Below are 64,269 nucleotides of genomic sequence, written 5' to 3'. Positions count from 1 at the left end.
GATGCTCAAACGATTCCTCACCCTGTCCACAAATAGGGCAAAGAGGAGTTTGTACCATTTTTCTCTTGTAAAGATTGAGAAAAACAGGACCAACTCCTCCCAGTACTTGCCATAGGAAAAGCTTGATTTTTGGAAGAGTAGGGAGTCTCCATATAAGCTTCCAGGTAGTACAATTAACCAAATGTGAGCCCCCCGCACTGTAGACATTCCTAGTAGCAAGTGCATGGATGTTTTGTAGCCAATGGTACCCAGATTTGACCGTGAAAACACCATTCTTAGTCCACGGCCATATAAATCTATCCTTGCCATCCATATTCCCAATTGGTAAACAAGTAATTCTAGTAGCAGCCTCTCCACTAATGATGTGTTTCACATTGTCTAAATACCAAGAATGAGTATCCCAATCAATGAGTTGATTAACTAAAACAATGTTAGTAGGAGCAGTGACTCCATTTATTAAAAATCCATCTTGAAGATCAGGAGGAGGTATCCACTTATTCCCCCAAATATTAATGGACTGACCATTTTCAACCTGCCAACATCCCCCCTTAACCAAAAGGTCCCTAGCCTCAATAATACTTGCCCAACTCCATGAAGCTCTATATCCCTTAGTAGCTTCGAAAATAGAACAGTCAAGGAAATATCTAGTTGTAGGGCTGGATTCGGTGCCAACGGTTCGGTTTATGAGCACTAACCGAAAACCGACACCGAATGTTCAGTTTCATGTTTTCCAAAACCGAAACTGAAAAATATACATAGAAACCGCGGTTTCGGTTAACCTATAATTCGGTTCGGTTTCGGTTTTGTTTAGGTTACAAAACCTAATATTCTTATTGACATTTCGTACTTGACTAGTGAAAATAAAAAGATTAAAAGTGAAGGAGTAAGCTACAAGTTCAATACTTTAATTAAGTTATATTCACCAAATATCAAGAACTCAAATATTAAGTAAACAAAAATAGTGTTTTGCTGAAACACAACAAATTAACCAAAATAAACATTAAACCCCATGAGTTTCATCACCGGATGTTCAGACTTGTCTTAACATGAGGACTAGTTGACAAAACCCAAAAACATTACATTAGATCTCTGCATGCATAATTGTACACATACAAAAATCAAAATCATATATTACCTTATACAAAATCACATATCTATACATGTATATATTTATTACCAAATCTATGTTTTGCATAAGCACCCAATCGATTACATATGTTCATCAAATACAAGTTATAACCTTAAATGTCAATTCTCGGTTCGGTTCGGTTTTTACCGGTTTTTTGAAAGTATGAAACCGATAACCGGCACCAATTACTCGGTTCGGTTTGATTTCCGACACCGACGCTGTGATTCCGTTCGATTTCGGTGCGTTCGGTTACGGCCGGTTTCGATTTTTTCGGTGTCAAAAAGTCCGGCCCTATCTAGTTGTGCCTCTTTGATAAAAAGTATGTCATACTTTTCCAAATTGTTCGTGTACCATGCAAGTCATTTTCTAGTCGAAGGAAACCTTTCTGGACCCGCCAGCATATGTCCATTGACAAATGTGTTCCCATCCAGTCTTGGCTTTGCTCCTCCAAAGTTTTTTGTTTTTTTCAGTTGACTGAAAGAATCTCCCAGCACTATTTGAGGACTGATGGGGATTGGATGCTCTCCCAACATCTAGTGTTGCATCCACAAGACCTCGAACTTGAGATTTTGTTTAAGCTGCACTAGCTCCTCTAGCTCCTCTAAAGTCTTTTGATATCTATTGTTGAGGGAATTTGAGAACTTAATTGGAAATTTCTGAAAGAAAAACGCAGATAGCTCTTGGTAAACCCCAAAATAATTTTCCCAAGAACTGAGAGGGTATTAGGGTTTTTTTGAAGTACGGAAAAGTCTAAAGCTTGATCGGGATCATGTCGACTTTGTGATGGTAACTGCTACGAGGGTGATCTGCTCTTTTGGTGAACCCCCCACGATTTAGTCTAGTTTGGTTATTGATTTACTGAGATGGTCGTTTGAAATAGTGATCTACAGAACAAACGATTTTAAGCTCATAAAGTCCATGGGGTATCACATCATGTATTAACAATTAGACGTCGTTTGAATTAGTGATATACAACACGAACGAATTCTCAATGTCAAAAAGTGTATGGGGATATCCCAACGTGTATGCTCCGACGACCAAAGAACAAGTTATCATGATAAGTCGTCATTAGATTTTTGGGTCCACAATTGATCGAAACAATAACGGGAAATATATATACGAACATTATTGTACGTTAACAATACAAGAAAGCGATTGAAGGGGATGTGGGTACGTAAGTTTTGGCATTGCGTGGGGTTAATGGCAATGCGTTAATTCTTGATTTCTTATTAAACAGCCTCATAAGATGAGAAACGTCCATATCCTAGTTTGATTTTTTGTTTGATCGGGGTTAGCCGTTAGTTAAGTTAGACAACGCACACACTCATGCATGGTATCCTAATAAAGCCAGACTAAACCCTGTACTCCGCGGAGAACACACCATAATCCAGGCACATACCTGGCATGTGCCTCTATTGGCTGGCCACTCAGGCCTCTAGGGGGTTTCAAACTCTAGACCTTGTAGTTAGCAAAGATATAGTTTTCCACCACACCAGATCCCATGTGGTTATATTTGAGTTTGATTTAATATGCAAACCTTTAACCAGCATATGTTATCCAGAATCAGGAGACTGATGTGACCTATATCTAAGTGCTATATACGCATATTTTCGATCACATTCATTTTGTACGTTTGACCAAATTTGTGAATTTGTGACCTCATTATGTAAGATACATCAACTATATACAGATGCAGGGGCAGCATTTTGGCACCGGCAAACTCAAATCCGAGAGTATTTCCTGCTTAGGACCGGAACCGATCGCGATTTGATTATCATTGAGCCTACAAATTATTGTAGTGTCCATTTTCCTCTCTTTCTCAACCAAATTGAGCTGATTGAGCTTTAATATGTTCAAGTGGTAAATATATCCATACTAATACGCAGAGGTGGTAAGTGGGCCGAAAAGCCTGAGCCCGGCACATGCCCAAAACGTTAAAAATCGGCCCGACACGGCTGAGTTCTGTTAGCGGCCTGACCCAGTACGAGTCTGTTATTTTAATAGGTCGGGCTGGGTCAAAATATATTGGCCCATTAGTCAGGTTCGGCACGATTCAGACACGATAAATTCATGGGCTGACCCGTTAAGTATATAATTTATATAAATATTTAAATAATTATAATAATGAGAATTGAATATTAGACATTTGAAATCAAATTTTTTTATTCATTATTTTAACTACATTATTTCACAAATATCATTAAAGTAGTGATAAAAAAATCATCATTTGACATATGTAACGTGTTAGAAATAAGATTATCAAATATGTTATAGTATTTTATTTATTTTACTCTTCTAAATAGTTATATAAAATAAATATTTTAATTACACAATATTTTTTTATGTTAATTGTATCTTAAATGCTAATGGGCCTGGCGGCCCGCCTTTTGGCTCGGCACGGGTCCGAGCCCGACCCGATATAGGCTTGGGCTGGGCCAGGCTTAATATTTAAGTAAATGAACCAGTTCGAGTCCGACACGAAAAATAAATGAGCCGGCTTGAACATGATACGGATACAGTTTTAGCACTCTTAAACCGGCCTGTTTGCCACCTCTACTAGTAATACGTATATAATAGCATCATTTCCAGTCCATTACATGCAGAAAACACTTATAAGAGATCATTTGAATCCAGTAGGTAGGGCTGGGCATATATCGGTTCGGTTTTTAGTACAAACCAAAACCGAACCACTTTAATCGGTTTTCTAGAAATTCAAACCATTTACCGAATCAAATTAATTTGAACCGAAACAATCGGTTTAACCGAAATTCGGTTCGGTTTCGGTTCACACCTCATACGTAATTTTTTTAAATTTTTCAAGAGGTGAGACTCAAATTCCTACCCAAAGATGATGTCACAAATCAGTACATCACACACACGTTTCATCAAAATGTTAATGTTGGGATTCAAACTCCTGACCTAGAATATAACAATCATGCGCTCTACTAACTGCACTAGACAACCTTTTATGTTATGTTTTGTTATTTCTTGTACTAATACCCATTATTTATTCTTTATTAAATTATTAAATTAAATTCGGTCGGTTCGGTTTTAAATCGGTTAGTTTGATTACATAAACCATTTTCAAACCGTTTAAACCGGTTTCGGTTCGGTTTTCTTTATTTTTAAACTACATTTTTTCGGTTCGGTTATCTGAACCATATTTTCGGTTCGGTTCGGTCGGTTTTACTTGTTTAATTCGGTTTATGCCCACCCCTACCGGTAGGTACACAATGCATGCATTATCAAACAATTGTTAATCTAATAACACGTATACCTCCAACATCTTGTAGACTTACAATCTGCGTGATTGGTAAAGTCTGTATAATATCATGAAAAAAATAAGAGATTCATCCAAGTTATCCGTTTCAAGGAACAGGTTCAACTAATTTAATCAATGACATGGGAGACTAATCAGATACGTATCCAATATTGATTTGATCTTTGAAGCTTCAAGGTCGCCGATCAATCCATACAAGTTCAAAAATACTAGTGAACCAAAGAACGAACAAGTAACAAAAAAGGAAACAAATCAAATTCTGGCCTGATCCTCCTCCTCCTCGTTCATGAATTTAAATCAATATATTTTCTTAACATGTTACATCACTAATTAAACTGCATGATATGGGAGATGGATATACCCAATTGTTCAGAAGCATGTCTTAAATGAAAATACGAAATGTTGGCTGCTACTTTTCGAGTGATCGGATTTAAAGCTAGTTTCAAATTATCATATATTTTGATAGAGAAGTTAACTACGGGGTGTATTGTGTGTGGAATTAGTGGGATTTTTTTTAAAATATCTATGAAATTTAAAAGTCTAAGTGTATTCAATACAGACTTTTAAATATCCATACAAATCTAAGTGTATTCAATTAGAATTTTTAAAAGTCATTACAGAATCCATGAAAGTCTGGAGATATTCAATCATGACTTTTTAAAATGAATAGAAGTCTGTGGGTATTCAAAATATCATTCATACTTATGGAATTATAAACTCATGAAATCTCATAAACTTTCTAGTGTTAATTATACGCACCACAATCTAAAAATTGTCTAGCCTCTAGACCAAAGATTTTTATAGACTTTTCCATGGACTTTCTAATTGTATTTAAAGATGTTCATTCTCCACTATTTTTGTTTATTTCTTTTTGCATTTGTTTTACCAATTATTTTTCGTACAACCCAATATATTTATTCAACATATGATCCCATGATTGTTCTCTTCTTCTTTATATTATTTTCTTACCTTGTATCTTTATTCTTATTAAAACTTCATTCTCATATGTGGACACATGTCCAATGTTAACAATAAAAACAATGACGATGAAAGAAGTACATAAGAAGAAATGAGAATAATAATTATATCAATGTTTCATGAACACCGACTTATTTTGCTTGAAACTTCCTAAACAATTTATTACTTTCATTTCTTTGATACTTATTGGTCGATAAATTAAATTTGAAGGATTTTTTTCTTATAAATAATTGAGATTCTTTATAAAAAAAATTATAATGGACACAACTAATAAATTTGCTTAGAACAAAAATTGTTCTGTAAAAAATTTCTTAGCTATCATACATTAAATCCTCGTTCAATAGCACCCACAAGGCGTCAGTTGTCGTAAAACCCATAAGACCATCCTAAATGCTTCATGCACACCTGAGAGTGAAGCAAATTATCACCGAATGGTGGGTTTATGATTAACTAAATTGAGAGATATTGTATGCACATTATTAAGTTATTGTGCATTATTTTCTTAATTAACAAAAAAAATGCATCTTGAATTTTTTATGAGTACTGAAAAATCTATAGAAGTTGATCAATATGAATTTGTGGAATTCATGAATCAATAAAAGTCTGTATAAATCAACCAGAAGTCTGTGATTGAAATCAATAATTTTAACAATTCTGTGAAAGTCTGTTTACTTTTTAAAGAGTATGTGAACTTTTTAAAAAAATCTGTCAATTAAAATAAGAGCACTGCTAGGGCGCCATAATAAGGCGCCAGATTCGACACCACAATCCTATGTGGCATGCCACATAACCTAGCCACGTCAGTAATTAAAATAGGCATTAAATGTCATTTTAAACAAAAAGACAATCCTATCATTGTTTAATATTTATTCATTATGATTATTAAATTAAGAAATATTTTCGTTAAAAAAAATATTTTAATGGACATAATTCAGATACCATATTTTGTAAATAGAAATTAAACTCCAAACGATTTAGTTACATTCTAACATTTATTCAAAAATTATTGTACTGTTCCGGGAGAATTACTATTCTACCCTTGTGTGTGTCTTAGCCTAATAGGTTTCCTGTTAGGAGATATATTAGCATCTCCGTAATAGATTAGGACTCCGAATCCTACGGGATTGTGGTTTTGTAATGCCTATATATAGGCCCTCATATCATTCAATAATACACAATTATTTCATCCTGAAACACGTTATCAGCATGTTGCCCTAAAACCCTGAACTTTTAGAGCCCTAGATATTTTTTCTCTTCTCCACCGCCGGCCGTCGTCGTCTCCGGCCTCCGGCATCTCCTCGTCGGCGCAGCCCCTGCTCGCCGTTGTTGCACCCCCCCACCCCCGCTGCTACCCCCGCATCCCTGCGCACAGCCAGCCTTGCTGCCCCTGCAACTTCTGCCTTACTGCCCTGCACGCAGCCCTGCACACTGCCCCTGCATCACCCTTGCATGCACCCCTGCAGCCCCCGCATCGCAGCCACATGCAGCCCTGCTCGCTGCCCCTGCACGCACGCACGCAGCCCCTGCATCACCCCTGCATGCACCCCTACAGCCCCCGCATCGCAGCCGCATGCAGCCCCGCACGCAGCCCTTGCACGCACGCTCGCGACACCTGCACGCACGCTCGCGACACCTGCACGCACGCTCGCGACACCTGCACGCACGCTCGCGACACCTGCAGCCTCGCTCGCGACCCCTGTAGCCACGCTCGCGACACCTGTAGCCCCGCTCGCGACCCCTGCACCCCCGCTCGCGACACCTGCAGCCGGGCACAATAGCCATTTGGGCTTCATCTTATATTTTCTTTTCCTTTTTCCTATTTCATTATATAAATGTTCATTGGCACGTTTTTATTTCTAACGATATTTCACGTGCTCGTATAGGAAAAATCATTGCTCGTCGTACTATGGTGATGACATTCATGCCGCGATGGACGATAATTTTGCCATCTACATACGATTTTGATCGTATCCTCCCAAGATTTTTATGTCATCGGATGAAGATCTAAAAAGGAATTCAACAAGCAACTTCATGCATGACGATCGATTTGCAGAGCAATTTACTTATATGCGGTCTATTTGGCAGACCAACAAGTATGTTTTTCTTAAAGTTGCTGATTTTGAAGATATATATATAAATTATCGGGCGCTATTAGCCTTTTTTTCATGTCTTCTTTTCCGGCCTTTCTTATAACGCCGATGAGACCAAAGAGGGATATAATTCCCCTCTTGGTCGACGTTTTTCGTGTGATGGTCCTGGGGGAGTCACATTATTATTTAAAAAGGAATATATCGATTTCGTGTGGACGCCTGAGTGCACCGCTGTTTTGGGTGCGATCATGAGAATCGCCGATATGCATCGATTATTTTGTGACCATATACATCACAACCTTCTAATTCTGGTTACATACTTGAATAGTTCGATTATTTGAAACTTATACAACCCTCATTTCTTATGGATGTGTCATCATCGTGACTGTTATTTGAATGCTTGAGTTTTCTTAAACTCATGTCTATAAATGATAATCCCAAGGTCTACGTACTCATTTATTTGAGTTGAAATTCATTACTCTGAAGCAGCACTATTTGCTGACAAAAGATCCCAAAAATAACGAATTCTATGGGACACACTTCAAGTGATTTAATGAACGTCTATGACGTTGTATTATCAGAGTTGACCTTGATGCATACTCCACATCCAAGAAACGCATGCCATTCTTGAGGGAATTTTGGAGATGGAAAAATAACATTCTTCCATTCTCAAGTAAGCAAACATTTTTGAGCCTCAGGCTAAGGCTCCGCCCGATCCGATATGCAAGATTTTGTTGCTACTGACTTTTGATTAGTCAATCTATTTTGACTATGTTTTCTGCTTACTATTTTTCAAGTATGACGTTGGCATTGCCATGTTTCTTGCTCGACTTTAGCTTAAGTCGTCTATTGGAATTGGAAGCTTGTTTGTGTTGTATTAAATATTGGCATATTCTATAAAATTTCTCGTATTTCTTGTTTACAAGATTGACTCGTGAGAATTTTATTTGCCTTGGCTTAGCATGCATGGTCAACATTTGCAACTCACGTGGTTTTTAAATTGGCCGCTTTTGGGTTACATGGGACCCCAATAGCACTACATTGTGATTTTGAACCTTAAAATTTGGAAAATAGACCTCGGAACGTCAAAATTGACGTCGTTTTCCCGGTTACTGTTCCAACGTTTCCGGAACGTTTTCCGGCGTATTCGCCGTCTTCCGACCATTTTCCAGCGTTTCCGGCACCGCCATCCGGTTCCGGACGGCGTTCCCTGTCGAACCTGAAGTTACGGCCTCCATACCGGCCAGCTCCGGCCGCCGCCGGCCAGTTTTCCGGCAATCGGTGTCGCCGGCTTCCGACGAGTTTTTCCGACGATTTTTTTTTCCGTCGTTTCTCGTCATGTTTTCCTCATATTTCAGCAGTTCTTGCTGCCACGTTTTCCCAGTCCAAATTTCACCCGGTTTTGAGTTATATTGACATGGTTTTCCGGTTAATTTTCCGGTTTTCTCCAAGTCGTTTCATAGCTCAAATGATTTTATTATTATTGGTGACCACCCGCACCAAATGGAAGGTTTTCCACCGTAATTGTTTGGTATTCAACTGCTCTAATACCATGTTTTTCCAACTCTTAAGTTGAAGAATGCAGTTCTATTGCCATGTGATACATTCGATGGGATTGCCATTTGTTTCAATCTCATCTCTTACAATATCCTACGGCGTATTGTGTAGAGAAGTTCACCGCGTCGTTGACTCTCTTAATCTTCATTTTGAGAATGTCCGCCGTGAAATCGAGTGTCTTGCTAATGGCGTAACCACCTACATTGTCCTACGGCGCAGGTAGTTGTTTTACAGATCTCGTGCGGAGATTGTGTTGTATATTTTCGTGCCTTGCTAAGTTTTAAAGGCCATTCATGCCAATGATGGATTTTCATCTTGATATTTGTGTTAAGAATGAAGAGGAATAAATTTGTCTGATCTCATTGACAGTATCTTTTTCAAGCTTCGACAGTAGCTTTGTTAGCTTGTAGACATAGTTTTGCTTACCTGCAGCAGTAGTTTATGTAACTCAAGATTCTTTGAATCATGGGTTCGGTTTTACTGTCTTCTCGGTTTTGACATGATCATTTTTGGTCATTTTGAACAAGATATGATGATTCGAGTTCTTTGAAATTCACATTATCATCTATTTTTCATGTTCACGAAGCGATTGGAGGACCACCTCACCCATGCTCCACACGGTGAGGCCGAGCCTATCCGTGCCATGCACGGTGAGGCCGAGCCTGCCTATTTCGGCGGCTCCATGGCATTAAGACCGTCGGTGGCGGCATCCCCTCCTTCACAGGAGCTTGTGATGCCTCCCGTGTCTTCTAATGCCTCCATGACAATCTCTGATGCCAATCGCTCATTTTGCAAAGCTTGTTCTTTTGCTAGATTTCAAGAAAGTCCTTATTTGCTAAGGCTCCAACCGAGAACATTCCATTCTTACAAAGTATTTAAGGTGACATTAGTGGACCCTATCCAACCGAATACGGACATTTTTCGGTATTTTTATGGTATAGGTTAAGACCATCGACGCGTTGGTCACACGTCGCTTTGCTTTCCACAAGAAACGCTGCATTCGCTAAAGTTTTTAGCTATGATCATCATACTAAGGGCTCACCACCCTTCCCATCCTCTCAAATCTATTTGATTGGATACCGTTGGAGAGTTCACCTCCACGACTTTGATGATTTCGTTTTGCATATCTACTGGGATCGTCGTTGAACATAGTATTCCTCATGTTCATTCACTGCACGATCTAGCAGAGCTCGGACTTGGTTATGGATACTAACCTGCCGATTTTTGCATGGAGATATGTAATGATGTTGCATGCAGCGACACTTATTCGTTTTAGACCCACAAGTTGTCAAGCGTTTAGTGCGTACCAGATGGTTACTGGATACGATCCCAACGTTCTTTTCCTTCAATGCATATTTGGTTAAAGTTGTTTATGTGTCTCTATTGTAGTTATCTCAATGGGTCTACTTGAAACGATTAAGTATTCTGGTTGGTTATGATTTATGAATCACCAACACTTGTCCGCTATTTCCAATCTACAACCGTTGATCTCTATCCTGCGATATTAGCAGACGGTTACTTTGATGAGACATACTTCCCGTCATTAGGGGGAGATATGGAATGCTCTCATTCCGGTTTTAACGCTAGGAATTGACGTGGTGTGGCACTATGTCTCATTAAGATCCCGCACTACTCAAAGTGAGCAAATGTGCAACGCATTATCGACGTCCAGAAAGTCAAAGATTCGATGCTCAATGACTTTACCGATATTGCGAAAGTGACGAGATCGCACATAAATGCTGTGATGTGCCGGTAAGGTTGGAACTCTCAGAATATGAGAGAATTTCATATGACCTGGTGCTAGCACCGTTGGCACCATCCCTGACAGTGGGAAGGAAGCCGGCGATGACACCATCGTACGCTGTGGTGTTGTCGGCGCCCGTGGCATTGCACCACAAAATAAGGGCGGCAAACGCAAAGATGGACTAGTAAGGGTCATAGCTTCGGTCTTGGCTCCTGCCTAGATGAGGAGGAGACCATTATTCTCTAGAATCAAAACTAGAAAGAAGCGAAGTGCGTAGGCACAAGTATTTCGCCCATCATCAAGAGATATTCTCTAAACATGTGTATCAACTAAGTTTTTGTGGGACGCTACAAACTCCTTTTGTTGATGTTAGAGAAGAATAGAAATCTCACGAATTGATCGTATACAGCGCGTGTGTGTGTTTAATGTATTGATCTCCCATGATTGATGATGTATTCGCTTATGCTCTTATTCCGTTGTAAAGCATCAACGATGAGCAACTTGACCGAAGTGGAAAGAATCAATACAGGCTGAACTAGACTTGTTATGTTGGTCGTTGTTCGTAAGTGTAATGAGAAAGATGAAGTCATGCAATATATGAAGGACTTATGGCGCAAAGATTGTCTCATTATCCTAGTATTGAGTACGATGAGTTATATTCTCTCGTTATGGACATAATTGCTTTCCGCTACTTGATCAGTAGTAGTGTCCATGAAAACTGATTTGTAGCATATGATAGTGGTCATAGAATATCTGTAAAGGGATCTTGACGCAGATATGAGAGTGCCCGAGGGACTTTAAATGCCTCCAGACCACGGAGAGCTTATGTAATCAGATTGCGACGTTCGAGAGAACGTAGTACAATCGGTTGCAAGAACTCATACCCATATGTGTTCATATGAAGCTAATTCTTGATTCTCTATTCCGTTTAAGTATAGATGATGAAGAGATTCAATGAGCTATACATTCATACATGCTAGTGTTGTTGGGACACTATTGCTTTCATTATGACGTGATTAACTATGCGCCTATGCATTGTCATTGGACTTGCGTTGCTTCTTTGACATGGGTTTAGTTCTACACTTAGTGAACCAACACAAATCCTATCCACACCAACGCCGCCAGCAGCTCCAGCAACATCAACGTACGCCTTGATGTAGCAGTCAACACTGGTAGCGTAGAGGATGCGTACGGTTCCATCTTGGACCAAAATCAGTCCTTCATTGGTCCATTCCCCCATTCTTTTCGCGAAAGACACATTAAATGTGACAAATCAGAATCTGTCCAGTTTCGTAGGTCAACTTCAACGAGACCTACAGGACAGCTCGCTCAATGAAATATGGTAAAATTGGTACCGTTGGAAAGGTCTATGTGTCTACTTTCCAGGAACATCAACCTTTTGTTCATAGCTATCATATTGAGTGAGTTATGGCCGTTTTAGAAAAGTACGACAGTCCTGTCCGGAAATTTGCAAGTCAGTCAACTTCGACAGAGCATTGTGAACTGCTCTGATCGGATGAGGTTGTAAACCTTATGTCACTGGAAAGCCACGGGTGTCTACTTTTCAGAACATTTTACGGTTCACTGATACCTATTTTGACGAAGAAGTTATGGCCGTTTAAGTGAGTGAATGTCATTCTACCCGAGAATCTGATTTTCATTGCAAACTCTTGTTTTGAGTTGTTATGCAATCTTGTTTCCTAAGATCTAAGTTTGACTAAGTATAGCATGTATGATCTAAGGATTTGTGGCTAGATTAATGATTAATCATTAGCCCAAGACTACGTTTGAGAAGCATGTAATGAATGTTGTGTACGTTGTTCTTTGTACTCCATGATTATGGCACTAATCAGGGGGAGTTGTTTCGTAGACTTCAGGGGGAGTCTACCTCATATGATGCTATCAAATGTAGACGGTGTGTTGTGCTCTTTTTCCCTTCGATCAAGCTTTTTTTTTTACCCAAGAGGTTTTTTTTTGCTTGACAAGGTTTTTACCGAGGCAACGATGTGTGCACCATGCAACCTAGGCATGCGACACAAGGGGGAGTGTTCCGGGAGAATTACTATTCTACCCTTGTGTATGTCTTAGCCTAATAGGTTTCCTGTTAGGAGATAGATTAGCATCTCCGTAATAGATTAGGACTCCAAATCCTACGGGATTGTGGTTTTGTAATGCCTATATATAGACCCCCATATCATTCAATAATACATAATTATTTCATCCTGAAAGATGTACAATATTTGTTCAAAAAGTTACCTTACAAGTGATGTAAACAACATTATAATCTTATAACAATTTATTAGATTTTATGGGACATGTAAGGTAACAAATTATGTTTTCCATGAAAATTAATATTGGCCAAAAATTATCATTTATGGCCGACAATTACCATATATATATATATATATATATATATATATATATATATATATATATTCTCTATCGAATTAAAAATCTCTAACAAAATTATTTAGGATAAAATAATTTTATTTTAAAATATATTGTTCGCACACACACGTCTTTATTTTTCGCGGATGAAATAATTTTATTTTGAAAATAAGTTTTGCGCCCGCACACAAACAAATATATATATATATAAGCATACTTTTGTAAAATATATTAAAAAATTAATTATATTTTGAAAGCATTATCATAATGAAAAAATAAGAATAAATGACAAAGAAAAAATTATATTTTTATAATAATCTAGAGTCGTTTAATTAACATAGATATGATTGTCTTTTTATTTAAAAATGACATTTTTTGACTATTTTAATTACTGAACGTGACAAGGTTATGTGACATGCCACATAGGATTATGGCGCTAAATCTGGCGCCATATTGTAGCGCTAAAACAATTTCCTTAAAATAAGTCCACACAAATCTAAATACAATACACCCTCTTAAATTTGCCATTTATTGGAGTCGACATCAGCTGAATTTGGCATTAAATTTTGCATTAATCTATTACTTTATCAGGTTGTCCATTGCATTTTAATTATATGCCCTACACGTACATTTTGCATCAACCTATCTTATCTAAACATGCATATATAACACTCACATAAGGAAACAAATTTGTTGCTCATCCCTATCATACTCATATTATACCCACCACCTTAAGTAAATGCAAATTGTATTTTATAATACTATAGTTTTAAGTTTGTTTTTTTGGAAATGATAGTTATAAGTTTGTTAAGAAAATAGGCACTTGACATTTACTTAGTGTGGTGAGCATGAGGTATGCATAATATGGGTGTGCGATAAATTTGTTTCCCTCACATAATATGCATTTACTCTATGAACACAAAAACAAACTAGTAATTCTAATCCAAAAAAAAATGAAGTAGTAACATGATAAAGAAACAACAATTAGATCACATATATTCTGTTTTCTGAGTTTTCTGATATATCATACCTCTGCAAGAAAGATTACCTTTAGGCTTTAACACAGTACGTACTCATGAGATATATAATCCCATTAAGCAGAAGCAGTTGCAGGGCAACTCTCCTTTGGCAGAACATAATCAAAGAGACAAAGACCAATTATAATGCGAAATTCCTAATCGGTCCATCGAAACAAAGCACCGTTGCCTGCCACAGGAAAGACGCCCTATAACTAATTCGCTTACATAAATAATGCATATTAAGGTAGTTCCTCAGAATCACACTTGCATTATGCAGCAAGTGATCGATGTGCAGTATATATAGCCATTCATGAGTTCGATCAACCAGAACGGGAATATGAGGTAGAAGGAATAGATGGAGCATATGCCATGGATATCCTTGTACATATTCCAATGCACTATAATGCCATATATCCTCCTCCCTTTTATCTGAAAAGCTTGTTACTAAATTACGTTTTCTGATATTCGATTTTCATGGATCGTCTCTTTCTGATACCTCCATTACTTTCCTGGTCTACAGATTATATATGCAGAGAAAGAAAGGAAGAAACGGGCACGACCCAAAGAAGAGATGCTTTCTTCTTTAGTGTAACTAAGGCCATGCCAGGCGGCGCCGCGCAAAACCTGGTCCTAGAGGTATAACATGGCGTGTTATATTCTCTTTGATTAATGCGTGTTTTTCTTATATAGATCGATCTTCTTTTCTTTTGATCGATATTTTTGTACCCCAGAAAATTAAAGTACCAATCCTTATTATCAAAACCCGAATACCTGATTATTAATTCAACGTCGATCAGAATCAACCCATTCAAGTTAAATAGTTAATTAGCGTAGCAGTAAGTCAACCGCCCAACCAGCTGAGCTCCACTCCATACATTCACGAAAAATCAAATTGAGCAACTGATTATTTGTTGTCCATCAATTATAAATTAACTCCAATAATTCAGAAATATGTGAATATATAATAGATACACTGAAGAAAGATGATGGACTAATTAAGCATACTATTTTGAGTTTGTACGTATAAATAGTTACAGATTAATATGTAGGGCACGTGCATACACGCCACCCTCATGACACGATCACCATTGTTCGTCACCTTGATTCATCAGTAGCGAGTCTCTCATTCAGTATTGTCCGTCCCATGTACCTACACCGTGTGATATGGAAATCACCACACAGATCAGTTAACTCAATAAGGCCTTTCTAACTATTAGTAACATAGTAGTAAAATTAGTTACGTACCTTCCAAGCATCATGACAGTGTCTTGTGGATTAGTCCCAGGTGAGTAGTTAAACGTGGAGCCATCCATGACCCGAAGAGCATCAACACCAAGAATCTTGTATTGCTGATCAACAACTCTCCCAACTTGGCATCCTCCATGGACCATGGTAATGCCAGATGGTCATCACAGTGTCCTTACAGAACTGTTCCAGAGACCTTGTGGAATTCTCGTGTTTAGGGAGCAAATTGTTGGGGGCTCGGGCTGTCATATTAAGCATAGTTGGTATTGACATGTCGTCGAATCTGAATTTGGAGAATGCCTTTGATTCAACCAACTTCTCTATGGTTTGAAGGCCTTGGACACATCTCTTCAAGTCTAGGGGATCTTGGAAGTAGTTGAAGGTGACAGAGGGGTTGTCGTTAGGGTTTAGGGTCTGGAGCTTTTCCAAATGGCCTGAGGAAACTGGACCTAAGATCTTCTCAAGGATGAAGCCTCCCCTAAAGGCTGCTTCATCAAGACTGCTCATAAATTCCAGAGCTTTAGCTAGCGCTTCCGGCGTCCTCTGCTTTGGTGGCAATGTGGAGAGCTGGCCAATCTGCAAATATGTGAGATTAAAAAATTAACTACAACCATTTATCGAATGCACGTGCGTTAATTGCTTCGGATATGACCTAAGGTATGATTTGGACACAAATATTGAATACCTTAGGAGAGAGCATTCCATAGTTTCTTGCAGAGAAGTTTACACCTCCGGCAGCTTCAATGTAGCTACCGAAGTGGGTTATGCCGACGACTTGGATGAGCGACAACTCGATCGGCGGGGCTCGGTGAAGGCACAAAAATGGCATTCATGGGGTTATCTGACATTCCTTGGCCAACCATGGGTTGGTTCAGCACGACGGTGATGTTGTGAGCACTTACGGTCCTCTTCAGGGCCTACTCCACTCAACATCAAGATCTGTGGGCTTCCAATTGCCCCAGCTGATATTGTGATCTCGTTTCCGGAACCTTCTTTGAGGTATGCTCTGTGATTAGCTCCAGATGCATGTAAACGCCACACCAACGGCCAATGGCCTTACATTTCCTGCTCACGGTTTTTATTTTTCACCCAAAAAAAGGTACATATCAAATAGCAACAGTTTTTACTAATCAAGTGTCGATAACGAAGGGAAGAGATGAATGATGTACCTCTTTTTCTGAACAAGATCTTATGGAATTGGCATACGCTAGTAAGTCGGCAGCGGTGTGTCTGTGCCCCTCATCATCAAAAATGGTTCCTCCAACTTTGGTCCCATACATATGATCGTAGGTGAATCCGTTGTTTGGTAATACACTGTAACAATCCTAAAATTTCGAGCATAAAAACTCAAAATATTAAAGTCGTACAACACTAAAACAATCTCAACGGATCGAAATTATTATAAATGCACAGCGGATCATCACTGAGTTCTCAATACAACTCAGAAAACCAATTATTACAAACTAAATTTATGATTCAACATTACATAAAGTGGAAATGTAATAATCCTCATAATCTCTTACAAAACTCACAAATAAATCCTCACAAGTTCTCACACACAATTCTGCAATAGAAACCTCACCACAAGCGGGGTAATGAACAACTTCGAGTCTCCGGAGTCGTCTCTCAATCCCCACTAATCAACATCTGCGGAATTATCCCCTACACCATCGAATTGGTGCACCGGGATTGTAAACACAAACCCGGTAAGTTTATAGCTCGTATGAGTAAAATGATAATATAACTCGCATATCAATATATACGAAAATCCACAACACAACAATATAAATGTACTCATGAGTCAATGGACGGCCCATCTGGTTGTCCCAAAAATATATGAAATGAAAGTGCTCATGAGAAATCGAGCAACTCTTCTGGTTACCCAAATACATTTATAATACGGGTACTAATGAACGCTGGTACACATCTGTTACCCCTCACGTAGTACACCGCCGATGTTGGGTAACCACCTGCTACCCAACATCAAAACAATATGAGTACTCATGAGCAGATAACCACCTGTTACCTCTCATGCAGTACTCCGGCAGACAGACTAGAGCTCTAACTGTATCGTAACTTTCGCCCGGCCAAAGGCTAGGTTCCGACTTGCCAAACACGTACAATAATCACACCTCATATTGTACCAAAATCAAGTCTGAAGACAAATCAACATTTTAACAATCTCCATGTTAAAATCACGTACAATAATCTCACCTCATATTATACAAATCAAAATCACATGCTCGATATATAAATCTCGTCATCAAAATGACGTCATCACGATAAAATCATAACAGTATATTATATAGCAAACTATATATATATGTACCTATTTACCATTTATACAATATATATATATAATCCGTTATATCATATACATGTCATATTTCATAAACACGTCCGAAGACAAAACGTTTAACAAACACTATGTCAAAACCACGTACAATAATCACACCTCATATTGTACAAATTAAATCACCTGCTCAATATATAATTATCGTCATCAAAGTGACAAATTCATATTGAATTCATAATAGTATATAATATAGCGAACTATATATATATGTACTTATTACAATTTATACAATATATATGTAATCCATTATATCGTATACGTGTCATAATTCAATATTAAAAACTCTTGCAAAAATCTTGAATCTCACAAAGGGTAGATTCATAAATATGTGAGATTTTACTCACCTTATCAACTCGAGCGTAATTCCGCAATTTCCTAAGATAATTCATTTCCTTGATTTATCGATCACCTTGAAAGGATAAGAAAAGAATTTAGAATCGTTTCGTAAATCTTTAAATGCCGAAACAGTAATAATCTGTTACTGTTCAGCAATTTTCGGTTTTACGAATTCACTGTTCACTGAGTACTATTCACTGTGTACTATTCATGTATTTACTATTCATGTATTACTGTACAAATACACATCCAATACATATTTATGTACGAGTACATATTGTTTACGTATTTATGTATGTATAAATACTATTCAAATGTACGTATTGTCTCAGTAAATAATAATTACTGAATTACTCTTCCAAAATTACTTTTTTACATTTACTAAAAGTAATTTACATTTACATTTACCGTACGTAAACAAAAATTTACATTTACTGTACGTAAATAAAATTTACATTTACCGTACGTAAATCACATTTTTACATTTACTGTACGTAAAAATAAATTACAAAATTACTCTTCGGAAATACTGTTCACACGCCGCCGCACGTGGCAGCGCATGGGGTGCACGCGCCACCTCCGGCAGGCCGCGCGTTGCGCTCACGCGCCACTCACTGTGGCAGCGCGTGGGGCACACGCGCCGACACCAAACACGGCGCGTATCACGCCACCGCCGTGCCCAATCTCTCCCTCTTCCTTCCCTCTTCCTTCTCTCTTCCTCCCCACGGCCTCACGCCGTCTCCTACCTCCTCCACGCACCCATACGCGCCACCCAAAACGGCGGCATCTCCCCCAAATCCCTCCTCCTCCGATCCCCTTTAAACCTCCGTCAATCCAACCAAAAATAACTCAAATTCACACAACAAGCATCACAACATCCGATTATATAGAAACCTCACCTATTCCGGGCCTTGGGAGCGCCGGAGCTCGTCGGAGAGTTCGGACCGACTGGGTTCGGTTCTTGCAAGTCGCGTCGAAGCTTCACGGCGGCGCTGGAGACCGTGGCTTGCTTGGAGGAGGACTGCATCGAGCTTGCGAGGCTGCTGGTGTCGGCGGTGAGGGACACGTCGCCCGGGAGGCGGCGGATCGACGGAGAGAGTTTCTAAGGAGGGAGAGAGTGATTTTCGGGGAGAGAGAAAGAGGGAGGGAGGCGGAGAGAAGAGAGAGAATGGGTTTCCTGAAATGGAAACCCTAATCACAAAAATATCATTTTTATACTCGTTTCCAAAATCGGAAACTAACTTCTGACATTAATAACTTCCACGTCCGACGTCCGATTAGAACGCGTCACATACTCACGAACTCGTATCAATGAGCTCTACAACTTTCGTGAAGAAAGTTTTCGCAACCGAGCGACGGAATAAAATTCGATATATATGTTGCGGTAACGTCACGTTTTTCGAATTAAACGGTCCGAGAACGTTTCCGTTTTTCGTTTCATAACGTCGCAAACAATCACATTCATTCTAATTAAATTTCACAACTTTATAGAATTCAAATCAAACCAAATATCATTTGAAAACTAGGGTTATTACATACACCGGCTTCCAACAAACCGTCACGGAGGGCAGACTGCCACCCTTGGACAGTTGGACTGGCGGGCGAAATGGCACGAGCTGCTCAACCCATTCGTATGATTGGTTGACTAATCGCCCGTCCCAACCCGCCTCACTAATATGTATCAAACACAAATAGATGTGTTGCATATAAAAGCTACATTGCGTCACTATCAGAAAAATCGTCACAATTTGTTAGATATGTATGTGACATAATCTTCTTTTTTTTGTTAGAAGAAAAATACTTTATTGCACCAACTTATACGAGAGTTTCCTAACCTCAGTTCGATGCCGCCTTCCTTCTGGGAGGGTTGGAACATGGAAGTATTAAGCTATCTTTTCATTTTTCATCTTAGGAATTGTTCTTTTTTTATTTTGTCTTTTCGTCTGCTCTAAATAGCACGTTAAATCCATTCAAAAAATTAGCTCGTTAAATTTGATTTCGTGATTAGAATTTAGAATTTAGTGGAATTTGGTTTTCGAGGCGATGCTTTAGCAAATAGGTCTTCAAAGATCAACCATAGAGCTCTTCCACTTGTGCAACCTACGACATGTCTGAGTAGTAGGTCCTCAGATAAGCTTCCATTGATCAAACTCAGGAGCAACTGGTCCTTCTTAGTCCAATGGGTTTAGGCTTCAGTGCTACTGGGCGGCAAAGCTCTCTTCCTTCGGGGACTGGCAACTTGTTGAGGTTGAAAGATGATGAAGATAAACTAGTGTGAATATTGTCGAAAAATCATCTACTTATTGGAAGGTGAAATCTGATTTGTATCATTGATTTTAGTGGGATTTATTAGATCCGAGTTGGAGTGGACTTTCACTACACTTCAACGGTTCAACCGTCATTCATCAGCGAGTATATCAATTGATTGTATATGACTAGGTTTTACTCCACTTCTTCAGGTAGTTACCCAGTGAAGCAATGGGTCTACTCACCCAAAAAGAAAAGTATAATAAAAATGAGCAGAATCAATTGTATAGAAGAAAGTTTATACAAGGTTATTCACCTGACCTAGTTTCTAAACATATACACCACTAACGACGCTACACATTTTAAGTTCCAAAAATGAATCGACTTGAATTGCCAAGGGATCATGAGCACTTTTGATACAAGCTACAACATGTGTAGATCAATAGAGAGAGTTGTAGGTATAGCAGGTGGCAACAATGGATGTGATGCAAATGACGAGGGAAGGAAGTAATGTAACATTCAAGAGCTTACTGTCCCCCAAGTATCCAGCCAAAGTAATGGTGCCATCTGCAACTACTCGAGCGAGAGTCCCAGCTTCTGTTGAAAGTAACCCCCCATTGTACGTTCCACGGGAAAGCCTAGATGACATGACCCTAGATAGAAGTGACAAGTTCACACCTGCATATGATAGATTATGATATGAGTTTTTGTTCATCTGCACGACATTAGAATGCGTCAACTACTGACATTACCATTCGGTGAGATCCAGTTGCCATTTAGACAAAGGAAGTTCAAATTATTCTTTTATTTAAGGAAAAACTGCTGGTCATCTAATCTATAAATCTGTGGAGCTCCTTGAACGGTATGGTAAATAAGTCCTACTATGTGATCCTACCTAGGAATCAAAATTATGATAAATAAGAGAAATTTAATAAAATATGAAATCACCTTCAAGTACTTCAGCCGAAACAAACATGATAAGTCCTGAGACTACATACTGTGCCGCAGTGTATGGAATTATTACGTTGAAGCTTAAAACTATGCCTATGAAAACCAATATTTCAGATGCCAATAAAATTTGCCTGCAATTGGGTCAACAAACGATCAAATCCATCAGTAAGCAGTAGAATATTTATGGAGCTTTCAACTAACAAATTATAAATGAGCATCATTGAAAGCATTCTCTTATGAAATTACCTGTCTTCAAACATGTTGCTGATGTAGCTCCCAACCAATATATTAACCGGGAGAACCGTAAGCCCAAGAGAAGCAAGAAAAATTGCAACTGAGCTAGTAGACCAACCGAAATAGTATGTGGTAACAACACTAGATTCTGAAAGCAAAATCTCCATCGCATACTTGAGCATGAAATATATCAATAATTGAACCTGATGAAAACATCCCGAAATTGGCAAGGATAAGCTCAAAATTATTTCAAAGATTTAGAATCTGAAATTCACTGTTTTAAAATATAAAACTAGTCGGGAATTTTCCCGTCCTCAAAAAAAAAAACTAGATGATATCAGTTATCCTGTATATATCTGCAATATTTGGTTATATCAAGTAAAACAAGTCAGATAAGAACTCTATCGGTCTATCACACATCCACAACCAATTCCAAGTCAAATGAGGCATTTCCTACTAAATAAAAATGAGCAGATTCTCTGATTCTTGCCATAATGCAAATGCTACAAAATCATCACTGTAGAAGTTTTTATTATTGTACATTTTATACGTAAGTGTACAGCAACACTACATTGACCAATTCATTTGGTTCCCTGACTGAACTTCTTGACAATTGTCCATGCATCATTAATTTTTATGTTTAGTTTTGCAGAGATCCAAGTCAATAGATTTTGCTACACTAACTACTGATAAGCACAAGATCTAAAGGCATTATAATGTTGGGAAGCTCATATGAAATTTTTAATCAGAAAAATACCTTCACCGAGGGTGTAAGTAGTCGATACGCTGATCCAATTGAAGTAGCTGGTCTGCGAGACTCATCCCCGGCTTCTTCGCTTTCATCAAGATCATCATCTTCATCTTCATTATTGTTTTCAGAAGCAATGAGTAATGGTTTTTGAAGACCTTTCTCGAGTGTATCATTTTCTGCTTTTCCTGTCAAATGGGATCCAGGGTCAAATTAGAGTAAATCTAATGCCTTATAAGAAGCTTGAAATATACTAAAAGGACTAAAAGATATATGTTCACTTAACCAACCACTTAAGGAACATACCTCTATTCGGTTCCACAGGGGTCTCTTCATCGTCACGTACAGGTTCTTTGAATGAGATGCAAAGCCATACCAAGTATAGAAGCCAAGCTACAGCCATAACCCAGCCAGGAAGAGTGTTTTGATTGAATGTAAGCATGTAAATCTTGAAATCAACTTGAAGCAAGCCAGCAATTGCAGGACCACATGCCATTCCAAGGGCACTAGCACTAACAAAACCAGCTGATGCCTGCATGCGGATTCTAAGTGGTACACAATCACTGATATAACGCCGGTTTACAGCTCGAGCAGAACCAAATCTGATGAGTAGAATGCAGAAATTCATCAGTTTGTCTAATGAGATAGAAGAGATAAGCTTCAAAATATTATTCTTTTACACTATTCCCACCTCAAAGTTTAAACTATATCCTCAAAACATAATGCATTTATAAATGAGCTTCAGAATATTGTTGCATTACACATTTACACTATTCCCACCTCATAATTTAAACTGCATCCTCAAATTAAAACACATTTATTTGCATAATATACATGAGCATTAAGTCAGGTATACAGCACAAGCATCCAATACTTATTTATCCTAGGCAGAAAAGCAAATGGTAGTAGTTCCTTTACTAGTAAGTAGTAACAGATCCAGCTGTGCTCATAATAGCAAGCAAAATGAAAGTTTACCCACCACCATCTCTTGGTAAATTCTGTTCCCCACTATATACAAAACCAAGAGGGGAGGGTTAAGTCTTTCAACATTTGTAAGTCTCTTTTTAAATTATTAGTAGTAGATTAAGTCTTTCAACCTTTTTAAAACTCATTTTAAATTATAGTAGTGCTAAATTTCAGGAGAAACAAGCCATCTTTTACACCTCAAATTTTGGCCTATCACCAAGTTCAATCCAAGTCTAACCTAGAACAAAAGTCTTCGAAGGTGCTAACTTAAATGTCAAAGAGTAGAGGGCTGTAGTGCTGGAAAAATATGCTACATGGTGATTGAGATGAGCATCCAGAATATTGCAAAACTGAACAGATTTAAAACTTCCTGACTGACAACCCTGAATGGAATATATTGTCTATCCAAAAGAAAAATGAAACAAAGAAGTACTAGAAAAACATACCCACAGAGTAGACGACCAATCAATAGTACCCATATTGAATTCAGATCATAGGCCATCGCATACAAGACATTTCCCGCAAAAAGAACAATACTGCTAAATACAAGAGGCTTGAAGTAAGATTTATTTGACCATGCACTAAAGTACACTGAAGAAAACACCTGTGCAACAGCCATTGCTCCGATCACAACACCACACACTGTTGCTGCAGCTCCAAGGCTAAGGGAGTAGTCATCTGCCGTCGGAACAATGATGTATGTATTGACCATATAAAGAAATGTATTTGCCAAGTTCAAGAGAAGCGAATTAAAATGGTATCTCTGATCATCAGCTTGTTCCTCAACCGGAGTAGGGAACTCTTCTTGCAAAATGAGTGCATGTTGTCCCAAAAAGCTAAGGAAGTTTGTTGAATGAGTTAACCTGTCCACAGCTGCTTTAATAGAATCAACAACAGGATCCTGCATATGAAATCTAAAAGACATTACTATACATCACAAGCAGCTTGATTGCTTCCAGCTGAAACAATAATATCAACCCATGCAGAAATACATATAGACAAAAGAAAGCTCAGAGAGCATCAATCATTAGAGAAACCTGGAGAGGAAGAGAAGGTTGATCATATATTGATAAGTAGCTTCCTTGTCGGTCCTGAAGTTCATGAAGATTTCGAGAGACAGCTCCCACAACAGCCCCTACCCCCTGCAGAAGGTATCAAGCAGATACATATCATTTCGTTGAGAGTACGCAATTGCTATTTATATGCTGACAATCTATGTATTCTGGTTTTTTTTCCCCTGATCTGATATTTGAAGCTTTAACATTGCACTCAGAATATATATGATAGGAAACAGCAAAATTCATCTAGCCTTTCAAGTTTTAAAATCTCTAAAATGACATAGGGAAGGAGAAAGCCTCTGGTATGAACATAGTACCACATGCTTAAAGACTTGTTGCAGCTGTGAGTAAGGATGATTAGCACGAGTTTTAACGTAGTAATCAGTGAACCTATACCCAAAACGTTTATCAAACTTCTTCAGTATCTTACGCAGGCCAATAGCATTTATCTCAACAAAAAATAGAAGCTTCAGAAGATCCCGCCCCACTTGTCTGTAAGCTTCTCGTAGTTCAATTATTTGGGAAATATCAGGTTGTTGTTGAAGAGTATCATGTCGTTCTCCAAGCTTGGCTATCCTGCTAGCAAGTAACCCTTGTTGTTCCAACATGAAAAGAACGATCTTCTCTATCTGATATTATAAAAAGAGAAGTAAAACAAGTTGATTATATACCTCCCATACATAACAGTAAAACTCAGATTGTCCAGGAAATTGATGAGCAACGATAGGCGACTACAAACCTGGTTATCTAGCATTATTGAAAAATCCTTCAGGACATGGCGCCTATCTAGTGTTCCTTCTTTGATTTGTTGAGCGTAGCGTTTCACTTTTTTCTTCATCAGTTTGTAGTTGATGTAATACCTGTGAGAAATTGAAGCAGTATATGAGTACCCCATCATACACATGAAAATAGAGAATCAAGGAAATATTGTAAAATGGCAGTGAGTGATAGACATACAAAACTATTAATAAGGATGTAGATACTGCTCTTAATGCTCTATATGCACAACATAGAACTAAGGAAATTCTGTAAAAAGGGATTGTTGACAGACATGTAGAACAAAGAGCTCTTTTCCACTGTGTTTGTTTCTTATTATATGAATGCTTTTATTCTGCAATACTATGTATCAAATAGTAGTTGTTTGACATCTGGACACAGGGCCGGGTAATCTGTAATGCCATCTAAAATTTCTCCCTCAGTTGCTGATCTTTTGACTAAAGAAATAACTAAAGATAAAGATGATATCTTAGCGAGAACAAAATGATGTCGACTCAAAATCCAACTTTTCATGCAGATTATCATATCCACACCACAAAATGATATCTTTGTGCAGATTCAGTGAGGAGACTAGGTATGACGAATCAACATTCATCTCAAGACACCATTATCATTTCACCACCAGTCAACAAAATGCATCACTTATTTATATTAGAAGACAAAATAATACTGATTAGAAGACGATCATTCAAAGAGCCAAACAAAATGTACCATGACTAAATGAACGAAAAAGGGTCAAATATCATTTCTCTTCATAGCCCCTTCTTTTACTGTCTTACCATCACACAAGAGCAAATGCCAAGATATCTGCCAATGTCTCTAATTCTAGCAGCCGTATATTAAAAAAAACAATAAAAACAGAAAAAAAAAACATACCCCTTCCATTCTTCAATTCGTCTTTCCTTCAGCTTTTTCCCAAAGGCAACCATTTTTCACTACAATGTTAACAGCACATCAGCAAGAATGAAGCAAAACACATGGCAACATCAAAAGGAGAAACAAAAGCAATATTTTCCAAACTCAAATATATACATCCAATGCAACAAAAAAGAACGCTTGTATGACACAACATACTATCAATTTACAGTATCCAACCTGGCACCAGAGTAATTCCTTATAACAACTACCAGTTCTTGCCTCAGCAGAGGAATGACGACAATCCAAGCGATACGCCGATCAAGTATACACACACATCATTCCAAAGCAAAATTCCCATTTTTTTCATTCTAATTCAAAGTTTTACTATCATATATAACCTGATCTCAGTAAAAAAAAAAGAGTAAGCAAGACTCATCCTCTTTTGCCCAACCTTTCAATAATTCACACACTCTATTATCAGAAACCACCCAATTAGACCAAGTCCACACCAACAATCATAGGCTCCACTCGTAAAATTACTAAAATACCAAGCATGTAAGCTCACAGAGATATCAAAAACACACTCATCTTATCCACAACAAAATTTTTGACAATGAAAAATGTTGAAGAGACTAAAATAATAATCATCTCTTAAAAACTCCTAATAATCATGCATAAAACTCATGGCCGGAGGTCGAAAAACCGATCCGGAGATTCATGCAGAGCTCGCAGAATCTCAATCCCGCGGCTCGGAATCTCATTCCGGTTGCCGCACTGCACTACTCCGGCGACCGAAACGAAGCGCGAGTCCGATAAAGAATCGAAAGATATATATGTGAGGATGACGTCAGAATCGGACTCACCGGAGCGGAATTCAGGGATTTAGATGACCATCAACGAACAGAGAGAGTAGTCCAGAGGCGGAGCTGAGCTGAGCGGGGAGGAGAGGGAGAGCAACCACCGCGGAAAAAACGACGTGGCGTGTTTCGAGAAATGGAGAGGAAATACGAGGATTTGGTTTTGGGGTGAAAAAGAAAGAGGTTGAATTTATATATACGCGTGCGTGAGTGATCGGCGCCAGGAGAGTCCTCGTCGTATTTGGTTCACAGAAATGTCGGATCTTTATTTTAACGTTTTGGGATGCGGATGGGATTTTTGGAGATGGGTTTGGGCATTATGGGGATTAAAATTAATTTAAAGGATTTTACTGAGCTTGACAGATCCCATCGGAATGTATCAGATGATAATTACAGAGGAGTAATCATTGTTGGTATTATATGGGGTCTGAATCGTTTACGGGAGAGACAACAACTCAGAATTGGGTGGTCGGAGTGGAATACATCGGATTTGATTTTGCACTTACATTGAACTGACGTTAGTAGCATGTGAGCATCTCATGATCGAATTGAATCTGAAAATCCATGGAGCGAAGATGCTAATTAAATTAAGTTGATTGTGATTAGAAACTTAAACCAAGGATTGGGCCGGGATTGATTTTATGATTTTGATACGGGAGATTGATTCAATGTGAGATCTTTACAGGTACGGTGAACATGTTACATGCATGTTGTTGTAGATTGATTCTACCGCGGCCATCATTGTATTGTGAATGAAGTACAAATATAATATTAACTGTCAACTGCAGAATTTAAGATGTATAAAAAATGCATCCATGTATGAAATGCAAATGGACCTCAAACCCTGAAGGCGGAGGCAAATACTTGAAACGGGAGACGACAACACTGGCTGCCCACCTCATTAATTTACTCATTTATTGGTACCCGTAAAAAGTGAAGTTTGTTCGGGCTAAATTTCCTATCGTCAGTGAGGCCCAGTTTAGTTCCGAGATGCGATTGGAAAAATATGCGTTTGCAGATTTAATCAGCAGCAATTTTTAAAAGTTTTCATAATTTGCCTAAAAATTGTATTGAAATTAGGAAATCAGTTGATTCACCAAACACCTTAATCAGATTATTTGAAAATTTAAGCTCATAATCTTGATCAAACTCGGGACCAAACTCAGCGTAAGATTGCTCTTTAAGATCCTTGGAAACACTCTCTTTATCATTTGGGGTATGTGTGGCTGGCTACGTGGGGGTCAAACATTTAACAGGAAATAGGTTATCTAGTTAGTTTCACTTTCGGATAAAATTATGAAAATAAAGGCCAGACAATTGTTGTCAATTTTACTGTGACATCGTAATCGAACACGTTTGCAACATTCACTTTTGCAAGATAGTTGCATAAATTGACTTCTCAAATTTGGTAATAATCTTGCGTTACGAGTATGAAAAATTTCCTGGTCCTCTATCCTACCAACTTCCGAGGAAAAGATCATTATGCTTTTTTTTCTTTTGTCAAGTTGAGAAATGGTTTTCTCTTCCTAATGAAGAAGAAAACAAGAAGCAATATATGTACACATATCTAACTTTTACCTGATTACTGGATCGCAATCATTCTTGTGTATGTCAGACCAAAAAAAAAATCATTCTTGTGTATGGATTATTGGTAGGCGACACAGGAAGGAAATATTGTTAGGCAGGAATGATCACTTTACCCATACATAGACTTGGCCACAACTCACAAATCACATTTCAGTACGCTACACATATAATATGTTCCATCACATTCACATGCATTAGTGTTAATATAAAATTCTGAGATCAACCATATATGTTTACAATAATCTAAGAAATTATAATTACAGTTTGAGAGCTTGGAATGGGACATGTTTATCACTTTCTGAGTTTCTCATCTAAGTAGAAGTGTGTATCTAGTATAGTTAAATTAATTATAGAACAATATGAAAGCTGCTGGTACAATTACGTTTTTTTTTATATCGAAACTGGTCCAATTAAGTTGATTGCCAGTATATATATATATATATATATATATATATATATATATATATATATATATAGTCCATATCTAGAGTGAAGGTTAACTCTGAAGTTTCATAGTCAAGTTCCAATTTTGGCACACTTTTCGGTCAAATTTTTTCAGTATAAGCGATCTAATATTTAGGTATGCTATTCAAGATCATCTCTACAAAATTTCATCTAATTCGGACATCGTTAAGGTATTGAAATTAGATTAAATCAATGAATGAATTAAAACTGTTCGACGTGAACCGTTCGTGTAAATCTCAATTTTGAAAGCTCAAATCATTGTCAAATTGGATGAAACTTTATAGAGATGATCTTGAATAGAATATCTAAATATTGAATCACTTATGGTGAAAAAATTTGACCGAAAAGTATGCCAAAATTGAAACTTCACTCTGAAACTTCAGAGTGAACCTTCACTCTGTATAGGGACTATATACATATACATATATATATATATACATATCCAAAACGGAAACTATTTCCAGCAAATGCAAATTGCAGCCAAGATCTGATTTCGAGTCATGATCGAAGACCCGGCGGCCAGCTAGTTGTTGTTTTATGTATACGAGTCAAAAGCCATCAGCAACTCATGGTGAATTAGCTAGCAGCAATCCATGCACATGTTATTTGCTAGTGTACGTGCTAATTAATCATGTTAAACAGTTGAACCAAGAAGAGGTACTACTTAATTAAGGCCTAGTTTGAGATTATTTAACCATAAATCACGAGGAGTTGCAGCTCTTATTTTATGAAAACCATATTTTGCTGACTTTTGATAAATTAGATGTACAAAGTTTTAAACAAAACCAAACACAACTTGTAAAGTGCCATGTAAATTAAACATGAGCATTAAACCCTTTTATTTGACGTCTCGTTGTTGGTGTATTTTCAGAGTATCAATCGATCACACAGATATGAGATATCGCCAACAGTACTAATCGATGAATCATTATCGATATTCCTCAATCCTCATTATGAGCGAAAATTAAATGACGGCATCATAAATTCATAAGGATGTTGATAGTAGGATCATTATTTCATAATAAGCTTCATGTCGCTGTTAGATAAGACTATTAGACTGGAATTAATACAACTGTAAAGGCATGTTAGAGCACTTCAATATTTCTCGATCTATTCCATGGCCAATAGAATTAGAAGAGAGAATGTTCTTTAGTTAGGTTCTTATGGTCAATATTAAGGGTCGCAAGTTCATTCATTTCAGCTCAATTTGTTTCCAAACATAAGTCTCTATAAAGGTGCTATAATTTCAGGGTTATTGTATGATCGATGATGCAAGTAGCAAGCTAGTTTGGAAAGAAAATGTCAATGTCAATACGAGAACGATGAGAAAAGTTCAGTTCAGTATGCGACATTACCTAATTAACATTCCACGCAGACACCCCTGTAAGCTAGAATTAATGGCGCATGAATTAGATAAACATCAATTCGAGCCGTAAATGAATGCATGCCCTACTTCCTTTGTTCTTCATGTGCATACCTTTACGATCGGACACCATTCTCGTACTAATATGTATGATGAAGAAGGCACTCCCGATCGATATGCCAGATTGCCAGGAAAGCACAATGTTCGTAAATCGATCTTATATAGAACCTACATCGAAGTGACGTTGTGACATGCAACTCTCTGTGGACTTTTTTTAGAATATCTGTGGACATGTTAAAAAAACAATGATAATGAAATGAATCACTTACGGACCGGCTCAAAATTTGAAGTCTTGGGAATTAGCTCAGGTGAGGGGAGATGACGTTTTATGGTACTAAACTGGTTTAATATATAAGAAAGGAATTGTTATTAACACACCCATTTATGTTATTAACACACCTTATATATATTTTTATTACTCTTTTAATGCCCTCAATTACTTTTGCTTGGGTTTTATTAGCTTAAATCATTAGTGCGGTGTGTGAATAACAAAATATGGTGTGTCAATGGTTCAACACTACAGCTGATCGAGCATGTAAGATGTTATAGATGATGAGGCGAAACAGACGTGTGGTGCATTATTAATCGTCATGCATCTCTGAAGTAAGAGGACCGAGATTGGGGGATAGCCACTTAGCTAGCACCCCCATACGTATCTGCAAATCCCGGTCTAAAATCCGGTAATGACAAAAGATTGTGGCCACTTAAATGCTCATTAACTCCAAAATGGCCGATCACCTAGCGGTTAATGGGAATAATGGGGTTGTTTAATTAGTCTGACGATCATGTGGTGAGTTTGAGTTGTGCATTAGCTTTTGTGAATATTGATCTAACCACTTCACGAGTTGGAAATTCGAATCCAACGAGCTTTCCCCATTTTGTTCTACACGAGATTTATGCTCTTGTTTAAATTATAAAAACTCGTTTTCTTTCCGTTCCTCTAATAATAAAAACAATCAGCATTCATCAATCCTCGAAAAGTTGCAGATTAGATCGAGAAGAGGCAGCAGGTAAAAATATAGACCAGACATGATCTGTGTCTCTATCCAATAATGCTCATGAGATCGTGTATTGCCAATAATATATGCAGGTAGAGCCATATATGTCGTTCAGGAAAAGGTTAAGGCAAACAACCGAAAAAACAAAGTAAAAGATTCCAACTTCGGAGAGACAAAACAACACCACAGGCTCCACAGCTAATGCAATTTGGCAATATCTTATTCAAATAAGTTAACACGCAGAACAAAATCCTCAATTGAGCTCCTCATGCATGCAATCCTACTTCATAATTTCATATAGCCTCTCTCTTTCTTTTCATGCCCAAATCGATCTCAAATTCCAACTGAAGTACGTTAACAATTGAAAACAAAAACTCTAAACTCCTAAACTTCACATTCCGACTTCGACCTATATCATTTGTCTCTTGAACCATAAAAGAAAATGTATCAAAATTTGATTATATGAGTTTACAAAGTTACAACTTGGTTTTTGCTGCATGAGAACACGTGACATGTCGTAGAGGTCAAGAGGCCAACCCGACCGCTGTAGAGCAAATCCCACCAAGATTTATCGTTTATTGTAATTCTGACGCCAGGCCGTTGAGGTCAAGAGGTCACCTCTCAAGTACAAGCCAAAACGACACCGCTTGCTGCCACTACTCCCATCACTTCAAGTCTTCAACGTGCTACGCTACTCATGCTGTCATGCATAAGTGCTTTCCTGGTAAAACAGTTAAAAAAACACCCGGTTAATTCTCCCAAGAATGTTCGGTTTGGTTTCTACAGTCTGACATTATAAACACGAGATTAAATGTTTTATATAATGACTGTTGTAGATGCGAGATCTCACATCTAAGAAGTGACAAAGAAAATAAAGCTTATAAGTGGGTGGATAATAACCAATTGTACCGGGGCCTTTTGTGATTAAAACCCAACACTTGTGAGGTGGCTAAGTTAGGACAATATCAGTATAGTTGGTCCACGGGCCACGCTTGTCGCTGTTTAACATGGTATCAGAGCGGGTCCCTCTCCAGTCGCGCCTCAAATCTTTCGTGGGCTCGAGTTGGGTGCCACTTTGTCATGCCATCGGAGGATTTCCGATTGGATGGCCACTAAGTGTAATTGGTTACTGGACCTTAGTTTCTTTCATCCCAGTATGTGGGATGTTAATCTGTCACGTGCAGACCTAAAAATTAGGTTGCACGTGAGGGGGCGTGTTGGAGAGGAGAGATCCCACATCTAAGAAGTGACAAAGAAAATAAAGCTTATAAGTGAATGGATAATAACCAATTGGACCGAGGCCTTTTGTGATTAAAACCCAACACCTATGAGGTGGTTAAGTTAGGACAATATCGGTACAGTTGGTCAACATACCACGTTTGTCACTGTTTAACACTGACAATGTACTAATTTGACATTACCTTTTTCTAGATGTTAATCGAATTAATGAAACTGGAAGTTTTGCTCTTTAAGATTTTCAAAAGCACTCTCATTATGACTTTATGAGAGCTTTCCTAAGAGCAAATGCACCCGTCGTGGAAAATGAGGATTGGTGTGAGGGTTGGAGCAAAAGAAACATGCAGTAATGTTAAATTAGTAAGGGGTAATTAGAGGGCCCACGCCGATTAGTCCAAGTTGCCCAACGGGAGTGAGAGGAGGGTTAATCTTTAGTAGGGTTAATATTATTGTGGGGCCCAAGTCTACACCCATGTTCAAAGCAGCCATATTTGTCATTTAATTTGGGACGTTAGATTTAAAACTATCAATAATGAGCAGTCACCACTATATTGAATAAATTACAATATAATATATAATCGAAATTTTCCCAAAATCAAAATCAAAATTTTGTACAATTACTATGCTACTACCATATTATTCTTTATTTTCACACATTCTACTTATCAATTTTTTTCTTCTCCAATTCAATTTTCTTATAAATAAATGAAATATTTTAAAGTTAGTAATAAAGAATAAATCAATCATTTTTATTATGTTATTTTAATAAAATGTAAATAGTAATTGATCATATTATTCTCGTTGGTGTATTGTCAAATAAAAGACTATATATTAATTTGGTGAATCTTAGATTAATCTAGACTAAGAATTAGTCTAACCTACTCAAAATGGGTGCATTTGCTCTAAAGAGGCCATGACACAAGTTCTTCTAGTCCAATAAAATTGCCAGTTCGAAATTAGAATATTGCTCAAATCTCTATTATTATAAAGCCAAGTTATAAATTCTTCACCAAACAGTGGATTCACTCATATGTTTATAAGATGGATCAACTTACAAAAAGATATGTCGAAAATCAATCTCTATAGAGTTGCAGGAAAAGGGAAGCGTCCGAATTAGTGTATAACATGTTAATGTGATAAACGTTGGAAAGGTATGTAAAGAATGGTTTAGCACCAAGACGGCAAGTCTTGTTGCAAAGGAGAAGCAGCAGAATCTGACAATGTAGCATTTGTGCGTTGGAAAGGTTAGGATGGATGGAATGGAGAGATGAGGCCGAATATGTCATTTTCAGAAAAACTGAAGACAACAATTAAGTCGAAAAAAACGACTTGCACTGGAACACATAATGCTCGTCAGTCGTCACCATCAAATTGAGATGTTCATCGCACAACTTATTGAGAGTGCCGAGACGAATACATACGAGTTCATTTTTCTTATTATTTTTTTAATGTTTCTTATATTTTAGACTTTTAGAACATCTCCAACAATATTACATTTACAGAGATCATATGTGCAAAATCCACGGCAAGAACACTGAACCTGCGGATGGCGTTCGCCAGAGAACAGATCCCTCCAGGTCCAAAAGATTAACTGACCGGCGAAATGCAACCTTTCCGTTCATGTAACTAATGCAGTGCGGTAATCAACGACAGATTATGCAATATGCTTAAGAAAATATAACAGAAGGCCAGATTCGCTTGTTGCTTAAGGATAATGGAGCTTTTGAAGGTGACAAGAAGGGTGTTGGGTGGCGATTATCGCATTCCTCCAGTTCATGCACTTTAATCACATGTTTAATTGAATAAATAACATCAGGATACGGAACATTTCAGATCGCCAGAAGTTCAAGATTTCGTCCACACAATCAAAAACAATAATATATAGTGAATCATTGTCTTCATGTTAGTTCCATCATGCATACTACTGATACCAATTAGCACAGGTGAGATTTTTTTTATGAAGTAGCAGCCGAAGATGTCATTGGTTATACTCAGAAACATCTAGTATATAGTCATGAACAATGTCAAAAGGTGGCCATTGCTGCTCTCCACCATATGCAAATGCAAGCATGATAAGAATCATGACCTACCAGATCTCATCAGACATGGAAATATGCCAGAGTCAAAAACTTGGAGAATCATGAACTAGTTGAAGTCATCCAAGCAATTACGCATTAGTGCTAATTAATGCCGATTAACGATGTTGTACTTTGTGCTTTCCAACATCACTACATTAGACCAAACAAAGGGCGGCAAAAGTTTAGGCAAAATTGTCAAAATACACCCTAAACTTGACTAAAATTGTCAATTTACACCCAAACTTGTATTTGATTCAATTTACCTCCTAAACTTGGTAAAAATTGCCGATTTGCACCCCATCCGTTAAATTTAACTGTTTTCATCCAATTTTACGTCAAATGTCATGCACATGAGGGGTAATGTTGTTATTTTCTATTTATATTTTTCTTAAAAACAAATACAAATATTCTTTAAAAGGAGGATTATTTTTTAATCAAATTATTTATTTACATCTTTTTTTCTACATACTTAACCCTACTTCGAATTATATATTCAACATACTCACCCATTCAAATATAGTGTGTTGTGTGTGTGTGTGTGTGTGTATATATATATATGTGTACACATTGTTGGAGGAGGAACGAAACGAGAATAATAACGACGTAATGGAACAAAACGTAACCATTTAATTATTGATAATGGGGCTTATATATAGGCATTACATAACTACAATCTCGTAGGATTCGGAGTCCTAATCTATTACAGAGATGCGAATCTATCTCTAACAGGAAACCTAATAAGGCTCAGACACACACAACGGTAAAATAATAATTCTCCCATAACACACATTTATTTTTAATTTTTAATATATTTATTTATATTTTTCTAATATCTTTTAACATACTATATCACGTAAAATAATAAATATATAAATCAATAACATGTTTCGAAAAAAAAATTGTAACAAGTGTTCATCTTAAGTAATTTTATTAATTTATTTCATTATTAAATATGAATAAATATATAATGACAATATTGCCCCTCAAATGCATGACATGTCTTAAAATTGGATGGAAAACATTAAATTTAATGGATATGGTGCAAATCAACAATTTTTACCAAGTTTAGGAGGTAAATTGATTCAAATGCAAGTTCATGGTGCAAATTGACAATTATGACCAAATTTAAAGTACAAATCGGCCTTTTTGCCCAAAAGCTTACTACAATGTCCACATCAAATTATGATAAAAACTGAGAGACCCTAGAACAGATTGATACAATAGTTGAAGTGATACAGCAGTGACATTTGATCCATGAATACAACATGAAATGGGGGTTGCGGTTGGGTTTTGGGTTACGGGGGTTTAACTAGTTAACCTTTACAAGCTTCCCGTTGCTACTTCCACTAGATCTTATCTGACTATTTAAAAGGAGACAAACAAAGATGTAGTAGAAGTAGCAAAAGGAAGCATTGGTAAGAGGCTTAGATCTGTTAGAGAAGCTACGTAAATGATACTTTATTTTGAACCCTTATTTCCCCAAAGTTATGCCACTTTACATGAAGATGGCTTACCGAGGGCACGGCTTAAATGCCTCAAGCGATAGCCATTTGCCCTTTGAGGAGCTATAATTTCATAAGCACCAGAGATGCACTTGTGGTACGAAACATCTTCTATCGTCCCGTCCGTTCGTACTAGCATGAAACAACGTGCATTCTCATGGATAGGGTGCTGACCAACCTATAAAAGATTTAAAAAAAAAATCATGGAACTGTATAGGGGTAGAGGACTAAAATAATTTATAATTAAGAGAAAAATCCTTTTTTTATTAATAAAATAAATTCAATTCCACTAAAATCTGTCTGTGTGGATGGTGGTGGGGTGGGGGACAGTGAGAGTCGCAAAGACTTGGTTGAAAATAAGCACAAACACCTATCTATCTTTCACAACATTGAAATTCTAAAGTAAAGATTTAAAAACAAATTTTGCAGAAAATAAAATACCTTAACTTCTTTGATTCCTAATCCGATCTTACGATCTCTATGAGGGTGAAAGTCCAAACCCTTCATCAGCACTTGCTTCTTCATCTCATTTATGCATTCATTGATGTCATACCTACATTCACACGAATTACGTATATGTGATTAGCATTGCATTCATTAGTGTCAATATCAGGTATTCTCCTAGAATATGCAAGCGATCACCAGGAGAGAGAATATCAATTTCAAATGCCAATGTGCCGTTACTATAAAGTACTTTCTTATGTATAATACTAGTGCAGAAACGCCACCAATCAAAGGCTAACGCACAAAATTTTGAAATTTATATGGTACAGGGAAGAGATAAGAGGAGTCCCTACTATGGGATGTGATGCTGATGAGGTGAGGGAGAGAAGGAAAATCTTTCAATATAAAAAAAATCCATTTAAGTTCTTTTTTGGTTCTTAGGTTTCGGTGTACAACAAATAACTTCCCTGCTCTCTCCCTGACATATGCCCCTCCAAGCATTTAGCATGAGCACAACACGAGACTACATAAGTGAGAGCATGTGTATGAGGGCCTTTTCTCTTCCATCAAAGCTTATGAAGATGACAATGATTTCTTTTAGTGGTTTTCCATTATTTAAATTTTGACTTCAGCCCTGTGGCCTTGCCTAACATTTTAGTAACCTAAAAAGACCTATGGAAGTATGTAGCACATGTATTAATGGTGAAAGGCAGCTTGCTGTAATTTACTCCAATTTTTGTCCATTCAAAAGAACAGGAACGAAGTAACAACTGCAAAGTGCAAACTGACAAGCAACAAGATCTCAAATATCAATTAAACTAATGGCCTAAAGATACGTAAGACTGGTACACTGTTGAGGGGTTAACTTACTTGTGCAATATATTCTTCAAGTCTCTCGATATCCTGGATCGTATAAAGTTTTCTCAGTTCTGTTATCAATTCACTCTCCAACTTGCGCCAAAAAATCATTCTTGTACACACTTGGAGCAACATATTTGTCAGATAAATGAATTGGAGCATCAGACATGTCAAATCCATTATGGGGGTTGGAAATGATTTGGCTGCTCAGCAAATTATAAACTTCAAATGGCTTCGACAAAGCAGATCCCTGATTATAAAGGAAGGGGTTAAGAACTATGAAAGAACGAGTGTGCATATGAAGAAGTGAGAATATCACGAGTTCATAACATACAAAAACGAAAAAAATTATCTAGCAATGGATAAACACAAATGCAACATTTGATAGCATGTAGACTCATTCAAATAACCGAGATCAAATAGTAATAGTTGTTTAAAATTGGACAATACATATATGATTTGACATCTTCAGTACTAAGAAACTCCTACTAAAATCCTAATCTATAACACATGAAGATCAGTAACATGTGCACTACTCACTAAAGCATGGCATCGATAGGAGAAATTGACTGTAAAAAGAGAACTGCTGAAGCTATGTGCCACGAGAGAAAAAAAAAAATACATGTGTATATAATTGAGAAATCTGATTGGAGTTCAACATAATTTTTTTTTTTAAGATTGTTAGCATCATCTAATAAATTCAAGAAGACCTAACTCTGGTGTAGCTTGTACAATCATATAAATGACTCAAAATTATACCCATCAAGCCATGAATATAAACATTTCTATTGCACACAAACCCTCTCCTAAACTCCCCAAAACACCCTTGACTTAATTATGAGTTACAGCCATGCAAGGAACAATATGAGTGTACCTTAGAATACATAATATCAAATTGTCCACCACTTCCCAAGGATGGAGTATTTCCCCATATCAATGCGTCCAAGCTCCCCCGGAGATTATCCACAACCCCAGCCTTAGCAGCTTTAACCAAGCAAGGACCAGGAGTCTGCAAATTCGACAGTGAGCATAAAAAAATTGACTTAAAAGTAACTTACAATAACATAATTAAGTATAAATATAAGTTAGTAACTAACAGAAAAGCAAGCTTGCATAAAAGGGGCTCTGACAGATGCATGTTCCAATTGTTGACCGATTCCTTTTGCATTTAAGCTGACAAACTCGCCTGTCGCTGACAAACAATCTGCTACAAGAACCAAATGTTGAGGAAGAATTGTCTTTCCGACATCTATAGTCGCCGACTCCAACTTCTGCACTTGCATGCATGAAAGTAGTTAGTATTTGAACATGAAACTGTGAGTTAAAAAATGAAAAAAAAATAGCAAAGGCAACTGACATTAAGGAAATGATTCCGCCCAACATTCCATAGGCAGTGCAAATGTCATGGACATTATCTGGATGACTTCGTGACCAATCAATCATATCCATGACCGGAAGACAATCGCCCATAAGCATATTCCAAAAGGTTCTACCCCTTACAGCTTTTCCTGACATAGAAACTCTCAAGTACAGTTCACCAGATGAACCAGGTCGATCATTCCATAAAATATCCACCTTTTTTATCTCCAGGAAACCTAAGGGAAAATTAAAGTCAGAACACAGAAGCGGGAATGCGTGCATCATAAGGGCGCGTAGTATAGAACTAACCCTTAACTACTGAATTAAGCAAGAATGGTATCACATGAACTTGAGTTCTATCCAGTACTTCAGAAGAATCGTTGTACTTTTCACTTAGTAACACACTGATGCAAAGTGTATCATTAGATGTCCCGCAGCAATCACATTCCCTGAATTATCAGCCAAGTTAGAATGGGACAGTACAGTTCCAGGGGAAGGATACAATTTGAAGACAATTCAAACACTGCAGAGAGTACATGTATTGATACAATTCAACATAATAGTTCACCGAGAAAATAAAAACAACATAAGAATGCAATTGCTTTGTATTTTGATTATATGGTTTATAATAATCAGATAAAATTAAAAGCTTAGAACCTTGCAACTAAAACCTTCTTGTACTTAACAAATTGACAATGCGCTAGTCCTATTTAGTTGTTCATGTTTAAGCACTTGGACACCTGACCATGTAGATGATTAGTAAAACATATGTACAAGCATTAACAAAGCACTTATATTTCGCTCAAGGGAAGATGGTAACCCCTAGTATCTAAGATCTATAGATTGATGAAGAAGGTTATGTCACTGTCACCCATGCATCTACGAGGTTGTACAGATGATATAAGACCTCCGAATATCAAGGAGCTTACTTGTTTCTTGTGATCTTCAAATTCCAAAGAATAAGTTTCAACTCTTTTCCAGCCAAGTTGCATCTTGCATAAAGTGCATCTATAATAGATCGCACATTCAGCCTTCTTCTTCGTACAATTTCCTAAATGGACAAAATTTTATAACATAGAAAACAGACTTTGTATCAGCTGATAAAAGAGAGTTAAATTACAATTTTACTACCTTGGATATATGAAAGTGAGAAACCCAAGCACTGAAACGCATCTTGCTACCAGTTTGTGTGGAGAACCTGATACCCACATTACCACAACAATTACAAATCGCGTTGGAGAGAGAGAGAGAGAGAGAGAGAGAGAGAGAGGGCATATAAACTAACATTATCATGACAGTAGAAACAATGTCCGAAAATTTGAGTCCCTCCAGATGATTCTTAACTTCTATAGCTCCATACTCAAAACCGTGTCTATGTCTTCCAAGCTTCTCAGAGAAATATAATGACATTGTTTGCTTAGCACTGCTTTTCTTTGAACCACATTCTAAGATGTTCTGTGCAATTCAAAAAACATCGCACACGAGTAAGACGGCCATTCCTAACATGAAGATAAAGATTCCTGCTTATTAACTGTCAATATCTAAGCATCATCGCGATACTCAAAGTAACACATGGATACTTACAAAAGAATAAGAAACCATTACTAAAATAACTTTTACAAAGAGAAGAGGGAGGAATGAGTGAGAAGAGAGGAAGAACCTTCAGGTTTAGCAGAGGCGAAGTTTCGAGTAAACTAATAGGCTGATCTAACGCACTATATGCAGCTTCAGATATTGCGCAAGCAGACAATGCGCCAACAGGTTCGCCGCCACCACACTCAATAATATTCTTTGTATATGAGCTGTTCCTGGTGCTATCTGTAGTAGATATGTCCTCATCACTGTCATAAGAGAACTGAATAATCTGATCCCCATATGCATTTCTAACTGTTCCGTCATAAGCAGTATGTAAATCGCGCATGAAATACATGAGCTTTCGGTTCAGCATTATTACTAAAAGAACCATCTCGACTCGTGACTGAATGAACAAAGCATTCGACGGGATTTAGACCCGTCAAAAACGAACTTTTAACTACAGCGGATGGGATATATGACTCGATGAATTCGGAAGTTCGTCCAACCTCCTGAACATTACCCCGTGCTTTTTGATCATTCCATGAATCACATGAGAGCTAGTCGGAAACTTAAATGATAAGGGAACCAGTGAATGCTGCAAACCAAGGCACATACCATGCTGAACTAACTTCAGCATATTACCCTTGCTTCCAGCCTTAAACATAGCGAGTAAAGAGTTGTCCGCACGGGCAAATTTGTATGCTAAATTTTGAACATCCCGGAAACCTTCCTTGAAAGCATCTACAGTGACCTGACTAAGTGAGATAGATTTCTGCTTCTGATGACAACAATGTTCTGAACCAACAGTCAAAGGGCTTTGACTTTTGTTCTCTTCAGCATAGTCCATAAGAAATTCCTGACAAGAATCAAGCATCAACAGTCTGATGGTACATGCTTCTTCTGCTTCTTGTAAACCATAGAAGATTTCCTCCATCAAATTTTTCCTTGAACATGTATCCGATGCAAGATACAAGTCTGAGAGAGAGACACTCAAGCCCCTCATTGACAACCACTCGCATAGAACTCTCTGAGCAGAAAAGAAGATGTCAAGTACCTGACTCTGGCAATGTTCGACAAGACTTTGGAAAAGATTACCGCTGGTATCACGCAGCCAAGAAGAACCTTCGGAAGAAGCCATAAGTTCTCCAGCGCTAATATGCACCCCATTTGATTCAAAAGCATAATTGAAATCTGCAGGTAGAAACATGCTGATTATCTGCTTTGCCGTCCAAGAAACAGAATTACCAGAAGGATTTTTTATTACTGCTGGTGAAGGCAGTTCATGGGGGCACAGCATTCTCAGCTGCTGCATTTGGAATTTATTCATCAGAGTTCCATCTTCCATGATGAGATAGCAAGCAGTTAAACTATCTTGACTGAGAGATAGAAGGTTGGTCCCACTCTGCCCATTAACTAATTGCTTATCTAAAGCAACAAGCTCTGTGAGCTCAACTCTGGCATCCATCGCTTGAGGAACATAACCATGAAGGCAATCACCATCAAAATCACCTCGAAAAGGAGAGCAACACAGTGGGTTTATCGACACTACAGAATTTACTGGAAGGACCTTCACCCTTAAAGCTATCAGGGAATGTTGATGTATTGAGGGAGGCCTATTTATCAACACAACATCTCCATTGCTCAATGCCCTGTATATAGTATCTCCCATCTCCAGTTCTTCTGGTTTACTTATCCTAACCAGACTATCATTTCTACGAACATGCAGCTCTCGTCGCCCCTTACTGCCAAGACGTAGCTTGCAAAACACAAACAACTTCTCAAAGTTAAATTGGTTCAGATTTTCAGAGATCTGCAGATTCTCTGCTATATGACAGGGTATGCCAATGTCACTCAGCTCAATGTTTGGATCACCAACAACAACCGTTCGGAAACAGTGATCACTTCTCTTTCCAAGAAGAACATCTTTCATCCACCTCAAGCCAGATGTTCTGGAAGGAGAATCTTTAATTTTTTGTTGCTCAACTGAAATCGAATCTCTGCCTGTTGTGTCCTTGTTTATCTCCACAGTTAAAGTATGAACATCAGGAAGAACCATCTTGTCTATGAGATCAACAGAAAAATAGAAAATTAACTGAAGTAGCTTGCCTTGGAAATTTTCAGGCAGTCCAAAACACGAGAACCCAACTCATCTGCAGTGCCTCTGAAATCCACTAGTTTCTTATAAGCTCTAGTCCGGTCATCCTATACAAATTCATTAAGGCAAACTTGAGAGGAAAGCATGACCAGATGCATGGATTATTAGGCAACTTAAGACACAAATCAACCAAGTACAGCAGTGAAGTAGACTTACAAACATTAATGATTGCCCGTTATACAATGAATACATAACATCTGTCACACGATGAGAATTAGCAGTAACAAGGAAACAGTCCAAAGAAGGTGAGCTGGTTGTTGGTACAAACTTTGTGATGAAATCTGGATCAACATCACTCAACAAAAAATGAACCTGGAAGGCAGAAAATGACGACCATAAGCGAGAGCTCTGAAGAATTAGAAAGTATGGAATAAACATGACAACCATTTGCCATAAAATAAACAGTGTACACACCAGATATAAATCTACACACACACATGTACCAATACACATATATTTATACATAGGGAGGGCACTAGCCACCGCCCACCGAAGTGTGAAAATGGGTACTAAGGACATACTTTTTTATTTTCTTTTGCAAAATAAATTAAGAAAAAGAACCTGATACAAAGAAAAAAAAAGTTCAGACACGCATACAACCTAGATGCTTGACCATGTCTCTCATAAAGAGGCATAAATGTACACACACGGAGGTACAGGCATACATGTATAAACAAAGAAATGAATTTTCAGTTAAGAAAAACATTATCTATGTGAAAAGGTAGACTCTGTTGCATGTATCTGATGGTTTCTTAGTTTGAAAAGCTAGTTACATGGACAGATAATTGGACTAAGGTATAGGCATACAAACACACATACAAAAATAGGCATATTCAGTATCTACAAACATTATACATTATACATGTACAAATGTAAAGTTTTGTGCATATTCTTGTATCCGATTTTCTTAGTTTGAAGACTAATTACATGGACATATAATAAGACCAAGGTACCTGAGCATGAGATATAACTCTTCTATTGGGGTTTGAGTGGGTTTCATCATGATGGGGATCTTTGGGAATGAAGTCCCAATAATCAGAAGGCAATTCTCCAGCCACTTCTACTATTATTGTACTTCGTCTGAAAAGCTCTCTAGAAGAAACTTTGAACTTCATACGTGGGTAGTCCGGACCTCCCTAGTTTTCAAAAGTTTCAAGACTTGAACTACAATGGTAGAGAAAGAAAGAAAATGAACTTGAAGAGACAAACTCACAAAGCAATATCTACAGCCCTTCCGCTCCGAGCCCTGGTACAGTCATAATAAGAGATAATCAATAATTAATCAAATGCACAATAACAACAAAAGGAACTATGATAAATACTTGAAATGAACTACAATATATAAAAATATTTAAAATAAAATCAACTTAAAACATTAACCATCAAGGGGAGCGTATTAACCAAACTTCCTTTGGTTATGGAACTAAATATAAGTCACATTCATTCAATGAAGTCGAGATCAGTGGTAGCTGACCTTGACCCTTACACGTTGCCTGATGGCTTTACATGCTGGGCAAATCTTGTTCAAAATAAGAGCAACTTCTGGTAAATAGTATGGATGTAGAATCGTGCATGGAAACTTGATGGACCCAAAATGACCTAAAAGTTAAAGATGAATCATTACCACCAATTCCAGAAATGGTAACAAAGTTCTTTATGGAACAATGTTGAACATCCATACACACCATCACAGGATTTAATATCTTCGGCACCACAATTAGAGCACTGATTTGTTGGATTTGGAGGTCCTAACTTTGGATCATTCACCTGAGCTGCTGCCTCAATTAATAATGTCGATAATTTCTCCTGATATAGTATTTAAGTGTTAAAAATATATTTATTTGATAAAGGGAAATGCATCACAGTACACTAAAACTATGTATCTAATACTCTAATAGTCCATTCATATTATACAGGCTCATGCTTTTCATATCATAGGCTAAAAATTCAAATGCACACGTGTGTGTGCATGCCAAAGGCTAATATTATTTAAGGTATAATTCCCATATCAAGAACCTGAGATTAGAAATAACACTGGTCAATAATTAATGAAAGTGGAAGGAAACCTATATAAATAATGTGGTTGTTTTTTGTTTGATAAGAAATACATGTATGAAAGTTTCAGAGATGTGTACTATAGCCATGTACATGAAGCATGTGGTTCAATCACAAAACCTCTAACAAAACCTACATTGCAGGTTTAAGCTTAAAACAGATAGAGCACATTTTAAGAAAAAATAATCTCATACAAAATGATAAGTTCTTTAATTGTATTAAAAATAAATCACATGCTTATAGCAAAAAGTATATACTGTTACATGCTTACCGTATCTTCCCGAGTACAAACATTTAGATGTACCGCAGACATGCACGTCTGTGCACTTCATCATGATACCACTCATTATCCATGGGGCTTGATTACTTCTTTATTTACATAAAAAAATTAAGCAACCTATATAGATAACCAAAAGTGTTAAACAGTATACATAAGTTACTAATCAAAATAGGGGAAATGAAAAAATAGCATGCTTCAAAAATGCATAGCCTTCCATAACTCTGCATTTTATTACTTCTACTAAGTTTCGATTAAATTGTGAGTTCATTTGCAAGCTTCATTACAAGATTCTGGCACTAAAATGCATATGGAAATTAGTTATTAAGCAGCATCACAAAACGGTCGATAAACAACAACAAAACCTGCTTTATTGATAATAACCATAATCAATGTGCTACCCCTTGCTACAAAAAAAAAAACAGAGACGGAATATATTAATCTTGTGCTGTTACTATATGCACACCTCTAACACTGAAATTCATGTAGCAATTAGTTGGAAACTCGGATCATCAGTAGCATCAGGCAATAACTGCAACCACTAACCCACCCTGACGAAGCAAAACATAAATAAGTAAAATAACCAATAAAACAGGACTTGTATCTTGATCAAACAATAATCATCAAGCAGCCCTTTAGTCACAAAGGGACATCTCACAAGACATGATAACTCTACCATGGAAACTGTCATTCCAACCTTACAAACAATCCCAAAAAAAAAAAAGTTGATCTCCATCACTGGGATACTCAGATACATGAGCAGTACCTTAAACAGAAATTATCCTTTCGACCGACTTAGTTTTTCATCAATTAAACAAAATAACACACCACATGCACCAGCAAACACCTTGATTGTCTTAAACACCCCAAAAACCAGCATTCCCATGAACGAAGAACACAAATAACACAAGATTTTAATCTGCATTGTGCAAAGGTCCATTTTTTTCAACCCTGCTCCATAATCAAACGCACATGCAGAACACAAATGCCAGCAAAACATTGATTTTCAAAACAAATCACCAATGATGTAGGAAAAACCAAACCAGTACATAATCACCCAGAAAAAATAATCCAAAAACGTGTTCCGAAGAGCCATGACAATAGAGCATGATCAACCTCCAATTACAAAAAAAGAGAAAGCAGCATTAATCCCGTAACAGAAGTCCCCAAAAAGACTGAGAATTTGTACTCACTATGAGCGCAAAGAATGTGTCTTTTCACCAGAGAGAAACAGAGGAGAAAGCGCCCAACAACACCGAGCCAGCCCAATATCTTTAAAACCAAAGAAAAAGGGCAGCACAGAAAAGCTGGGGGGGAATAGTGAAGAAGAAAACGATGGGTGAAAGCGATGTCGTTTCGTCTGAAGAGAGAGAGAGAGAGAGAGAGAGAGAGAGGGGTCTCTGTCTCTCTTATCAGAGATTGACTCCGCCGGTTTGCTCCAACCAAACCGAGAAGAAGAAGAGAGAGAGGACAGCTTCTTCGGAGTCGCTGAGTTCAAGAAGCAAGGACTTTAAAAGACCCCGAGGCCTGAGTTTAGTTGTATCATTACAAGCCCACTGTTTTCCTCCTATTTACCAATCACACAACGCCTTTGCCCTTCTCTTTGCTTCTTTTCACCGCAGAGAGAGTTAATGGCTTTTACCAAAATAGACTATCAGATTGGTGAATCTCTGGTGAATTTTAAATTGTGAGTCTCTATTTAGCTTTCTTTTTGTTGGTACAGATGAGCTAGAAGCCCTGAATAAATAAACTAAAAGAACTTAACCCATTGCTGGTTCTAAAACGTCTACTCTTTTGAATTCCCACAATGTCATTAAGTAAAGCTTCTATAACCAAGACTGGTGGCTCATGTAAAAGACAAATTCCTTTAACATTAAGGTTGTAGTCTTTGGCCAATAGGTCTGCTCTATTTAGCTTTCTTTGGCTCACCTAGAAGACAGTTTTGAAACACATATTAAATTTGCTTAGGATAGTATTGTTTATCTGTTCTAGGTTTGATTCGAACTATCAACGATAGTAACAAAATTTCATTAGTAAACACATAATGAAAAGGGAACCTAATGTTATTTAAGAGTTGAGTTTTGATTTTATTGCCCACTTATTAACATTGGATTCATACTTTTATAATTCGTCATGATTGGATTGAGAAAAATAATAATTTGTTAGGATTGTTGATAGTTTGCGATCATTACGGAATATGATCATAGAATAGTAAGAATATTGTAACCCTAATATTAGATAGTTATTTATTGGGTTAAATACTTGTGACATCCTATATTTTAGGTGTAAAAACAGTTTTGTCCTTCTACTTTCAAATTTAATCTGTATATCCTTTAACTTTTATTTTTAACAGTTTTGTCCATTCCGTTAGTTGACCGTTAAAAAATTCCGTTAAGCTGTTAAAATGTCTAAAATACCCTAAATTCAAATCATATTTTTTTTTCTTTTTTATTATGCCTTTTTTATTTTCTCTTTTGGTCTTTCTTTTTGTTTTTCTTGTTTTTAAATTTCATTCATCATATGTGCTATCAAATATATATAATTATAATCAACACAAATTATCAAATTAATTGTAAACATCTTATAATCAATTGGATAATACCTAAAATAATATGTGAGTGCCAGTACTCAAATCCAATTATAAACTTTATTTATATTATGATGCTCTACAAACATATTTTGATTAATTTCTATAATGCTAAGACAAAAAAGACTTCTACTATCATATCCATACTTTGATGCAAAAATAGTTTCGAATTATTTATTTCAAACTTGATGTTAAGCAATTGTCATTAATTCTCCTCTTGTTTACAATTAATTTGATAATTTGTGTTGATTACAATTATATATATTTGATAGCACATATGATGAATTAAATTTAAAACCAAGAAAACAAAAAGAGAAAATAAAAAAGGCATGAGAAAAGAAAAAAAATCTTATTTGAATTGGGGGTATTCTAGGCATTTTAACGGCTTAACGGAATTTTTTGACGGTCAACTAACGGAATTGACTAAACTGTTAAAAAAGAAAGACAAAACTGTTAAAAAATAAGAGTTAAAAGATATACAAGTTTAATTTGAAAGTAAAATGACAAAACTGTTAAAAAATAAGAGTTAAAGGATATACAGATTAAATTTGAAAGTAGAAGGACAAAACTGTTTTTACACCTAAAGTATAGGGTGTCACAAGTATTTAATCCTTATTTATTTTACACGAAGTTTCTATAACGTTCACTGAGTTAGAATATTCTCTCTATACTCCCGATAGTAGGGCTAGACTTGGTACCAACGGTTCGGTTTATGAGCACTAACTGAAAACCGACACCGAATTTTCGGTTTCATGTTTTTCAAAACTGAAACCGAAAAATATATATATAAACCGCGGTTTCGGTTAATCTATAATTCGGTTCGGTTTCGGTTTTATTTCGGTTACAAAACTTAATATCTTTATTGACTTTTCCTACTTGATTAATGAAAATAAAAAGATTAAAAGTGAAAGAATAAGCTACGAGTTCAATACTTTAATTAAGTTACATTCACCAAATAAATAATCAAAAACTCAAATATTAACTAAACAAATATATTATGTTTTGCTGAAACACAACAAGTTAACCAAAATAAACATTAAACCTCATGAGCTTCATCACTAGATGTTCAGACTTGTCTTAACATGAGGGCTAGTTGACAAAACTCTCAAGCATTACATTAAATCTATGCATGCATGATTATACACATACAATGTACAAAATCACATATTACATTGTACAAAATCACATATCTATGCATGTATATATTTATTACCAAATCTATTCTTTGCATAAACATCTAATTATATATGTTCACCAAATATAAGTTATAACTTTACCTCTCAATTCTGAGTTCGGTTCGGTTTCCACTAATTTTTTTGAAAGCATGAAACCGATAACCGGCACCAATTGCTCTGTTCGGTTCGGTTTCCGACACATCAATTCCATCAGGTTTCGGTTTCTCAGCTTCGGTGCGGTTCTGTTATGGCCAGTTTTCGGTTTTTTCGGTGTTAGAAAGTCCAGTCATACCCGATAGTATGACAAATGATAAAGTTACATGTTCGACAATTCATGTAATCTCGAATCAATGATTATTAACCTGTACATTATGTCAGAAACACTCATAACTTGATTTTTTTTTCATCACATTTTTGTATGTATATGTCGCAGAAGTTATATTGTACGTTTACGGGATGCATGATCAATAATTCCGATATTTAACATGTTGGAAGCACTACTTCAAACCTTTTTTAAACATGTATCTATACTCTAAATGTATGAAGAGTACATGTAGTCCAATAACCAACTTACTACACAAAGGAAAGATATTAGTAGAAATATTAATAGTTCAAGCTAAGAACAGTGATATCTTAAAACCTCAGACAATTTTGCTGAGTCTACTTAGAAGTTTGTTAGGTACATTTGGTGACACAGATCAGTTTTTATCGTTTATAGACCCCTTGTTGCAAACTCGGGAAAGGAGTAAATGGAGCATGGTGTGCAGTAAAAAGTAAAACAGCACAGTCGTAGGGGCAAAGACGTCTAACCACACCAAAATCAGGGTAACCGGACAGTAAATTGGGCCCAAGTCAGGCCATCGTCAGAGTCTGAAAGCTAAAGACTATGCACACGAGAACTTTTCACTCTGGAAACCAATAGAGGGTCCCACAAGTCACGTTTCAACTTTACCGCATGTATTATTGTCAAAAAGACTTTTCCGCATGTACCCCTCTCTCCCGAGTGTGTTTTTCTTTTCTTTTATTGTTTCTTTTCCTGTATGTGGACGAAAATTGGAGCGTCCTTTTATTTTCTTTTTTGAAACGGGTCAAATTATACCGAAGTGAAAGAAAAGGAAACATAGAATTACGTGGTACTGTAATATTTTTGTAAAAGGTTATGCTATTAACATACTCTAAATTACTATTCTCACACCTCTTCCATTATTATATCACTAGAAATTAATTGAACTTACAAATTTACCCATAAAATAAGTTTTATAATTGGTTCTTATTATGGATATGGTGTGTAAGTAACAATTTGAGGCGTGTTAATAGCACAACTATTTATATACTTGGCTATAACTGTCTCCGGGTTTCATTAACGTGTTGGAATATCGTCATTTTGTTTGTTGAAACTCGTGTGTTCTAACTTCTATCCTACAAAAACAAATTGAGAGTTGTATCTTAAAAATTTAAAATTCATTTAAAAATTCAACAAAACAGTCAACAATAGCAAAAGAGGAATTAAAGAGCCAAGACAAGAAAGTTGTTTTCATTAATTGTTGTGTCAAGTGTTATTTTTGAATTTAAATCTAAAACAGCACCGTCATTTATTTCTGGTTAATTCATGTGGTTTTGTTTTTTTAGAAGTTTATCTTATAATTCATTTAGAAATTTAATAAAATACTATACATGGTGACAAATGAAGAATTAAAATATACAGTGTTTCCCCTTCATCATTTGATAAGTCTCACATCTGTTGCATCACCCTTTTTGGCTCTTTCACTTTTTGTGAAACCATTCCATTTTCTGTTCAAGATTCTCTTATCAGGAACTTCATTTAAGAATTTAGCAAAAAGGTAAATACTGACGGGAAATAAATTGATACAGCTAAGAAAAATTTAACCCAAGTTTTAAGATGTGATAAGAAAGATTATCCACGTGGAAGTCATGAAGTGGATGTGGATCAGGTAGAGAGGAATCCTGAGGACTCAGGTAGGAGCAAAATTCTATCTGATGACCACGGCAGAAAGATTCTGGATCTTCTGACCGAAAATTCTCTCACCCACCTAGCGAATATTCACCTATGTGACGTGGCCAAGCCACAACCAAGTATTTGAGTCAGGATTAGTTTTGACTAACGCTTAAAACTCCCGTTAACGTCCGTATTTGAATAAGGAGTTCAACAAAAAAAATTGAGAGAAACAGAGAGGAGACCCAGAGATGAGAAAATCAAAGGACAAAGGAGAAGACATGGGTCATTGGGTTTGATCATGAGATCCGATATGAATAAAATTGCAAGAGAAGGAAATCAATTATACCTCTCTCATTTTCTCCCCAATATTCAACAATCAAAATCTAGAATTGTACGCCCTCGTGAGAAATTCGGAAGACGGGAGGAGGATAAGACTGGAGATGGGTCTTGCTCTGCCGACGGTCGCCGCGTTGGTGGCTTTTTTCGGGGACCATGCTTGTTACGTGAGGGTTGACAACGAAGAATTAGACTCTTGAGATGGACGTGTTATGATTTTCTCTCCTTCGAATGCACTCAGTGCAGTCCCACCGTTCTTGGTTGAAGTTAGAAATTTTTGATGTGAAAGAGATCTGTTAGCGCATGTACCACACGCTCAGTTAACAAAAAGGACAGTGAAGGGAAGAAGCTATGTTTTTTTGACATAATATTCAAATCTCTTTCTCCTGCAAATAAGTACATTGTTTGATCTACTCAAAATCTAAAACAAGAACTTCATTAAAGTAACTTGAGTATGGAAATAAATTTGCCGCCCACCTCTATTTGCCTACCTTGTATTTGCCCTTGTAAACTCATGTCATGTGTCCAATTGCTCAATTATTATCAAAATATGAGTTGAGAAAAGACACATGGCATGAGTTTAAAATGATTGGCACAAGGTGAGCAAATGAAGGGTGGTCGGTAAATTTGCTTCCACTTAAGTACATATAAATACTTTTTGCCTTAAAGAGGGTGCATTATATTTTGGTTATTTTCGTCGAGTTATATACTTCACCGAATGATTTTCCATTTAGTCAATTTTCACTATATATGAACAATTTTCAACGGAAACAATCTTCAAACTTTCAAGAAAAAGTAAAACTACATCTTAAATGAGTTAAAAAAAATGAGACCTAGCAGTATGCTAGGGTTAGGGAGTGGCGTTCGTTTGTGGCTTAGCCATTCAGGCAACCTTCCCCATCCTCCTTAGGGAAAGCAAATGATCTCTTTCATGGGATCAGTACCAACATGTGGATGTGTCGTTGGGTCAGGGAGTCTCCTCTCTCGGTTTAGGGAACAAATCTGGCCCGTTGCTAGGCAACCAGAGGAGCACTACGGCAGGGTTACGTCACTACCGGGAGGGAGGAGCGTCGAAAATCTAGATTGAAGGTAGGACAGTTTGATGGTCTTCGATTGGGATCTGGGATCCGGGTCGTTGTCGGCCGCGTACAACAATGGTTGATTAGTGGTTGAAAGAGGTCTATATGTGCATCGTGGTCAGGTGAGTCTGGGGTGTCGGGGCTGGGCTTGGATGGTGTTCTGTCGAACTCTCTTTAATGTCCGTCATTTGTGGGACTTGGATCCGAGAAGGTTGGTTGTTCGAAGGAGGGTGAAGCTTTGTTCCGGCCGGGAGAGATTCGGTGGCGTCTAGGAGCCTTGGGCGACAGTTGGGTTCTTGCACCAAGTCGAAGATGGCGGTCGCCAGAGAGGAGTATGGGTGCCGATCTGCACCTAGTTCTGGTCGGGTGCTCAAAGTATTTTTTGGTGCTCTCCGATGAGCTCGGCTCATTGTGGGCCCGGGTGGGGCTTAGGTGATGAAGCCCATTCATTATTGGGTCAGAATCAGGGACCCTGGTGGTTGGTTTTGGTAAATTTGGACTCCATATCTTTATTAGATTGGAGGGAATCCTTGGTTCTTGTTCTTGAGAGTTTGATTGTTAACATCACGAGGGGACCCCTTGAGTTTGTTTGGTAACGTTCCTTGAGGGGATTTAACACCCTTGGTCGTCTTCGTGTCTCTCGGGCCGACTCTTGGTTTTCTTGTACATCTTATAGAGCGTATCCCTTGTTATGGTTACTATCACAAACCTTACACTGCTTTGACTAATGCAGTGCAGCGATGTCGTGCGACATCAAGTCCCCTGTTTACTACTGCTAATTTCAGACGTTCTTGTGCGTCATGTTGTCTTTTATTGTTTTTAAATGCGTATGTGCATTTTCTTCTGTTTATTTCTTTTCCTGATGTTGATGCATCACTCCATGTACTATTTATTTTTCAGTTAATATAACTTTTCGTCCTTATTTAAAAAAAAACTTTCAAGAAAAAAATTGACTACATGTCAATAGCTAAAGTCAATCTCTTACAACAAGATAACCGGGAAAGAAACCAGAACCCCTAAAACAAGGCTCCATGCAAATATTTGATAAGAGTGATCGCTTTTAAGAAAATAATTTATAATTAAGTGTAGAAAACTTCAGGTCTTTAAGGGGAAAAATCATATTCTAACTTCTCATTAGTCGATAACACGCAATTGTGGCACTAATTCAAGGTCTCCCACATCCAATACATAGAAGCACGACTTTATGCATAACTCACTCGATACCCAATCCCAAATTCGGCAGAAATCATGATCTAAATCGATTGGACTTGAAACCCAAGAATGTTCAATGGCATAAAGTAACATTGACAATAGGTTCGTGTGGTTTCTCTGAAAGGGCCGGGTGCCCCCTTTTGAGACCCATTTCAAAGTAACATTGTCACATTGAATTCTTGGAGCAACTTTCTTCGGATAACAACTTTAGGTGTGCTTAATCCTCACAATATTGAGGCCATAATCCAAAATGGAGAGAGTTTGAAAATATCAACTATGATGTGGATATTGTAATTCAATGTGACAATGATAGTTGTATTATATAAGGATTAGACATTATGTCATTTACATATTGTATTAAGTAGTTTTGTCAATCCTTCTAGTTTTTAAACATAAAAAAAACCCTAGCATGCGTTGTCCACTCGGTCACTAAAGTGTTGCCTAGTGTTTTCCTGGATCATAACACTATGCTATTGTTTTCCATCATCCCCCTCCCTTTGGTGGCCTCCCAGCCTCACCAACCTCTTTGGCGATTTGAATCATCTGATCCTAATCTACAAAACCTCCACCATGAATCTCAAACACAATCCAAACTCCAATGTTGGGGTGCTAGAGTTTTCAGGCAACTGATTGCAAGGACGGAGTCTTCGGATCGTCCTCGACCACCATGAGCGTGTCTCAAAGCTCTTGGATGTCCAATATTGCTGATTGACGGTAGGAGCAGGCTGGGCTTGCGCAACCATGCCAGACTAGTTTCTTAGATTCAATTGCATGGTGGAGACGACGATGCCTTGTTAGTGATAGATGTGCAAGTCTCTTATGCAAGATTGAGAATCAAACACCGGCGACGAGACCAGGCATTGGCAGTTTGAATCTGGGTTTCAAGCTGGAACGGGGTTGGTTACCCAAATCTTTTTTGGGCGCTAACCTACCTTTATGGTCAATCTTATCAGATTTGAAAAGCCTAATGGGTTGAGAATGCCTAATTTTGTTGTCTGGATGTGGGCAATGATACAGGCTCATGTAATTCAATGAGTGTCTACTAGGTCTTGGGTTTGGGATCTTGGGGGTGTCTCGAAATTCATGCTTATGTTCCTCTATTTTGAACCTTCACATCCCGTTGCTATTGTAGACATGGAGCTTTATGTGCTTTTAAGTCATTTCTTATTGGTTTGCTAGGTTTTTACTTCGTTGTTTTTAATTTGGAATTTTTTTATTTTGGTGCTTGATTGTGTTCTTTTTGCCAATGTTGGCACTTGTCTTGATTCTTTTGCAGTGGGTGGAAATGTTTAGATAGAGGGTTTATCCTATGTATCACGTTGGTGCTTGCACCATGAAATATGTGATAGCGGGTGGATATGTAATTACCCTCTTAACTTGAGTTTGCCTTTGAATGAAATCTCAATTAAAAAAAAATAGTTTTGTCAATCAAGATTCGGATGCAACACTTTTCCGGCCCTTACTAAATTTGATAAATAGTAAACCCTTAAATTACTTATCATATGTATTTGTAAACTTATTTTAGTGATGTATTGAATTCTATATAGTAGAAAATGTATTGTGGTCTATACAAAAGAAATTTTCTTAAAAAAACACATTGGAGACAAACTACTCAAGTGATCATTGACAAAAGAAAAAACATAAACTATTTCAATACCAATTCCGATCCATTCAAAGCAATAACCCACAAGGGCATAGAGCTGGACAACCTTATAATCGCCATCCCATATGGGATTCTTCATTCATTCATTCTTCTCCTACCCTAGGAAGCATGGAAACGTGCCTTCACCCACGTTTCCCGCTTCCAAAGCGGAACTACTCCGGAAACGTCCGGAAACACTCGAAAACGCTCGGAAACATGACGGAAACCCCCGGAAATATGTTTCCAGAAAAATGTGGTTTAGAAACGCGGTGGAAACGCGAGTTTCCAAAAAAATAAAAGTTTTTTATATATTTTTTTAAATGAAGGGCTAGACCTACATTCGTCGAGTCAAATGACTTATTTCGACATATTTTTGACCTCCCGCCGAGTCGCCGACCCTCCTTCTATCTTGTTGATACCTAAATCTCTCATTATATTTGTATTATTTCGAATGTTGAACACCAAGTTATTTAAGTTTTTTTGAGATTTTGAGTTACTTAAACTAATAATTTATTATTATATTTATTTTTTGTATAATTTATATATATTTATAATTTTTTTATTTCGATGTTTCCAAAACGTACCCGCTTCCTAAAAAATTTGAAAAACACGTTTCCGAGTTTCCAAACGTTTCGCTTTCACGTACCCGTACCCGATTCCGTGCAACCTAGAGTCCTACCGACCAACATAAATCTCTCCCTCTGCTGTCCAACATGGACCTGAAAATCTCAAATATGGTATCTCTCATCCATTCAAGGCAAACCCAACAACCAAATAATGAATGTGGGTCTCATTGTCACCAAGTGCCTACAATACTATTATACACATCTGGCCATGGGAAAAAGGATCACTTGCTTTCTGTGGTTTCCCTCCACTAATATATTTCAGTTCTCCCAATCATAAACATATACAAGGAAGAAGAAAAAAGTATCAAAACTATTGGAGTATCTTGAAGTAAGGGTCGGGAATGGGCCGGGCCCACTACCACCGGGCTCAAGTCGGGCTTTGACGATTTTTGTTTTTTCAATTTTTCGGGCCGGGCTAACTGATAAAATCGAGACACACGGACTACCCATGGGCTCAGCCTTACATGATTTTTGAATGGGCCGGGCCGAGCTCATTATATTTATGTGTAATGTATATTTTTTATTTAAAAAATGAAGAAAAAATAGAGTATTCATAGGAGCACTTTTTGCGACGTTCTTAACATGTTTTTACCTCAATTTGTATTTTACTTAGACCTTATTGTTGTACTATTGAGTCATTGAGTCGTAGTAAGAGTTTTGGGCGGTATTTGATGCATTTTTGTGCTTACATGAGTTACAAAAGCAGAATTGGTCTAGTCCTAGTTTGAGTAAGAATCCTTGTAGGACTAGGAAACCTAGTTGAATTAGGAGTCTTCATCTTTATACGTTTTAGTCGTATTGGCGAAATCTTGAGAGTCCTTCTTGCATTAAGAATCCTTTTTTAAACTAGAAAACGTACCATTTGAGAAAATCTTACTTGAACTTAAAATTTTATTCCGTAACTTTCCTAATCTTACTCTCCTATTCTAGTAACTTACTTGATCTTTTTATATGAAGTATCTTGTATTTTATTATTTCAGATTGTACAATGAAGGAAAAAAATAGAGGAAAAGTCAAGTAAAGGAGGAAAATAAAGAAAGAATGAGACACCTACAAAGGAGAAAAAAAAGAATTTATCAAAGGAGATTATACCCACCAATGACAAAAATAAGTGAAAGAAAAAAAGAGAAAGAAAAAGGAAGATAATAAAAAAAGATAATGCAAAAGAGAAAAAAAGGAGACAGCTACAAATGAGAAAAAGAAAGAATTTATCAAAGGAGATTACACCCACCAATGACAAAAATAAGTGAAAGAATTTGAGGAGAAAGAAAAAGGAAAATAATAAAAATAGATAATGTAAAAGAGAAAGAATGAGACACCAAAAAAGATGAAAAATAAGGAATTTATCAAATGAGATTGCACACCCACCAATGACAAAAATAAGTGAAAGAAATTGAGGAGAAAAAGTCCAAGCTATAATATTTAAAGAGCCAAAATTCTTCTATAAATAGCACATCATTCACAAAGAAAAATGATCACTTGTCCTTTGCATTCAAGAGCCAAAACTCTACCAAAATACTACCTCAAACATCTTTCACCAAAACAGCAAGTCATTCTCCCCCATATAAAAATTCCATCTCTACCGAAATCACCATTGAAGACACACCTCCAAGGTTCTTACAACGTGTGATTCTCGCAACTCATCTCTACGGGTTTGTTCGTTTTTGATTTTTTACAATACTTTGTCTATGAAGATTGTAGTATGATGTTTGTGTGGGATTATTGTTTTGTATTAAGAATCGAAATTTTCAGATTGTTTTATTGGATTTTTGGATCTTTGCCGAATTGATGGTTTCCTATAATTAATGAGTTTGTATTTCTATTGTTGTGTTCTGATCATTTTTCTCATAATTTTAGATAATTTTCAGATATGTGCATATGAATTTAGTGCTTGAATACAGTCCCTAAGATTGTGTTTAAGTGCTAGATTCATCAACCATATTGACACAAATCGAATCATGCCCTAAGTATGTTCGGTTTGTGCTGATTAAAAGTGGTCAAAATTATGGAAATTTGCATGTGAAACCATGATGGGTGACGCCATACATGAAACATGTCTCCAACAAAGATTTGGTGCTTAAATGTAATCTTATTTGATTTATACTCTAAGTGTTATTGAATTCAATTGCATGCAAATTTAGATTAGGCCCTAAGTCAATCTAAATGTTAATTGAAATCTTGCATGATTAGATGATCCCCTAAGACTCTAATTGTATTGGTGTTTAAATAGTATGTAATTGGTCAAATTAGAATGCATGATAGGTTTGAACTTGTAATTATGTGTTGTAATGGTAAATTTGGTTTAAGTTTGTTAAAGAGAAGTCAATCATGTAAATAGTAATTAGGTTTTATTTTACTAGTTAATAATCAATCTCAAACCCCCCTCATTATTTGTTAACACTAAAAGTTTAGAGTTCCCTTCAATTCTCCGGAAAGAACGATCCCTGCTTATTCTATACTAACGATGATGTTTTACAAGGTTTATTATAGACGTTTTAATTAACGCTCTATCAGGTATGATAATTATTTAATTAAATATAGTACAAAAATAATAAATATAACTAATTAATATATACAATAAATAAATACATATAAAATTATTAATTTTAAAAATGAATGAGTTTTGGGACGGACTTTTTAGGGCCGGGATTTGGTCTTATGGGCTCCAATGGACTTGACCGAGGCTTTGAACCCTCGACCTCTACCAGACCTTATACCCATAAGGCCGGGTTTTGACCGGGCCGGGTCGGGCCTTGGGGCAGGCTACCCTCGGGCCAAATGATGACCCTTATCTTGAAGCTTCCTTAGATTAAAGAAATAGAGTCCACTTCGGAGGGTGCTTCACGACTTATCAACTGGCACATGCATGTGGCCTGTGGGCAGGGGCATATATGTGTTTGGTAATTTCACCAATTTAAAATTAGTGTATTAAAAAACTCTAACAGATTACTGTAAAATAAACTACATAAGAATCAAAAAATAAACTACATGTTTGGATAGAGGAAAATAATGAGGAATTTAATTAAATTTCAAAAAATTGATATTCCTCGTCATGTTTGGATTGAAATTTTAAGGAAAGTACAAATTCTATTGGAAAAAATACAGGGAATTTGAAACATGTTTTCCCTGTTTATTTTCTATGAAAAAGAGGTATCATTCTTCAATTCCTAATCTTTTCTATGAAATTCTAACCAATTTTTAAAATCCAAGGGAATAGTGTCCAAAAAAAAATCTCAATTCTTAGAATTTTATATTCCTAAAAATAGAATTCTCATAAAAATAAGATTTCTATCAAAGTAAAATTACTCCATTCAAACACAGCACTAGGATTTCATTTTAAATTTCAAATTTTCTAGAATAACTAAATCTACAACCCGTAGAAATCTAAAACTACAACCCGTTACAATATTTGTCTTAGGCCATCTCCAACTCACTCAAGTTAAGGGCTCAGGCCCGGACCTAAGGTGAGGCACTAGGAAGGATACAATCATGTGATATGTAGAATAATGATGAGCACAAAACCCTCAGCTGTAGTATCAACTATCAACTAAGACCAGTAATTTAGGTCAAACTCTTTAGAGTACATTAACTCTTAGTTGGACCACTAATTTAGTAATTATAGTTTTTTTAATTCAAGTTTGTTAACAAAGCAATTTGTTTAATTTGGATATTTTCTTAGTGTAGGACTACAATTATTGTCAAAGTTAGCATGAAGTTTAAATGTTTGGTCAAATTTTGAAGTTAATAACTGAAGAGAAACATCATAAGCTATTTTGAGATCAATATATTGTATCACAATGTTATAAAAGTCGTTGTTGATTCTTTTTCCCCATGTCAAGCATATGAGGACACCATTACGAGAACTCGCCTCATGTTTTTAAATTTTAAGTTCAGTCATGTAAGAGTTAAAATGCTCTCATTTAGCACTCTCCATTTATAACCCTCCTTAAGTGAGGGCTAAAAGACATTGTTGAGGGTTATTTGAGTGGAGACCAAATATTATTTATTTATTCAATAGGTCCTCACAATTTATCAACTACATCTAATTTTAATTTTTATTAATATAATTAATTTTAATTTTGATGATTAATACAATAAATTTTATGTTTTGTTGATTAGTACAATAAATTTTATGTGTTGTTGATTAGTACAATTAATTTTATGTTTTGTTGATTAGTACAATTAATTTTATTTTTTGTTGGTTAGTACAATTATTATGTTTTGTTTATTAGTATAATTAGTTTTATTTTTTATTGATCAGTATAATTAATTTTAATTATGATGATTGATACAATGAATTTTAATTTTAATTGGTTAATACAATAAATTTTAATTTTGAGGATTAAAATTAGGAATAAATTTAAAAAATAATTTATATGTATATATATATATATATTGATGCGATAGCACAAATCTTTGTCTTCAATAAGTCTCCAATTACATGTAATATGACAACACACTTAATTCATCATTCTTGTTTTCAAGTTATTCGACATAATAAGAGGTAGATGAATTCACAATGTCATTGCTTTATTAATATTATTTTTTAAATATATAATATCACATTAAAATATGATTGAATAAGAGAAATGAGAGACAATAATAATTTCAATTAAAATATATAATACAATAATAGAACTAATTTCTTAATTATAAAAATGATTTATTTACTTGAAATAAGAATCTAATACGACTATAACTTTGTGCTTATAAAAGGATATATCAGAGGTTTTCGATTCTCCTAACCAGTGATTTTCTTTAAAAAAAATCTAATACAAAATTATAATACTTAAATATATAATAACAACCTCAAATATTAAATATAATTTATGGCTAAAAATTTAACTCTATGGGTCGGAGACAGTTGATGTCACATTAATAAATAATTTAACTTTTTATGACTAAAATTTTAGCCCTGGACTATTTTAACTTTTCCGATTAAAGATGACCTTATATAAATTTAAGCATGCATGTATAATATATCAAATTAACAAATTGAACAAATAGTTGTTATAAAAGCAACAAGCAATGAAGCGAGTAAGAAGTACATAACTAATTACAATGGCTCATGCAACTCATGCATGCAAGTCACATGTATAATTCCCACCTATGCAGATTTTATCTTTATAAAATATCATCTCAGGACATCTTTTACCAAGCTCTCCGATTTAAGGACAATCTAATCTTTTTACTCATATAAGACCACTTTTACATCAAATTATTCATAAATTGTACCAAAACTACCCCTAATTATATTTTTATTCCAAATTCCTCTCTCTCTCTCTCTCTCTCTCTCTCTCTCTCTCTCTCTCTCTCTCTCAATCAGTAGGTCGACTCCCGACGACGCCTCGCCATCAGATCTCAACGTCTCGCCGATAATGTCTTGTCGACAGATCTCGACGCCTCATTGACGATGCCTTGTCATAGATATCTCAATCGCTGGCCATGCTTGCTCATCTGAATCGTCAAGGCGCAGAGCCTCATCCTCAAGTTTGACATCATAATCCGTTGTTGCCACCATCCTCGCGTCTTGAAGCCTCAACGACCTGCGACGGAGGCTTAAAGCGTTGCTGACAAATGCTAATATGATCGGATTTGCAGTAGTCCTCGTCAAGTCAGCGCCCTCCTCCAATCCAACAATCATCGCCGATCGGGCCACCTCCGTCCTAGCCAAGTCCTATGTCGAAGGCTCCAAGGTCAACGACCTGACCTTGCTCGAGTTGTATGTTTTCTCTCTTCTACATTAGAGGAAGTATATGTTTACAACATATGGTGCTTTTGATAATCGGTGTAGTAGTTTTTCTTTGTACTAGCAGTAGCTTTTGATTGCAGGTGTAGTAGCCTTTGGTTGTATTGGCAATAAGTAATTAGGTCTTTGTAAGTATCTTTCCAATTCATTGATGGTATATTTTCAAGGCTGTAATAGTATCTTTTTTACATTGAAATAATATTTTTTAGTACATTGTTGTAAAATTCGCTATAATATATTTTGTTGTTGTTAGTAGTACCTTTGTTCATCGTTGATAGTAGCTTTGTTTATCGTTGGTAGTGATGGTGATAATAGCTATAGCAGCTTTCTTAGGCAGTCATAGTATCTTGTATTGCTGCTAGTAGTATCTTTCACTGCTGGTGGTAGTATCTTTCACTCCTGGTGGGGGTAGTATATTTTACTGTTGTTGGTAGTATCTTTCACTCGTGGTGGTCATAGTATCTTTCACTGATGGTGATAGTATATTTCATTGTTGTTAGTAGTATTTTTTTGCTTTGATTGGTAGTAGCTATTATTGCTGGTGATAATATATATTTTTTTCTTCCTTCGTAGTAGCTTTTGTTGCCTTGCAGGAAATCGCCCGAATTCTCATAGTAGTATCTTTTGGTGCTTGTGGTAGTAGCCTTTGGTGCTTGTGGCAGTATCTTTTCTGACTTCGCCGAAAGTTGTTGGAGACCTTGCTGGAGCTGGCTAAAAGTCGCCGGAGATGGATGGAGACTTTTTAGACTTTTCTGAGTGTGGCCGGAAAAGTTGAGACCCGCCAGAGTTTAACTGTAAACAGCCGAGACTCGCCAGACCTTACCTGAGATTGGCTGGAGACTTCGCCAGAGATAAGAGTGTGGTGGTTTTGGTGTTTTTTAAAATCTATTGACAGTATGTAATTTTGTTCAACTTTATGCCAACTTTTTATGATAGGGAACTTCTATTCATACCTCCTAAAACAACACTTAGACCTCTTACTTTTTTCAAGTTAGTGTTGACTTTGTCAACACATACAAAATTACCAATATAGATAAATATAAAAATAAATATTAAAACAAAGAATTCAATATAACACATCTAATTTCTCAATTGTTTTCTTACAATAATAATTTCAAACGAAGGAATATCTAGCTAAACTATGATATTATCGTTTTCAATAATTCACATATATTATCTCACTTTGTAGACATTTATTTTTTTAAATTTTTAGTTTTTTATTCTTCCAGTTTATTTTAAGCCCGTTTGTTGTTATGAATTGTATATAAATTTATTATACAGTGATTCTATTCAAGTTTCAACGACTCAATATAGTTATAGTAGGTTTGAATCAGTTGAATTATAATAGGTTTGAATAAATTTTTAAAGTTCAAAAATAGAGTTTTATTGATTTTATTAGACTATGTGCATTTTGAAAAAACTGGGGAGGTCTAAATACCAATTTTTAAGATATGAATAGAAGCTCATTTTATGATAAAATAATCTTATATGGGTAAAAAACATTTTAATGTTCTTATCTAAAAACATGAGTCATGAATTGAAATTGACATTTTTATCTTTAGACCTCATTTATCTTGAATTAGTAAGACATTATCTAAAATTTGGGACACATATTAGGTAGGTTTAGTATCATGCTGACCTTAAATTGCATTTTTTGTAATTGGGGGCAGGTTGTAACTTTCATTTTCCGGTCAGACAGAAAAAAGAAGCCAACTTTTGAAACAAGTGAGAAGCCGATAACTGGTTGGGACTTGAGAGTTGGGACTAGGGATGCTCTGCTGTAATGGTAGAACTCCATAGCTGTTTGACGAGGTTAATCTCTCTCTCTCTCTCTCTCTCTCAAAATGTGAGTTCATTTGATGTGCTTGCTATCTCAGTGTTCAAGAAAAGCTTGGAACTTGTATTCTGTTCTGCTATGGTTTTGATGTGTTTATGTGAAAGTTATCATTGTTTGTGTTTAGGATTTGTGCTTGTTTATGGGATTTTCATTCGGTTTTTTTCATGTGGGTTTTCAATCTTGCTGGTCAATTGAGCATCACGCTTACTTTTGAATGGCAAAGGGATTGACTTTGGGGTTTGATACACGTAGGGTGGTGGGTGAGCTTATAACTTTGACGAATTTGAGATATGGGTTAGTTTTAGTAATGCTATATCCTAACACCCAAAAAAGAAAATTCAGATAGAATGCTAATTCCATAGTTTACCAGATGGGGAATTCAGTAAGGTGATTGAAAATTGATAACTGTTTATGATATGCAGTAGGTGATTAGTGAGGTTTCAGGAATGTCAGAGTTTGCAGAAAGAGGTTTGTGTTATACAACTATATTGTTAGCCATGAGAGTATAAGTATATGATCTTGGAAGCTCTTAAATGATGAATTAAGGACGCTTGTGCAATTTTATAATATGAACCGCTGTTATTGATATGCTGGATTGTGACACTGAAAGTAAGGAATACTAGAGTTGTGTTTCTTGGTATGGAAATAGCCAACAAAATCGACATCAGGGAACCTTCAATTCGAGTCTACAGTTGTTACAGAGTGGCAAGCCATTTCGACACAATTCTTGAAGCAACCCAAGTGGGAAATTTGAAAGACCAGTATATTCTGGGTGAGCAATTGGGATGGGGGCAGTTTGGTGTAATTAGAGGATGTTCTGATAAGTTAACAGGTGAGGTGTTGGCTTGTAAATCTATTGCCAAAGATAGATTGGTCACATATGACGATGCACGCAGCATCAAGCTCGAGATTGAGATAATGTCTAGGTTGTCTGGGCATCCAAATGTTGTAAGTCTCAAGGCAGTTTATGAGGATGAACATTTTGTGCATTTGTTGATGGAATTATGTGCTGGGGGAGAGCTTTTTCACCGGCTTGAGAAGCAAGGAAGATACTCAGAAACTGATGCTCGGGTCATTTTTAGGCATCTGATGCATGTTGTTAAATATTGTCATGCGAATGGTGTTGTTCATAGAGATTTGAAGCCAGAAAACATTCTTTTGGCTACAACATCTTCATCCTCACCAATTAAGTTGGCAGATTTTGGTCTTGCAACCTATATTAAACCTGGTACTTTAAAT

The 64,269-nt window shown here is 36.7% G+C and overlaps 3 protein-coding genes and 1 pseudogene across 9 annotated transcripts in view; 1 reads left to right on the top strand and 3 right to left on the bottom strand.

The window, feature by feature from the left end:
• Positions 1-15,280: 15,280 nt before the first annotated feature.
• LOC126795440 (protein HOTHEAD-like) lies at positions 15,281-19,998 on the bottom strand (annotated as a pseudogene).
• A 616-nt stretch (positions 19,999-20,614) lies between these two features.
• LOC126796382 (SPX domain-containing membrane protein At4g11810-like) lies at positions 20,615-26,990 on the bottom strand. Its single transcript, XM_050523202.1, has 11 exons — positions 26,825-26,990; positions 25,980-26,038; positions 25,066-25,186; positions 24,644-24,955; positions 24,306-24,410; positions 23,715-24,169; positions 22,609-22,904; positions 22,312-22,490; positions 21,567-21,757; positions 21,318-21,451; positions 20,615-21,047 (listed from the first exon to the last, which is right to left on the bottom strand). The coding sequence occupies exons 2-11, from the start codon at positions 26,030-26,032 to the stop codon at positions 20,809-20,811; spliced, it is 2,085 nt and encodes a 694-aa protein (XP_050379159.1). The 5' UTR covers positions 26,033-26,038; positions 26,825-26,990; the 3' UTR covers positions 20,615-20,808.
• A 9,599-nt stretch (positions 26,991-36,589) lies between these two features.
• Positions 36,590-46,330, bottom strand: LOC126794563 (DNA-directed RNA polymerase IV subunit 1). Its single transcript, XM_050521311.1, is given in 20 exon segments — positions 36,590-36,660; positions 37,422-37,659; positions 38,284-38,418; positions 38,507-38,680; positions 38,763-39,004; positions 39,078-39,217; positions 39,698-39,819; positions 39,900-39,966; positions 40,054-40,223; positions 40,429-40,708; positions 40,710-40,902; positions 40,905-42,363; positions 42,450-42,545; positions 42,655-42,810; positions 43,452-43,634; positions 43,712-43,744; positions 43,973-44,097; positions 44,184-44,304; positions 44,825-44,950; positions 46,024-46,330. Coding segments are annotated over 18 exon segments (3,906 nt in total). The 5' UTR covers positions 44,867-44,950; positions 46,024-46,330; the 3' UTR covers positions 36,590-36,660; positions 37,422-37,491.
• A 14,454-nt stretch (positions 46,331-60,784) lies between these two features.
• LOC126793561 (calcium-dependent protein kinase 26) overlaps positions 60,785-64,269 on the top strand; it is a 5,383-nt gene continuing 1,898 nt past the window's right edge. The window contains exons 1-4 of one of the 7 annotated variants that reach the window (XM_050520120.1): positions 60,785-61,166; positions 61,837-62,087; positions 62,864-63,005; positions 63,723-64,258. In XM_050520120.1, the coding sequence (XP_050376077.1) occupies positions 62,977-63,005; positions 63,723-64,258 (565 nt within the window). In that variant the 5' untranslated portion in view covers positions 60,785-61,166; positions 61,837-62,087; positions 62,864-62,976. Of the gene's footprint in view, positions 61,167-61,766; positions 62,088-62,863; positions 63,006-63,154; positions 64,259-64,269 lie in introns of those variants that run through there. The other 6 variants (XM_050520118.1, XM_050520121.1, XM_050520117.1 and 3 more) reach the window with 6 other exon arrangements.

The sequence above is a fragment of the Argentina anserina genome, chromosome 5 (genome assembly GCF_933775445.1).
Source record: "Argentina anserina chromosome 5, drPotAnse1.1, whole genome shotgun sequence".
Lineage (NCBI taxonomy): Eukaryota > Viridiplantae > Streptophyta > Magnoliopsida > Rosales > Rosaceae > Argentina > Argentina anserina.
This window is presented reverse-complemented; position numbering and strand designations above follow the sequence as displayed.

Bases quoted from the DNA above. Each gene is read 5' to 3' on its own strand.
- LOC126796382 (XM_050523202.1), bottom strand. From the start codon at position 26,032: ATGGTTGCCTTTGGGAAAAAGCTGAAGGAAAGACGAATTGAAGAATGG. The intron at 22,491-22,608 runs GTATGTTCCTTA...CCCATTTGACAG, and splicing joins CCCTGTGGAACCGAATAGAG to GAAAAGCAGAAAATGATACA. The intron at 21,048-21,317 runs GTGATTTCATAT...TATCATATGCAG, and splicing joins TTCGGCTGAAGTACTTGAAG to GTGTGAACTTGTCACTTCTA.